The sequence below is a fragment of the Crinia signifera genome, unplaced genomic scaffold, assembly GCF_055691185.1.
Source record: "Crinia signifera unplaced genomic scaffold, ASM5569118v1 HAP2_SCAFFOLD_63, whole genome shotgun sequence".
NCBI classification, from domain to species: Eukaryota; Metazoa; Chordata; class Amphibia; order Anura; family Myobatrachidae; genus Crinia; species Crinia signifera.
Window position 1 is genome coordinate 481,081 of NW_028142525.1, and position 72,089 is coordinate 553,169.

At 48.2% G+C, this 72,089-nt stretch overlaps 1 pseudogene; it reads right to left on the reverse strand.

Moving 5' to 3' along the window:
* Positions 1–27,568: 27,568 nt before the first annotated feature.
* On the reverse strand, positions 27,569–37,209 carry LOC146055909 (tyrosinase-like; annotated as a pseudogene).
* Between the last annotated feature and the right edge of the window lie 34,880 nt (positions 37,210–72,089).

Below are 72,089 nucleotides of genomic sequence, written 5' to 3' on the forward strand. Positions count from 1 at the left end.
ATATCTATACCAGGTTGAACTAGATGGACGCAAGTCTTTTTTCAGCCTTACCTACTATGTAACTATGTAACCATCAGTGCAGTTGATTTAACATTTTTCTCCTCACTTAGGATTATGTGCCACCGAAGAAGGACGGTGAATGTGAGACACCCAGCAGCAGCCGTCCCTATGTGTTTAGAAGAGGGAGCAGGACAAAGGATTCCAAGACTGTGCCTTCTCCTCACTCATTGATAAATGAGAGAGACAATGACCATAAGATCCTGAAACTCACCAACAAATTCATCCAGCTGCTGACTGGAGAGGTGACTGCTGGGAATATGTCATTATACAGTAACACCAGGGGAGGTGACTGATGAGAATGGGACATTATACAGTAACACTGGAGGATGAGACCGGAGAGGTGACTGCTGGGAATGGGGCATTATACAGTAACCCTGGCGGATGTGACGGAGAGGTGACTGCTGGGATTGGGACATTATACAGTAAAACCGGGGGATGTGACCAGAGAGGTGACTGCTGGGAATGGGTCATTATAGAGTAACACCGTTGGATGCGACCTGAGACGACACTGCTGGGATTGGGACATTATACAGTAACACGGGAGGATGTGACTCCTGGGAATGTGACATTATAGAGTAACACCGGAGGATGTGACCAGAGAGGTGGCTGCTGGGAATGGGGCATTATAGAGTAATCCTGGCGGATGTGACGGAGAGGTGACTGCTGGGAATGGGACATTATACAGTAACACCTGGGGATGTGACCAGAGAGGTGACTGCTGGGAATGGGACATTATACAGTAACACCGGGGGATGTGACCGGAGAGATGACTGCTGGGAATGGGACATTATACAGTAACACCGGGGGATGTGACCGGAGAGATGACTGCTGGGAATGGGACATTATAGAGTAACACTGGCGGATGTGACCGGAGAGGTGACTGCTGGGATTGGGACATTATATAGTAACACCGAGGGATGTGACCGGAGAGGTGGGTGCTGGGAATGGGGCATTATACAGTAACCCTGGCGGATGTGACGGAGAGGTGACTGCTGGGATTGGGACATTATACAGTAAAACCGGGGGATGTGACCAGAGAGGTGACTGCTGGGAATGGGGCATTATAGAGTAACACCGTTGGATGTGACCAGAGAGGTGACTGCTGGGAATGGGGCATTATAGAGTAACACGGGGATGTGACCTGAGAGGGGACTGGTGGGATTGGGACATTATACAGTAACACCGGGGGATGTGACCAGAGAGGTGACTGCTGGGAATGGGGCATTATAGAGTAACACGGGGATGTGACCTGAGAGGGGACTGGTGGGATTGGGACATTATACAGTAACACCGGGGGATGTGACCGGAGAGGTGACTGCTGGGAATGGGGCATTATAGAGTAATCCTGGCGGATGTGACGGAGAGGTGACTGCTGGGATTGGGACATTATACAGTAAAACCGGGGGATGTGACCAGAGAGGTGACTGCTGGGATTGGGGCATTATACAGTAAAACCGTGGGATGTGACCGGAGAGGTGACTGCTGGGAATGGGGCAATATAGAGTAACACAGGGATGTGACCTGAGAGGTGACTGCTGGGATTGGGACATTATACAGTATCACCGGGGGATGTAACCGGAGAGGTGACTGCTGGGATTGGGACATTATACAGTATCACCGGGGGATGTGACCAGAGAGGTGACTGCTGGGAATGGGAAATTATACAGTAACACCGGGGGGATGTGACCAGAGAGGTGACTGCTGGGATTGGGACATTATACAGTAAAATCAGGGGGATGTGACCAAAGCGGTGACTGCTGGGATTGGGGCATTATACAGTAAAACCGGGGGATGTGACCGGAGAGGTGACTGCTGGGAATGGGGCATTATACAGTAACACCGGGGGATGTGACCGGAGAGGTGACTGCTGGGAATGGGACATTATACAGTAACACCGGGGGATGTGACCGGAGAGGTGACTGCTGGGAATGGGACATTATACAGTAACACCGGGGGATGTGACCGGAGAGGTGACTGCTGGGAATGGGGCATTATACAGTGACACCTGGGGATGTGACTGACTGCTGAGAGGCCGCCCTGCCGAATACCGGCCCCCACCGTTTCCCCTCCCTACAGTGCAAGGGGATGTGTAACAAAGACACATGCCCTCATTTCCTTTTCAGGGTCCATGGGTCCCACAGGGGACATCGGGGTTGTAGGTGGATCCAGGGGGTCCGAGGCACCAATCAGCGAAGCTTTCAAAGATTTCCCAGGATGCTCAGGCCCTCTCCCCTACAGCTCCGCCTCCAGGCTCATCTAGCCAGTTTTTGTTTGGTGCCTGCAGGAAGCAGATGCACCTTTATATCAGCGGGGGTTACCTCACTGAGGTAACCCCATAAAAGCTATTGTTAATTTTTATTTTTTCTAATTTAACTTTTTTCTTTTATTATGTCTGGCGCCTCGGCGGCAGAAGCCGTTTCGCGGCTGAGGCTGCTCACCACCGTCAATCACTGACGGCGGAGCGAGCGACCGCGTCACCGTCCCGGCGCCGGCTCCATCCAATGACGCCTGTCACGGAGGACCTCGGCGGGGAAGACCACGACGCCTAGCACCGCCGACGGTCTCCCCCGGGCAGTGTGGCCGGAATCGAGGGCAGGTAAGGCTCCACTAGGAGCGCAAAACGCTGCCATACCGCGCTTTCGAGGGAGACGCTCGCGGTAGCTGGCATGGGTACAGGCTTCGGCCCGGGACCCCACTAGACCACCGGGGAATGAGCGCAGACCGGGGCAGAGGGGACCCCATTATACCGGCTACTAATATCCCCGTTGGGGGAAGTCCAGCAAGGGGAGGCGGCGTCGGGTCTGCATCCCCTTCCCCAGCTTTGGCGCCAATCTCACTAGAGATCTGCCGATCCATAAGCTGTAACTTATGTGCCCTCCCCCCCTCTCTCGGACAGGCGCCATTTCTGCAGCAGCACTTCCAGAGAGCAGGCACACTTCTCCCCTGTGAAATCGCCTACAGGTTCAGTAGCTGCTTTCACAGCCACCCTTATTCCCACTTTTCTCCATAGAGTTAAGCGGTTGACACAGGGTGAGGTAGTCTATTTCTGACTATAGTGTGTATGTGACTTGTGCTAGAATTTCACTCCTTCCTCTGTCAAGTAATCTGTCCCTTTATCACTATTATTGAGGCAATACCTCATTGGTCATATCACTCTAGGTCAGGGGTGGGCAACCGCTCATGCCTGGCCCGCCGCTCCCCAGTCCAGCACAATGAGAAGCAGCCCCGACAATGCTGACAAGCGGAATGGTGAGGTCCCGCCATCCCCGCACAGCATTACTGGGAGTGTGGGAGGGGATGTGATCACGCGGCCGCCGCACCAACCAATGGCAGGGAGGCGCCCACACTCCCAGTAATGCTGAGCGGGGATGGGACGGTCATGCATCGGCGGCGGCGGGACTACTAGTCAGAGCAGCAACGCAGGCACTTAAAAAGTCAGGCTCCACAACTGTAAAAGTAAGGCACTGCTGCAGTCATATGTAAATATATTATATCTTGTATGACTGGCACTCTCATAAATATGAAGTCGCATGCTGGGGTGACATCCAAATAAGGGGCATAAAACAGTCCCATTGATATACATATAATGCAGGTTAGGAGTCACGCAACAGGCTTGTATTTGTGCAAAGGGTTTAATCAGCCATCAATGGAAGAAACCATTGGCCACCATTAGCCATTGACGTTTGGCAAATATCTAAGCCTGTTCCTAGGAATTGCTGTCTGGCTGCCAGAGATCCCAGTAACTATACAAATTGCCCAGTAAGAGGCATTATAGTATATAGACTGTCCAATAATACAACAGGGGGTGTAAAATAGGGCAGTTTCTCCAAGATCAGCTAATACAGCTTGGCAAATCATTTTGGTGTGTCCAATGGGAAATGTATTAAGGTTGCCATACACACGCAGATTTATCTGCAGATCTGGCTGGAACAAAAACATGGTTATGGATGAGAGCAGATGACAGTTGACCATTTGCTTGGAAATGCTGGAAAACTGACAAACTGTCACTCATCCATAACCATGTTTTTGTTCGAACCAGCCAGATCTGAAGATAAATCTTACTAGTGTATGGGAACCTTTACTCTACTTTAATATTATTCAATCATGGATTCCGACAGTCGGAACGTCCCGACAGCCGGTGTCCCGGGCGGTTTTCGTCTGATCAGACGATAGCGGAATCCAATGTTCCTAGTATCGGAAAGTCCATGGATCGGTGAAAATGGCCGCTGAAACACCTGTGACTGATAATCTGCAGCCGTTGCAGACAAAAACGATTAGAAGAAGAAAAAAAAAGTTTGGAACCGACAGTCTTCAATGCAGTCGTTACCGACAGCATCGAAAAGGGGACTGACGATATTTCCCCTATCAGGAAATATCGGCACATACCTCCCAACTTTCAGGGTTTTGGAAATTTGGTTTTTTTTGGGGGGGGGGGGGGGGGGCTAATTTTGGGGCGTGGTCTATACTTGCAGCTCTCCCGCGAGGCCACGCCCCCATTTTGATGCTATGGGGGCATGACCCAGAGGCTGTGTGAGCCTCTAGCCAAGCCCCCAGCCCCCTGGCTGTGGGAATAGACGCACAGCATTTATTCCCCGCTGCTCAGCAGCCGACAGGGGGACTCACAACAGCCCCCCCTCACCGCGGAACACACTGCCGGCAGCAGGTGGGACAGCGGGACAGGCCCTAATAATTGGGACTGTCTGCTAAAAATCGGGACTGTTGGGAGGTATGCAGTGCTAAATATATAGATTCTAATTGGTTTCCCATAGCAACATCCCACGCGAAATAGAAATCCCATTTTAGAAAACTTCCACCAAAGTGTACAAAGAAAGTGAAGAGAGAACCCGTAGCAACCAGCTCCTGTCATTTTTATATCACAGCCCCTAACATGGCAGGAGCGGATTGTCTGGTACTTTATCACTGTCCAATTCAATCCATCACATCAGATACAAAGATATATGGTGCAATTTAGAAAATGAAGCCTCTTCCCACCTTATGAAACCCCAGCTATCACATGCCTATATCATGTTCCTAGGTGGTATACGCAACACCATTACATTACCGCAACTTCACTATTTAACAAAACACATACAAGAGGCTCCAGGTTCTGGCTATACATTGTACATTGTATAGATCAGTATCCCTGTATTAATTACTGATGCAGCCTCTAAGTCTTGATGTATCGATCGCAGCCTGAATTCTAACACACCGCCTCGTTTGTTGGGAAAACACAGCGGACTCGTCTCCTATTGACCATCCTATCTTCAAAGATTTGTGGCCCAAGACAATTGCCTGATCCTCCAATCCCTGTAGGGACGCTGCAATTCCCTGCCATGTTTAAAGAGTCTCGTTTATCTTGCGAGCGTATCAGTAACAGCTGATCTATACGTTGCATTGATTGTATTCTGGGACAAGTGTGTTTATAGAATCCATAAGCGCTTAACAGATCTGACATTTAAATACATGCAATAGTGTAAAAGAAACCAAAAGATCCCTGAAAATTATATTGTACGGTAGCTTAAAATGTAACAATTTCTCCAGAGACCTCTGCAGCGATAACGCCATATGATATACAGTATGGATGCTAGGGATGGCCATCGACTATCGATGTTCCCAAAACATCGATGGTCGGGACCTAGTGTTCGATGTTTTGCTCATCGATAGGTGAGGGTCGAATAGTTTGATGCCATCGATGGATGGCATCCGATGGCGAGTTTTTTCTTCCCCCCTGCTGGCCAGCTGCCCGGCTATACTACCCTCTCCGAGTCCAAGTCGGAGCAGGAGCCGGGTGCGTGCGCGGCGCACGCATACGCAGAAGAGACATTATCCAGCGTGTCAGGTATAGTACTATCACGCATGCGCGCACCTCCCAGCGGCCGCCCCATTCTTCCTCTGCGCATGCACAAGTAGACAATGGTGGGAACCATCGATGGCTGTCGATAGAATGGTTTATAGCCATCGATGGTTCAAGGATAAACTGCCATCGATGGAAGATGCGTCGATGGCCATCCCTAATGGATGCATGGTATAGCCATCTGCACTTACGGTGCCCATACACTTACGGGTTGAGAAATCATCCCAAATCGGATGTGTTTGACATCTCTGCCGACCTGATGCGCATCGGATTGGAGGGGCTGCACATTAAATTTATCGGATCAAACCCATAAGTGGAATTCTCTCAGCCAATCAGATGTGAGACTGACGACTGGCTGAGAATTCTCAGTTGCCCTTCTGAGACAGCCTTGCCTCACGCTAAGGGGGATAGGACCAGGGCCGATGCAAGGTGCCTCAGCACCCTAGGCAAATGTTCAGTGTACTGCAGGGAGAGAGGTCCTTTGGCCCTCCGGCTGTTGAACTACACATCCCAGCATGCCCTGCAAAAGTTTTGCTATTTGGCCATGCTAAAACTGTTGCAGGGCATGCTGGGATGCATAGTTCAACAGCAGGAGGGTGAAAGGTTCCCCATCCCTGGTATACTGCCTCACTCCTCCCCAACCCACACATCAATGCCTACTTTCCAGTAGCTGGCGTCTTAGAAGTTGAACAGTCGCTGCCTGCATTCAGAACAACAAGGATGAATGTTAGAGACACCCTTAACTCTGATTCAGAGGAGTCCCCTGGATCCTGACACCCTAGTCAGCGGCCTAATATTAAGGTCAGCCCTGGATAGGACAAACATTAGAGGGTGTGTGTAAGGCAAGCATGGTTAATGTACCGTAAGGAACAGGTTTGTGGCCCATGCCCACAAGGCAGATTCTTATGCCCTGATTTGGAGGTAGATGACAGCAATAGGTGTAAGCTTTATATTTGCTGTTGAACTACATATCCCAGCATGCTCTACAACCAGTTTAGCATGGCCAAATGGCAACACTGTGGGGGGAGACGTGATTGCCCTCCCTTGTGGGCTCGCTGCGCTTGCCATGCAGCTGGCACGCTAATTTATTCTCCCTCTATGGGTGTCGTGGACACCCACGGAGGGAGAAAGTTTCGGGATTTCAGTGGTCGGGATTCCGACTGCCGGGAAATTGACCGCATCCCCTATTATTAACCTCGGTACTTGTGTATTTGCAGGGCGTAGTGGGCTATTCTGCAGTGAAATCGCATGGCATGGCATGTTTTCGTGCAGTGCGATGCGATCTCACTAGTTCATTTATTCACTGCACCCTGCCCGCGGATCGCATCGCATGCCATTTGCAGTGCGATGCGATTTTTCATTGTATAAGCACCCATGCGATGAGATGTGATGGTACTTCATTTTAAAAGCACCCAAGCGATTTTATCGCATGCTATTTTGCACACCCCCACTATCCACGTCACCCGAAGTGTGGCGGACCTTTTCATACTGCCAATATCAACGTCGGCGTGGAGTTAATTCTATAAAGTCTGGCGAGGGGACGCAGATACTTCACATGTATTCCACGTCCCCATGCGGGGCTCGGTGGCTCGCTTCGGTCGCCACACTTTATAAAATCAACTCCAGGCCAACGTGGATAGTGGGGTATGAAAAGGTCCGGAGGACGGGTAACACAGTGTGCGCTCGCCACGCTTCGGGGTGACGTGGATAGTGGGGGTGTGTAAAATAGCACACGATAAAATCGCTTGGGTGCTTTTAAAATGAAGTACCATCACATCGCATCGCATGGGTGCTTATACAATGAAAAATCGCATCGCACCGCACTGCAAATGGCATGCGATGCGCAGGCAGGGGTGCACTACAAATTATCTAAGGAAAATATTCCTACGATGCCGTACGTATGCAAATTGGGTGCCCTGCAAATACACAAGTACCTTAACCTCAATAACATTAATTTCCAATCTATTCTGAATACCTGACAGCTCACAATGTTGTTTTTAGGCCAATAGGTTGCACCGAGGTAGTTGGATGACTATGCTAAATGACACAAGTATGCGGCACAAACAATTGGCCCATCTCGGAGTGGCACTGCAGTGGCAGACAGGATGGCAGTTTTAGAAACCTAGGCCCCATAGAGCACATAATGCCAAAAAAAAAAAGGAAGTGTAAAATGGAATTGTCCTTGGGCCCTCCCGCCCACCATTTTGTTGCGGAAATAGGACATACACACTAACAAACCAATCATTTCAGTGCCAGGGTCTGCCACATGACTGTGGTTGAAATGATTGGTTTGTTTGGGCCACCACAAAGAGAGTAGCATTTAATTTCTCCCTGTACAAACTGGCTCTACAGATCGTGTCACTGCGTCATAGTAGGAGCTGGCAGTCAGGACCCTTCCTTCAGATGACAGACCCCACCCCCCTCTCCCACCATCATCAGCACCAGATCTCCTTCCTCCCCAAATCCTTCCAGCAGTAATATCAATGGCAGCCTGGCAGGGAAACTCAATCTATCTGGCCACACAGATTCTGCTGAGCTCTCCCCCATTGCCAGATTCTCTAAGCTTCAAAAGAGATAAAATGCAGAGTGATAAACAGCCAGCCAATCAGCTCCTGTCTGACATGTCACAGTACAGGCTGGGTTTGAAAAATGTCAGGCAGGTGCTGATTGGCTGGCTGTTTATCACACTGCATTTATCACTTTTGAAGCTTAGAGAATCTGGCCCCCAGAGATAGGTCATAACGTTGACATCGTCCCCATTCATACTCACTGTGCTCTGCTGGCCAGTGCTGCGGCTCCCAGCTACTGCCTCTCCCCTTTCCTGGGCCGCTGCTGTGGCTGCCTGCCCCATTCTCCACCCGCTCTTCCCTACACGTTGTCGTTCTGATGTCACTCGCACGGCGACACTGGAAGGGAGCCCCCCCCCCCAAAAAAAAAATTCCAACCATGCAGTCAGGTGTGAGATTAGGTCACAGCGTCTATAGTTTTTTTGGGCCCCCACAAAACAAGTTTGAAATTACTCTCCCCACACAACATGGCTCTAGAGATAAGATACTTACCCAGCTCAGGGGGGCAGGGGCCACAGCAGTGGCTACTTGTTTGGGGGCATGGCCAGAGCGATCACTCCGTTTTAACCACGACCCCTCGACAAGAAATGCTGTTTTTCAGGCATTGCACTGCGGGGGTGGGGCTAAAATGGCACTATTCGCATCATTTGACCCACGGACCCCCTTCAGTGTTGTGTACATCCTCACATAAAGGGCCCCCACATAAAAAGCAGCAATTAATCTCTCAACTACAGTGGCGTCAAACTCATGGCCCTCCAGCTGTTGAGGAACTAAACGTCCCAGCATGCTCTGCCACAGATTTTATATAATGGATTGCTGAAACTGTTGCAGGGCATGCTGGGACATGTAGTTCCACAACAGCTGGAGGGCCATGAGTTTGGGCCCCCACTAATAATGTTTGCCATTTCCTTAGCAACATAATTGCGCACAAAAAAAAAAAGGTGGGTGGGTGGGGCACAGCTCATAGGGGCGGGGTCATGGCTCATGGAGGCAGTCACGGGGTCTAGGCCTCGCGCTATGCCCCCTTTCTCCATCACCCTCATAGTAACTGTATTATCCCTACTGCTGTGCTGCGTTTGCCAATGGTAAAACTGCTGCACATATCCCAATGTTGTATCAGTATAAAGAGGTGAGTGGATGAGTGTTATGTTATGGTTAGTGGGTATTACTCTATATATCTCAGTATCTTCTAACACTGGAGAAAGAATTGGAAATGACCTTTTACCCACAAAATATATCAAAATTACCAACATGCAAAATAACATTGTGTATATGTCAATAGGACATAAAACTTTCCTTCATATAAGAATCAAATGTTTATTAAAATTGTTACCTATCCCCTTCATCCACCCGCCAATTACTCTCCAAACCGCTGAATAGTAAATCCATAGGTTTGGAGGTAAATCCGCAGACAAAAGGTGATTATTTGTACATTTCCCCGTTCCCCTTTGAGGCCTTTAAAATCAGGACAGTTGGGATGTGCGCTGTTCTGCCCCCCTTATCCCTAAACACAATTTGAAGACTTTTACTACATTTTTGCTGAATGGCGGCCATCTTGTCCCATGACATCACTATGACATCACAAAGGCTCTGTGTCAGAGGACTTTCTGGCAGCATCAGGTGAAGAAGCGGATATTTTCTCTCCTGCTTTACCTACTGTATTACTCTGAATTTTAGCAGTTACCTGCGAAATTATGGGCTGTCTTTGCAGCAAAATGTGCATCCCTGCACCCAGCAGGAAGGTAAGTGCCTGGTTATATTTATGGGTTGTACATTGCACATACAGAGGATACAGAGGCCGCAATAGGGAGGAGCTAATCCAATATTGGGCGTTTCTGGGCAGATTTTAGGGTGATTTGTCCAGTTCTGTAGCCTAAATAGGTTTCTTTGAACATCCATGTAACAAAAAGGGTAACACTGCTCTTCACCTCTAAGGGGGGGGGGGGGGGGGGGGGGGGAATTCAAGCGGGGTGCAGTGCTTATGGGTATCACAGTAACATGGGCACAGACTCCTTCACAAACAGATGTATTCCAGTCCGAGGTCCTCCCCAGCCCAGGGCCTGAGGTGTATTACTTACACCATTATGTATCTGTCCTGTACCCTCCCCTGCACAATTCCCAGGCAGCAGTGTCACATAATGTGGGCATGTTGTGTAGTTACACTCACGTTTCATCATTAGCCTCTCACATTATCAGTACTGAAGCGTCCATCTCCCCAAATTGCTGGGCTTTGTAGTTCGGCAGCACTTCTGCTGCTGTCGTACATGTAGGTTCCCCCTGGAGACCCCCTCTCCACATTTTTGGCTGTGTGCAGTGTGCTCCTTCTCCTGCCCGTTCTCCTCCTGCCTGACACTAACTGCCACTAACTGCCCATGCGCCCTGGTGACCAGTGTTGTCAGATCATCCCTGTAATAAGCGCACATATGAATTACACAGGTCCCAGGTGTTCTTATGTCCGATGAGCAGTCATATGTTTAGCCCCAGAACCTGTGTTACAAAAATATTAACTGCAGATTTGATGTAATGACAGTTGGCTTGAACTCTGACCCCCGGGACCTGTGTAATTCATATGTGCACTTATTAAAGTGATGATTTGGCGCCCCTGCTGGTGACCCTCATACCAGGGGAAACGCAGGATGTAAGAGGGGGGTTTCTCCCAACATGACCCATTCCAGGAGGGACACAATGCTCTGTTCCTGGGCTCCCCTCTGATATTATGATTGCTGTCACCTGGGTTGAACTAGTTGTTGGTTAAGAAAGGCGATAGCAATCATAAAATATCAGTAGGGTTGGCCAAGAACCATCGATGGTTCATTGTGATTGATTGTTTATGGCTGATGTAGAACACCACATTATTGCCATCGATGGGGGAGAATCAGATGGTTTGCCTTCATCGATGGTGCAACATAACACCTGTGGTGCCCTGCCCCTGGAACTGATTGGTCCATGAGCCAGTCTCTCACATAAAGGGGATGACCATCATTCGGTGAAACCACAATTACGTACTGTAGATGGCTACCATCAATGACTACTTGCAATATCGCCATCGATGGCAACTACACTGATGGTCATCCCTAATTAAGGGGGTTATTCTAGTTCATTCTTGACAAAATCCTTCTTAGATGGACAAAACCATGTGCACTGCAGGTGGGGCAGATGTAACTTGTGCAGAGAGAATTAGATTTGGGTGGGGTTTTTACTTCAAAGTGAGATCTATATTGCAGTGTAAAATAAAGCAGTCAGTATTTTCCCTGCACAGAAACAAAATAACTCACCCAAATCTAATTCTATCTGCACATGTTACATCTGCCCCCCTGCAGTGCACATGGTTTTGTCCATCTAAGAAGGATTTTGTCAGAAAGAATGAACTAGAATAAACCCCTAATGGAGAAGTCCAAGAACAGAGCATTTTGTGCATTCTGGAGTGGGTCAGGGGAGATAAACACACACACTCACTGTTACTGAAGCGCAGGTGAAGATAGTCAGGTCCAGACAGTCTGCATTATTAGGCTCCGCCCATTCTTGGCATAATGCCAGAAGTAACAGGTCCCCTCACCACAGACCCCCTACTCATGACGTTATGCTGTGAGGGGCGGGGCTTTGATCACCGACCCAAGCACACGTTTAAAAGAAAATCAGGGGGTGGGTGGTGTTCTAGTTATTGGGTACCCCCCCTTTGTGCACTAGTGCCTACCCCCGGGTACCTAGGGACATGGTCACTTCCCCTCTCCAGCGAATATAACACTAAAGCTGCCCATACACGGTCTGTTTAACGGATCCGTTTGGGACTTAAAATAGCACGCATCGCATGCCTTTTTGCATGCCATGCGATGCGTAGCTAGTACAAAACGTATGTGCAGCACATACTTTTTGTACATACATAGTACAGAACAGAGCCGGTCCACAACGGACCATGTATGGGCAGCTTCACAATGGTTACATATTACAGACATTATATAAAACTTATTGAATATACAGTAAGAAAGCTGAGCGGACCTTCTCCCAGTCATTATACATTGCTATAAACTTATTATAACTGCTGACGCCGGTACTAATAGTTATACAGGTTGAGTATCCCTTATCCGAAATGATCGGGACCACGAGCAATCCGAATAAGGGATTTTTACGGTTTTTGGAATATTATTATTTTTTTTAACATACTTACCTGTCCCCTGGTGGGTCCCCGATGGTCCGTCGGCGTCCATGGAGTCCTCCGGCGTCCATGGCAGGCCTTCAGCATCATCTCCGGCGTCTCCAGCAGTCCCAGGAGTGCATTGCGCGAGTTCCCGGGGGGGGGGGTATTTGAACTATTCCAAAAAAAAAACCCACGGTTTTGAAATAATTCGGATAACTGATATCCGGATACGGGATACTCAACCTGTACCAATAAATTATAAATCACAATGGTGAAGTTACAGCTGGTTCCACTGCCCTGATCTGTTCTATTGCTTCCATGGTAGAAAGTGCTTGTACTGTGGAGAGTTCTGTAGTCACAGCTCATGATGTCTCTTCCTCTGCTCCTTACAGCCTGGCAAGTCTGCGAGGCTGAAGGGAACGACCACGTACCCACCCAATGTGCAGCACCCCACCAGCGTGCAGCACCCCACCAGCGTGCAGATCCCCACCAGCGTGCAGATCCCCACCAGCGTGCAGCACCCCACCAGCGTGCAGCTCCCCGTGCCTTGCGCCATTGTGTGTGATGAACAGTCAGCTAAGGTGGACGCTAAAGTGGCGCGAAAGGCTTATGTGGCAGCAGCGGTGGCAGCAGCTATTCATGAAGTGGTGGCCTCCTACTTCCCGATTGATGGTAAGTTTCCCCCATGTGTCATGTATGGGCTGCTTGTTACTGATCACATTACTAATTCTAGTGTTGCTATGTTCGGGCGCACTACAGAGGAGATTGCGCCTCCGCACAGAACTCACATCCTATTACATAGAGCCCATAGGCAGTACGGGGTACATATACTACAATGAAAAGAGGTGTTGTTGCCCATAGCAACCAATTGGATTCTGTCTCTCATTTTCAGATGATACTACATCTACTGAGCTCTCTGATACCAGCAGTGACTGTCCTGAGCGCGAGGACCTGGCGGATACCAGCAGTGACTGTCCTGAGCGCGAGGACCTGGCGGATACCAGCAGTGACTGTCCTGAGCGCGAGGACCTATCCGATAACAGCAGTTACTGTCCTGAGCGCGAGGACCTATCCGATAACAGCAGTGACTGTCCTGAGCGCGAGGACCTATCCGATAACAGCAGTTACTGTTCGGAAACAGCCACTGATAGCAGCACTGCCTCTTCTGGGAGCATGGAAGAAGTGAGCAGCAGAGACTCCTCTCCAGGGTAGGTTGCCGGCACAATCCGCGCGTCCTCCCTGCTCTGGTCGCTGGGGTAGATTTCAGGTCTCTTGTCTTACACACATGCTGTGATGTATATATGGTATCTCCATATCTGCTGCAGCCGGGGCCGCTACACAAGTTCTCTCACACAGCGCTGATGGGCCGGTATCCTACTAGTATGACATGTATATATCACTAGGTGATTCATCGCGCCCTACGGGCGCTCTTCACACCGACGTAAGGGGCTGCGCCCCCTTAATTTGTGAACATTTGTATATGAGAAAGATGGTTAGAATTGTATGAAAGATGGCCTGTATTGCAACTTGAGTTATAGGTGAAATGTGTTAAATAGAGAGCATATGATTTGAAAGGGGGTGTGTATTGTTTTGTTTAATTAAAAAGCGGTTACAGAGTAAGATGTACATTGATAGTGTGGATGGTACAGTGCCATTTGTGGGTGTGGGGGGGGGGCTGTGTGTGCATGTTGTTTAGGTGTGTGCAATAGTATAGTAGGGTGTTTTTGAGTCAGCGGCGGAGGTCACGACACAGGAAAACAGGAGGCTGGGTAGTGATAGGGGTGTGTGGACATAAGGGGGACTAAAGAGGAGGGTGGGAGATACTGTGCAGCTTCTGCCAGTGGGTGAGGGTCCAGTGTGGCAGTAATGGAGTACAGGATGGTGGCCCTTAGTGTCAGTGTCTCCTCCTACTGGGTGGGAGTTTGGGTGCATGAGAGCAGGAGGCTGGGCTATGAGGCATGATAGGGGCATGTGGGCAAAACAGCGTCAGCGACTCCCCAGTGGTGGAAGTTACGGTTCAGGAGAGCAGGAAGCTGGGTAGTGATAGGGGTGTGTGAGTATACGGGGGACTATAGAGGGGCTTAGGGCTGCCGTGAATTGTGGGAGGGGCGTGGGGGGTGCCGTGAATCAAGGGAGGGAGGGGGCGCAGGTGTCCGCGGATCGCGGGAGAGGGCGGGGGTCCGCAAAGCGTGGGAGGGGGCGTGAATTGCGGGGGGGGGGGGGGTTGCGAATTGCGGGAGGGGGGTGTGTGTGGGGGGTGACGTGTATCGTGGGAGGGGGGGGTGCGCGGGGGGTCCGTGAATTGCGGGAGGGGGGGCACGGGGCGCGATAAATCACCTAGTTGGCTATATATTCTTGTAGAAGGATGGTAGGATGTTGCTGTCATTCAGAATGCATTTACATAAACAGTAATAGTAGCAGTAAAAGATCTGACTTAAAACACCTACAGTAAAACAGAACAGGTGTTATATATTATACAAAGAATTGGTTGATGATGTGTAGGTTGACGTGCACATAATTGTCACTGTAAAAAAATTGCTACAAGAAAAAATCAACACAGAAAGGTCCACGCATGTAAATGTTGACATAAGTGTGGCACTTCATTGGTGTCCATGTCGACACATGAGAATGAATATGAAAACATTCAAAAAAGAAAAATAAATCTTCAAAAACTCATGTCAACCTTTTTCATTGTCGACCATAGCCGTGTCAGTGTTTTGCATGTGCCATTTAATCCTGGGGTTGCCGTGAATCGCGAGCGGGGGTGGGGGATGGAGGAGGTGAGGTGTGTCCGCGAATCACGGGAGGAGGGGTCGTGGGTGGATGCCTTGAATTGCGGGAGGGGGGGGTCGCAGGGGGTGTGGGTGCCGCGAATCGTGGGAGGGGGGGACGCGGGGGGTTGCAGTGAATCGTGGGAGGGTGGGTGGCAGGGGCGGGGGGTTGCCGCAATGACAGGGGGGGGGGAATCGCGGTAGGGGGGGTCGCGGGGGTGAGGGGTACCGCGAGGAAGGGGGGGCCTAGGGGGTTGGCACAAATCGTGGGAGGGTGGGTCTCGGGGTGCCACGAATCGCAGGAGGGGGTGTGTCACGGGGTGGGGCCGCAAATCGCGGGAGTCGCCGCGAATTGGGGGGTGTGTGCTGTGAATCGCGGGAGGGGGGGTCGCCGGGGGGTGCAGCGAATCGCCACAAGAAAAAATCAACACAGAAAGGTCAACACATGTAAATGTTGACATAAGTGTGGCACTTCATTGGTGTCCATGTCGACACATGAGAATGAATATGAAAACATTGAAAAAGTGAAAAATAAATCTTCAAAAACTTATGTCAACCTTTTTCATTGTCCACCATAGCCATGTCAGTGTTTTGCATGTGCCATTTAATCGTGGGGTTGCCGTGAATGGGGGGGGGGGGGGACACACATTGCTCTGTTTCTGGACTTTCTTCTTAATTTATGGATTACCATCACCTGTGCTTAAACACCTTTCTTATCAATTACCCTGTTTAAAATGACAGGTGATGACAATCATAAATTAAGATGGAAGTCAACAAACAGAGCATTCTGTCCCTCCTGGAGAGGGTCATGTTGGGAGGTATGGAGGTGTGGGGCGCTCACCTGGTGTGTCTGGTGAGTAGTTGTGTCTTTGCTGTGTAACATGGAGAGGCAGAGGGTGTCTGTCAGGCACTGTCTGTGGGCTCACTGGGCTGGTTCTCTGTCGTGTGAGTCAGTCATGTGAGTCCACCCAGCGTTACAGCTTCAGGCACACTTTGAGTGACAGATGTAGCCAAATATATAAGAGATTATACCATACTTGTCTACTTGCTGGCTGCCCTCTCCACCAAAGGGGGGGGGGGGGGGGGGGTCAGACAGCTCCCCGGGAGGGTTTCCCCTCTCCCGGCCATTCCAGGAGGGTAGGCAACCCTGCATTATACTAAGGGAGTGTAACAATGTAATAGGAGAAATGAAGCCATGTAAATAGGCCGCAATCGCTCGGTGTGTAGCCCCATTAGAGGGATCTCACATCACTGTACACTGTGCTTCCTGTAGAGGGCCGTCCTTGTCATGTCACACCCACAGTATCAGCGCTCTTATTGGTCCAAAGAGGAATCACACAGATAAATGTAGTCAGTAAGGGCCAGTAACATGGTGCAGGCGCCAGATAGCAGCAGGCCCGGGAATAATGAGGTGACTTGTACATGGCAAACGTTTGTGTCTTTACAATAACAGTCACTGATCAACGTTTGTTTTTCTAGGATGATCTACAAGAAGCGGGTGGATGTCAGCTTCCTATGGCAGGAGGAGGAGGAGGAGGAAGACGATATGCCCAGCGTGATTATATAACCTGGACATCGGACTCACTGAGCCCTTAACATCAGCTATCCCGTAACCTGGGAACTTGTTTAAAAAAAGTTTACAGATGATTTGACTTGTGTCAGTTTATATTGCATCAAACCTAATCATTAAAGTTTGTGCAACATTGTTAAAGCCAGTCCTGTTGACGGCTCATCCCCCTAAGCCAGTCCTGTTGACGGCTCATCCCCCTAAGCCAGTCCTGTTGACGGCTCATCCCCCTACCCAACCTGTCCCGTTGACGGGTAATCCCCCTACCCCCAATCTCTGTCTTCACAACTCCCTCTCTCCATATCCAGCAAGTCTGAAACATAATTTTGCTGTCACTGTCTATGGAGTCATTTGGTCGCTGAGCGGCCTCTATATGAATCTGTTGTTGTCAACAATAAAAAGCCTGACCAGCCAATCAGTGTCTGATGTGTTATTTCCCACTAATGTGAGTGTTTCCCGTTGTACTACTGTACTGGTCTGACCCGTATTCATGTGGTAAATAGCTGTGGGAATGTAATGTGTAATTAAAGTATATGGTAGGTTGGGGCAGTACCATACCTCCCAACTTTTGATCTGAAGAAATAGGGGGCGGGCGTATGCAAATGAGGGCGCGGCTTATGCTAATTAGCCGCAACCTCATTTTCATACGAGAATAGACGCTGTGCGCATGCGCACAGCGTCTATTCTACTAGATTGGGGGGTCTCCCAACTGCCACCCCCCGCAGCGGGACAATGCCTTCCGCGGGTGGGACAGCGGGACAGGACCCGAAAATCGGGACTGTCCCTCTAAAATCGTGACAGTTGGGAGGCATGCAGTACTGTAGGCTATGAGGATCTGTACAGCTACACTAATGGTGCCCATACACGCACCGATCCCGGCGGTGCGATGCTATGTGATGGGGTGCGCGCTCCCGCGGCACCTCATCGCACAGTACAAAAAGTATGTACTGCACATACTTTTTGTACTAGCTTTTTATCGCATCGCCTGCACAAGGCATACGATGCGATGTGTGCTAGTTATGCACAGAACGCATGCCGGGATCGGTGCGTGTATGGGCACCTTTAGCCCCATATACAATGTGATCTGGGTGGGATCATACCACCCAGGATCACATACAGTTTGTGCAACTGTTATTTTTAGGTTAAAGCCTGTCCCGTTGATGGCTCAGCACCCTACTCAAGCCTGTCCCGTTGATGGCTCAGCACCCTACCCAAGCCTGTCCCGTTGACGGGTAATACCCCTACCCCCAATCTCTTTCTTCACAGCTCCCTCTCTTCCAAGTTTGAAACATAATTTTGCTTTTACTTTCTAAGGAGTAATTGGGCCTGTTGAGTGGCCTCTAGTGGTCAGAGGTGGTACTTCATCTTAGAGGTGAGGTGTATTCAGCCTTTTCTATATAGAGATATTTGATATGTGTAATAAATATACAAGCACATACAGAAATTTATATACATATGTATATATGGATCAGTTAAAGGAAGAACAGCAAGTCAGTGTTATTTTCCGTTTATTAATGTGAATGTTTCCCCATTGTACTAATATATTTGTCTGACCCCTGCTCTTAACCCTTTGTCCACCTTTCTGGGGGATCGCAGCCATTCCGGGAGTGTGAGTTACACTCCATATGCGATACTATAGGTGGTACACCGTAACCCTGCAAACTGCTCAGCCGGGTGCCGTATGCGTGGTTAGCACAGACCGCACTGCCCCGCCGGCGTTGCGGTAAGTAGCCCATAGGCTGCAATGTGCTACCGCCATGTCAGAATGGTGGTAGCTCAGGGACCTGATGCCATGTTGCCCGCTATTGATACATTGGGGAGCATCGCATCACCCATAGAAACCTATGGATGATGCCACTGCCGGCGGGGTAGGAAGTTATAGTATAGGGCCGTGGTCCCTCCATCATACATTTTGGAGGCATTTAATATTTGCGGCTAACCCCCCCCAAAGTGGGTATATTTGGGGAATTAGACACAAACATGAAATGATAAATGAGCCCCTGTGTCTCCTCCCTGGGTTACATTGGGTTATCTACTCAGAAGATAGATGCCATAGTGCCACACACACCCACATACAGCAGGGTACAACCAGGGGGCAATGGCCAATGGGACAAACAGCTATTTGCCTTGCAGGTGACTATAACCCTGGTAGGTGCTGCTGCAGAACCTCTTTGCTGCAGTCATGCGTAACCTTCCCCTCCCCGCAGCCTACCCTGAGTCCCTCCGGTAGTACCTAGACCTAAACCCCCCTCCCCCGGCCGCACGCTAGCTACCCCCGCATACTAACCCATCCGGATCCCGGCTGGCAGTATTCCAGCGATGGAATTCTGATAGATTTGGAGCATCAGCACCAATGTTGTGAGGGCAGGCGGGATGCCGGGATCAGTATACTGGTAACCGCATCTCATCACACCACCTGCAACACCACGCAGACATTTCATCTCCAGTCCCATGTGGCCCTGATCGTGCACTGGCTGGGTCCAGAGGAATGCTGGATATCAGATGTTTCCGTAGTTTGGAATATTTGCCTACTATAACGAGAGGATGGGCCCCATGTGGCCCTGATTGGGCATTGGCTGGGTCCAGAGGAATGCTGGATATCAGATGTTTCCGTAGTTTGGAATATTTGCCTACTATAACGAGAGGATGGGCCCCATGTGGCCCCTGATCGGGCATTGGCTGGGACCAGAGGAATGCTGGATATCAGATGTTTTCGTAGTTTTGGAATATTTGCCTACTATAACGAGAGGATGGGCCCCATGTGGCCCTGATCGTGCACTGGCTGGGACCAGAGGAATGCTGGATATCAGATGTTTTCGTAGTTTGGAATATTTGCCTACTATAACGAGAGGATGGGCCCCATGTGGCCCCTGATCGGGCATTGGCTGGGACCAGAGGAATGCTGGATATCAGATGTTTTCGTAGTTTGGAATATTTGCCTACTATAACGAGAGGATGGGCCCCATGTGGCCCCTGATCGGGCATTGGCTGGGACCAGAGGAATGCTGGATATCAGATGTTTTCGTAGTTTGGAATATTTGCCTACTATAATGAGAGGATGGGCCCCATGTGGCCCCTGATCGGGCATTGGCTGGGACCAGAGGAACGCTGGATATCAGATGTTTCCGTAGTTTGGAGTACTTGCCTACTAGAACGAGAGGATGGGCCCCATGTCTAACACAGAATGCATTAGGGGTCATTGTACCAGAATTAATGATTGTCCTGTAGAGCAGTGGTCCTCAGGGCACACAACAGTCCAGGATTTCTGGCTATCCAGGCTTAGGCACATATGGCTTAAATTTGAACCTGTCAGCTTGATTATACCATCAGTGAATAAGTAGGGAACTACATACAACCTGGCCTGCGGGTGTGCCTTGAGGACCACAGTTGAGAACCACTGCTGCAGATCATACTGTAGTGTCAGGTCCTGCATCAAGTTCCGTCATGCATTAAAGTTGGGAACAATAGGCTGCAAGGCCCAGATATGGGCCAAAAAAAATAAGTACAGCAGCCATATTGATAGGGCAAAATAAATGGTCCTGTCTGTCCATCAAATGCAGCAGAAAGAAGTGGCTTAAACCCATGATCAATACCCTACTAAATTTACAAACGTACACGGTCACATCTGTAATGAGGTGAAACGAGAACCTCAATTTGGCCCTTATTCTGGTTGAAGCGGTAACGGCCGCATGCGGCCGTTCCGCCGATGTTTTCGGTCTGCGCATGTGCAGAGGCCACTCTGCGCATGTGCAGCCGAAATCGCCGTACACGTATTTTGTCCGCCGCAAAGGGGGTGGATAGGGGCGTGAGGGGCTACGAAGCCTCATTTGCATATGCATACGCCCCGCGTTTCATGGGCGTTCCCATGCATGTAGTACGCATGCTAATGAGGCTATGACGCGTGGGTACAGGGCGGGCATCTGACATCGCCGGATGTCAGCTGCCCGCCCCCATACAAGATTTCACACGGACAAGTGTCCGTGTGGTCTTGTGTTGCGGGACCTGGTGGAGCGTGCGGCCCTGCATTCGATGTTCGGCGACCATCGAATGCAGGGGCTGCTCCCACCATGGAGGAGGCGTATCCCCGTCCACAATCATGCGGATCGCCACATGGCCGCGTACGGACGGCCGTGGCGATCCGTATGGAAGGCGGGGATTCGTCTGGTGCGGTCGGAGCCGCATATGCGGCTCCGGCCGCACCGATCAGAATAAGGGCCTTTATGTGGTGGCATGAAGAAAAACAGGGGAGGCTAAGATGCAAGGTCTTACTGGTCTTAGGGGGAGATGCTTCAAGCCTTCCACTTGTAATTCACCCTTACGTCCCTAGGTGGCACTAGTTCACAGTTACAGGAGAAACTGTATTAGAGTACCACGTCCCCTTCACAGATTTGCTTACCATGCCTCTGGCATGGTGTCGTGCTCCACTACCACTGCGCAGTCAGTAGCATATTAATTGTGGTGCCATCCTGCTTATTGTCAGGGGATCTTTCCCCCCCCCTCCTCCACCTCCACCAGCCATTGCTGCCACTCACATCCTTGCCTCCCCTCCTGGCTTCCTCCCCCGGAAGGGTGGGCAAACATCCTACATGCCACCAGTCTCTAGGAGGAGACTGGTAATTTTCATAATTTTAGCTCCACCCCCTTAGTAAAAAATCCTGCGATTCGCAGGGCTACACAATGGGGTGGGGCTTGATGATGTAGGGCTCTGTCACCGCCCCCTTAATGGCAGATGAAAGTCTCCTCTCTAGGCTTCTCCCAGAGAGGAGACTTTAAATGTCGGCAAATATGGTCACTCCTGAAGCCATTTAAAACGTATCTTCCAAAATGGCCACCTCCTCTAGCATCCTGAATATTGGTCTTCTGAGGTGGTGGCCATTTTGGGAGGTAAGTTTTCAATGATGGGGTCAGGCACTTCAGGACCACACAGAAGAATCTACAGGTCCCGGCAGGGCTCCATCTGTCTATATGAATGGTGAAAGTAGAAAAACAAAACAAAAAAACCTTGACCTTTTGCTTGAACCTATTGAATGTCTACCTAGAGTAGACCCTTGTTGGCTAGCCTTGACACTCCAGATGTTGTTGATCTACACATCCCAGCATGCTCTGCTTCAGTTTTGACATTCTAAATCTGATGCAGAGCATGCTGGGATGTGTAGTTCAACAGCTGGAGTGTCAAGGTTAGCCATCAAGGCCCTAGCAGCTGTCGATCAGCCATCCGGACACCATTTCCCGTTTCCTCCTCATATTGCCGACACTAAATAAAATGCACCTTTTTTCCCTTTCCTCATGCAACACGAACCTCGGTAATGATATTCAGCAGAAAGACCTTCATTTAGATGAAGAACACGTAAAAAGCAGAATATGCTATGAAGCCCATAACATTGTAGAATTAATGGCCCTAATAAAACTAGCCATGAATAAAATTGCTGTAATTACCAGTGTCCTGGGTATATAGGTCTGTTCACTTCACTCAAGTTTTACATGCTAAAAATATGCAAAATACATACTAAAGAGAAATTAGGCTCCCCGCGAAAGTGTACCGAGTGCTTCCATCACCGGCTGGCGCGCTCATTACAGTACTGGAGTGCTATTTAATGATGCACAAGACTAAATGCATTAATTAAAATCAGATCGTTTTCTAAAGCAACTACCTGTTTATAAAAGTATGCACAGAACTTGGGACGGGGAAGGGAGGGAGATTGCAGTTACTTGTGGGGGGGAAGGATCCGAGGAAAGTAAAGTACTGTTCTCTGTAGACACTAAGGGCCACATGCACCAAGCTTCAAAAAGTGATAAAATGGAGAATGATAAACAGTCAGCCAATCAGCTCCTGCCTGCCATGTCACAGACTGTTTGAAAAATGTCAGGCAGGAGCTGATTGGCTGGTGGTTTATCACTCTCCATTTTAATCACGTTTGAAGCGTAGTGCATCTGGCCCTGTCAAGGAGGAAACTTTGGGCCTAATTCAAGCCCCATCGGAAGGGACCTAATTCGGCCCAGTCACATAACTTCAGCACCCGCCCCCTCTTCGGCGATCTCTGATGGAAATAAAAGTTAGTTCCCTCACTACGTTCGGCGCATATCATTGACATGTTCATTAGGCCCTTTGTGCATAACCAGCTAAGTGTTAACACCATGCTTGGATACCCTCCCGGGAGCTGCAGGAGGCTACAGATTTTTGGAGTAGTCCCTAAAAATACCCCAGAAAAGTAGTTGGCTCTCTGGCATCCTGCCAGCTTCATAGTGCAGCGGACAGGATTGTAGGTCACCGACTAGCAATGGCAGGAAGGGGGCGGGGCTAAAAGTGACTTTGCAGATCATATGGTTGAGTTCTGTAATCAGTCATTCATTCAAAACAAGCGAGCGTACATTCATCAAATGTCACCACCACAACCGCCCACCGCCATATAATTATTTGAGCGAATTTTGCAGTTTTACTTGCACTATTGTTTATTTTCTAGATTAGCGCGCCCTAGGTTCGCCACTTCAGGCTAGACATTGCCAACCTTCCTCTCTAGGAACCAACAAGAGGAAAGGAATCCGTAATTAACCAAGAAATATTGTAGAATTGTAATTAACTTCATTTTCTTTTTAATTACATTTGGAATTTTAATTAAACATCCAAATCAATATTACAAAGTAATGACTAAACTCACTTATCCGAGCAATGCGGTGAGCAAACAAAAAGGTTTACACTCTTCAGTGCCCTGAAGAACGTCTTTTAGGTCTTCCGAATGCTTAAAACGTGTACGAGGAGGAGAGGTTTGGGTTTGTTTTACGCACAAATCCTGCTCGGAATCCTTGTGAATGCTACATACAGATTAAACTTGACTTCCCACTCCTATCGATGACCAAAATTGGCCTTATAATGTCCCCAAAATTGTACAGTGTATAGGGAGGGGGCTTGAGTTACACACCCTAATTCTAAACATAATGAGAAGATGTTACTCAGCCGGATGGCTTCGTTCAACAGAGAAAAAAGGCAGGTGCACATCAAGTACTAAACACGGCAATGTAACCGTAAAGCTGAGGGACAAAATATGGGCCCACCAACTGCCACCAGGTGACCTCATCTGCTGGGTCCCCAATAGTCCTCAGGTTCAAGTCTAGAGAAAAGGACACCCCCCCTCCCCAGTGCTGCACCGCCATTACTGCCAACCATCCCCATTGCGATGACCCCCTGGAATGTGATCCATTGACCACCCCCGACCCCACCACCTCTGCTGATTCACACTAACCACTTGGGAATAGACTCGTATTCTGGGCTTCCTCCTTCTGTGAGCCCCGTTGCTGTGAAGTGTGCCACAGAGGCAGTCACAGAGCAGCAGGGAGCCCCGAAGACCGGCAGGCTTGCCAAAGCACCGAGCAGTGGACCCTGGGGAGGGAAGTATGATTTTTCAACATCATCCTCACACGGTCACACTGTTTCCGCACTGCCTAGGGGCAGTGAAAGCCTCTGCAGAACCTCCGATTTGCATGGGAGCCCTCTGATTGGCCAGCTGAAGCCGGGGGTTCTCACAGGGTTCACTACTGGAATTTTATGACTTTTTTGTATATGTGGCCAGATGGGATATATGCCTTCAAGTGATACTAAAATAATGCGAGATGGGTGTGAAACCGATTTCACATTTTATTATTATTATTATTATTATTATTTTATTTATAAGGCGCCACAAGTGTTTCGCAGCGCCGTACAAAGGAACAATACAGGGAGACAAAACTTGGCATAACATTGAATAAATAACAAAAATACAATACAAATAAAGAGCGCCACAGATCAATACACATTACAGCTTAAATGTAAGTAGTGAGGACTCAATCAACCTACAACTAGAGGCTTGAGGCCAATGATGGAGAGGAGTATGAAGATGGTCACTGAGTGTTGGAGTAAAGGAGAGCTGTGAGTGAAATGTGAAGAGAAGAGGGCTTTGACAACAGGAGGGAAGAGGGCCCTGCTCGGAGGAGCTTACAATCTAGTAGGAAGGGGAGACAGACAGATTACAAGAGGTGCAAGCGAGGGGGTGGTGGTTAGATAGCAGGATGTAAACAGGTGAGGGGTCGGAGAACCAGCTGGTTTATGCAGTGGAAGGGTACGCTTTGATGAATAGGTGAGTTTTCAGTGCCCGTTTGAAGCTTTGCAAGGTCGGGGAGAGTCTAATGGAGCTAGGGAGTGCGTTCCACTGAAGGGGTGCAGCACGGGCAAAGTCCTGTACTCTAGCATGGGAAGCAGTGATCAGGGTGGAGGAGAGACGACAGTCGTCAGCTGACCGTAGAGGGCGGGAGGGTGTATGAATGGAGATGAGGTTAGAGATATATGGAGCAATGGAATTAGAGATGGCCCTGTATGTGAGGTGAACATTTTAGTAAAAATGTGAATAAATGGACCCCAAGGGTTAATACGTGTAACATTAGTAACAAGCAGCAGCTATGTATTGAGTGTTGTATATAGTAGGTGAAGCAATATGTAGAATGTCAAAGTTTTAAAGCCCCCATACACTAGTGCGATTTTGGCCAATTTGATCTGATTCTGATGCAACGGGCCGATGAATTGGATGAAAAGTGGCAAATCACGTGCGTTTCACCTCCACATCCAATCCATTGCGCAGTCCCATGTACTGTATATCAGAGCCCTAGAGCAATACATACTTAACTTTTTATCTGGGCCTACTGGGTCCCACCCCCCCTCTCCCTTGTTGCAGGGAGCCGGGCAATGGGGAGAGAGATTACATCCTGCCGCAGCCTCTCCCCCCAGCTCAGCACACACTGCTAAGTGCTGATTGGGGGAGAGAGGAAGCGACAGCCTGTCCTCTCCCGCTGGTTTATTATTTCCATAGGGGCGGGTCCATGCACCCTCATGAAGGTCACGTCCCCTACATTTCACCGGGGCCCGGACAACCTGTCATCTCTCCTGATAGCATGAGATACCTCTCACAAGGGTATGTAGGTGGGGGGGGCCTTAACATTGGAGAAAAATGTAGGTAATTATTCCAACCCTACAGCTGAATAAATAAACAGATAATTGCCCCAACTATACTTATAGACAATTCCACAATGTAAGTTACAGATGCAGCAAGAAGTGAACCAGGAAGATTGCTTCCCCTCCATGCATGATGTTAGAGTACACTAACATGATCAGTACATGCTGGGATTTGTATTACTATTTCCACCAGCTTCGCGCTCCTGGTCTAAAATATTGGTCAAAATCACAGAGATAAGGTAACAACCAACCAATCCACTCTTCAGTCATTCCATAGGCATTGCAAGAAATGATAGAAGCAGATTACTTGCTGCTGTCGGAATAATCTCTCCACTCTATCGCTCCCCAAGATTTGATAAATCTCCACCATTATAAGATTACACCGGTCACACACACACACACACACACACACACTGACAAGTGAGTAATATTAGCACCATACTGTAAACGTTGCTGGCAGTGTGCGATGCATTCTTTAAAGCAGTGAGAGAATCCAGGGGCCAAATGTAATAGGGTAAGAATTTCAGAAAGTGAGAGATTTTGGGAGAGTGTTCCCTTTTTTTTTTTAAAGCAGCAATCAATTACATTGCAAAATCAACCTGGTTTTGCAGTGTAATTGATTGCTGCTTTAAAAAAAAAAGGGGAAAACTCTCCCAAAATCTCTCACTTTCTGAAACTCTCACCCTATTACATTTGGCCCCAAGTGTCATTTTCGCCTGGATTGTGGGAGTCAGGGCTTGCAGACATGATCCTTGTTCAAAGGAAAAAAAAAAAAAACTAAAAACTAAAAAACACAACCACTGTTTTCCTCATTCAGAACCTTATATTAAAATAATGCTCGCGAAAGATGAAACGAGGCACAGGAGGGAACACTGATATGCATGCTCCCCATATATACACTTAAACACAGGTAGAAGCGTGACAATAGTGGGTGCCAAGGGGTACCACTGATATGGGGCCCAGCCCCAGGTTATAGAGTTGCATACCAATCTCCCTGCTAAGCAATTGGGTTCCCCGGCCCAGCCTGAATTCTGTGGCATTACAGTTTCAGTAAAAGGAGTATTTAGTGTATGCTACAGTATAATAAGAAGGGGACACTAATGTTGCATAATCTGAACTGGAGACTAATGTTAAGTTATTAACTGGAGGGCACTGTAAAATGGGCAGATGACACAATGTTGAGGGAATTATGCTTAGGTTACCTAATAAGAATTAAGGCACTTTAATGAGGCACAATATGAAATAGAGGCACTACAGTGTGGCACTAATGTGACATAATATGTACTGTGGGCACTATGAAGGAACGTGAATTGTGGATACGGTGTGGCATAATGTGTACTGGCCGACCTACACTGACAATGTAAACTAGAGCACTACTATAGTTCATAAAATAATCTAGGGCACTACTATGGGGTGGAATATTACCCAGGGCACTATTATATTGTAGATAATGAATACCTGGAATAGACTTGCATACATACAGGTTGCAGATATAGGGGGAGGAATTTGGAATACTGTATATTGGAAACTTAAAGTATGGAATTAAATTGGTCACAGTTTAATTTTTCGACCAGTTCTCTATGAATCGCAGAAATAGAAAACGGTACCTGGATCTGCAAGGTAATCATAGTCATATCCTAAATCTCTTGACGCTGCAAAGAACTCTCCATTAGTGTATAGCGGAATAAATGGAACCATATTGTAGCCACGGTTGTGTCCAATTGGGGCATTGGCTTACGGATACACGTCAAGTGTTGGCTGATGTCTTCGTAGCCATTGCTCAAATAAGCTGAGGAAGAAAGAAGCATCAGTGCGAAGACCTGTAAATGCCGTTTCCTACATGGAAACCATAGAATTCTCCTATGCCATTGTATATTAGGTCCGTTCCTGCATGTGGTGTACCTGTAGGACCAGGAGCATGGAACGGATCTGGCTAGTTTCATAAAAGGTAACTCCAGTCAACCCCATTAGCTTACCAGTAGCCTCGCCTATGCTGCTCTCTAATACCTCTATTCTACCCAAATGCCAGGTCTGACCCCATTCACACTGCAGACTGGGTAGATCGACCCCTTTTACATCACCTGGAAAATGTCAAGTAGAAAAGACTCTTGTTGGGGAATGAGAACTATATGGGGGTATTCAATGGCTGGCCCGACAGAAATGACCCTGCCCCGTTCTCGGTCGACTCTTATTTTGCAGGCGGGATTCAATGTCCCGCCTGCTGAGGGCCGAGAAGGGGGCATGACCGCAAGAAGCGGCCGTAAATTGTCGTGTTGCGGCCGGGAGCTTGACAATTCCCGGCAAAACAAGGCCGACTGCTTCTAATGTCGGCCCCGTTTTGCCAAAAAGCCTGTTCAATGCTGTCGGGGAAGACAGTATTGAATAGGCTTCTGCCGCTCTTTCCGACCGAGGAAATAGCGGCGGAGGATTGAATATCCCACTATATCTGGAGCTAGGAGGACTAGACCACTCAAAAAGCTGCTCACCACAGGAGGGCAGCACTGTGTTGTCGGGGCATGTATATCTGACACTAGGCTTACCACAGATACAGCAAACAATGAAATGTCGCTATATTTACAGAATAAGAGGACCTTTGTCCTGCTGATATTGTAGGATATACAGCAATTAGTTTTGGGCGCAATATACAGTAATTATAACTTCTGAGCCTCACCCAGATTAGGAAAATGACTAAACCATTGGCAGAGTCTACAGTAGTCCTATTCGTACCTGGAGAGTGGAAATATATACATGCAGTAGGACACAGATCTAACCAGCAGCAGATTAGCAGAGGCACCATGTGCTATAATATACTGCTTCACTGTTTAATGCCTACATAGTGTTCATCCTAGTACCCTGCATTTTTTAAAACCAATGTAGTTCCGCCTTCCTGCATGGGAAGTGTCTGCTGTGGTGTGATACAGACCAGAGTGTGCTAGAATCATCAACTGAAAGAGCGACACCCCGGGCAGGAAAGTGGAATTACAGTGCATGGCTTTTGAAAGGTACAGTGCTTCCCTAGCCACTAAACTCATGTGACTGGTAAGCGGTGGTACTGCACCATCTTTAGGTTCAGCGAGACGTCGATTAGCAGAAAGAACACCAGATAAGCCTCCCATTTGTCAGAGGTCACATGTGCCATGAGCGTTTCTTTTTACGGAACAGGACCCACATCTATGTACTAAACCTTGGAGAGAGATAAAGTGGTTGGAGATCAAGTACCAGCCAATCAGCTCCTACAGTAACTGCCATGTTATGGGCTGTGTTTGAAATACAGGAGCTGGTTGGTTGTTACTTTATCTCCATCCAGGAACCCACTCCAAGGCTAAGTACATACTGTTGGGGCCCTAGTGAGGAGACATCATGAGTACTCATCCAATCAAAAGCCAAGCAGCCCAGGGCCAACTTCCCGACGTCATCAGTGATTAGCACTGAGAGAGGGAAGATGGCCCTGAAGCAGCCCCCTCCCAAGTATAACTTTGGGACCATCTGCAGTTGCGCCAAGTTCAGAACTTGCTAAGGGAACGGTAACAGGCGGTGAGCTGGAAGAGTTCCATGTTGCATAAATGGAGGGAGAGGGGCGTTACCCTGCTGGTATACAAGACACTGGATTGGCAGTTATTCCTGCCTTTTGGAAGACTCACCTGTCAATAAACGCGTGGTGAAGAACAAAAATCGGGTCATTGGCAGAACCCTGGACCGAGGACATAGATCCGTTCATATAGACATGCAGCGAATTATGCATGTTACTTTGGGAGCTGTTCGCCACTCCCGATAGTGGGCTGGCGAAACCTGGATACGACAGAAAGGAGACGATTAAACGGCTAGAAGACCCCAACTAGCACATCTATCTGCAAACACAAGGGGTATCAAGGCTAGAACAATGCTACGTACTTGGGTCTGATTTAAGTTAATAAAATGGGATGCAGTCAAAATCCCGACATTTAAATAACCAACATTTAAAATCCGGACAAGGTCAAAATACCGGCATATAGAATGTACAGGTGAAACTGTCAACACGACTTTGGGTTGACAGGTCGCGAGGTCAACATGGGTTTTTTCACTGTTTTTTGATCCGACGTGCCGACAGGCGGTATTTCATGCCCTACCATCCACTAGGCCCTAGTGACTAGGGCATGGTGGGAGAATAAAATAGCGTGCCGAGTGCAGTGAGGCACCGTGCCCGAAGCATTGCGAGCGAAGTGAGCGATGCGAAGGGCTGCGGTTCACCTCCAACTGTGGTCAAAAAACAGTGAAAAAACCCATGTCGACCTCGCGACCTGTCGACCCAAAGTCATGTTGACAGTTTCACCTGCACATTCTATAGGTCGGTATTTTGACCTTGTCGGGATTTTAAATGTCGGTTATTTGGCCATTTCAACCAGTTGACCCATCCTCCGAACACAAAGGCTATTTGGTGCCATTTGGAATAGGTGAATGAGGCCACATTTTGAGAGGGGACAGACACACACACTCTTATTTGTGTTCTAACAGTGCCTAGTTGTCACCAAATTCTGATTGCTACAGGTAACACTTTCTTCAGAAGATTTGATATCTCTCCCCCCTTTGAGATGTTTCTACCTTCCAACATGTTCCTAAAGCTGAGGTTGGCGGATCGGTCCATAAGACCAGTGTCATAGTTTGCAATCGATAAACATGCTTCCACCTCGGCTGAGGTGGGCAACCTTGGAGTTCTGTTTCGGTCCTGTTGTCCAGGACTCCTCAGCAGGGGACCTTCTGATGTGCCATTGCACAGGATTCTCAGACGATTGTATTCTTCCGGCTGACTGCACACAGTCTAAAGACAAAAACAAAGACACTAATTACAAAAAAGTGTTTTTGACCATGACCAAGTGTTACACAACTAAAATGGCGCATAAAAAGAAAATGTCTACCCGTCCGATTTTTCTTGTATGACATCTGTTTTGGCCCACGTTGATGTTTTGGGGATGTTGATGATTTCTCAAATAAAATATATTTGGTATTAGTGTTCAAACTTATTTGTATATGGATTGTACTCAAAGCAAATATAAAAATGTGGAATGATGGCCGTGCCCCAACTCACGGTAAGAAAGGAGATTTTCAAGCTCATCAAGGTTTCTTTGTGTTGTATGCCGATATCTGCTTCTCACGATCGGGATTTCTTTGGACTGCATGGTGATGTCCGCTTTTGGGATTGGGTTTCACCAATGGGGAAAGTGCTCCCAGTGTAGAGACGTGAAGTGAGAAAATAAATATATATGTGTACAAATCAGGAAAAGGCCGTGATCTCCTTTCTTACCGTGAGTTGTATCCATTGAGTATACAAAAAAAAAAAGTTTGAACACTAATACCAGTTTCCAAATATAATTTTTTTGAGAAATTAACATTCCTAAAACATCAACGTGGCCAAAATAGGTGTCATAAAATAAACATCTGACGAGGAGACCTTTTCCTTTTTGCGCCTTTGAAGAGTATTCACCGACCTTTTACATACAGATAACTTATAGGAGCAAATGACAGTAATTGGAAAATGCACAAAGGTCATTCAGACAAAATCGGTCAGATCTTCAGGGGACTCTAGCGAATGGGGCAGGATACAAGGGATTGCAGTCTGGAAGAATATAACATTGGGGACGGCAGTTTACCCTAGTGCTCCTCTCGTGTCTGTCAACCATAGAGCAACTGCAGTTCTCATGATTTGTAGGTACTCTCTCTTCCTGGCCCAGTGTGTAAGTGGTACATAGGATGCTGCATGTGACAAGATAGATAGATGAACGTGTAGATTTTATTTTTCTATGTGTATTTTAAGGTGACATTGTCTTTGTTGCACTACAAGGATAGTTTATAAAAATGGTATTTCAATAAAGTGGAGCTATAATCAGCTTACAGGCATTATTACACAAGTAGTATAATTGAATATACATAATCCATACCTCCCGACAAGACCCACTGCAGGGACTACATTTTATCCACCTGGACTCTAATTCAGGATTGCCATCACCTGTGTTGAAATTCCATTTATTGGTCAACCCAGGTGACACCAATCATATTAGGAAGTCCATTCTGGGTAGAAAGCATTTTATCCCTCCTGGAATGAGAACTGTTGGGAGGAATGTACTGTACAATATACTCTACCCCCCCCCCCCCCCCCCCCAGCATTTTAAATATTGCACCCCAAAAAAAGAAGAACAGTCGCTGTGAGCGACGCTGGCATTTTTAGCGGGTATTTTGAGGCTCTCACGGCAACGTTAGCACTCAAAGGGATAAGTGCCCCAGCCCCCACCAAGCCTTAATCCGGCCCTCAGTCCCATATATAAAGGAGCAGGCTACTCCATAAAATGAAGGACTCAGTACACAGCGATGCAGTTTTTTTAGTGCATTTAAAATAGCATTAACAAGCACTAGAGGAAGCCATATCAGAACAGGAACACTATACAGTGTAATGAACATGTATGACAACAGTCCCGGCCCCACTGTACACCCGTAGCACTATAGAGGACCTCATAACAGCCTAGACAGAAACACCCTTGGGCCATGTAGTCATAAGGTCGACAGGCCAAAGGTCAATGATATTTTTTTCATGATTTTTTTTTTAAACCGACTTGTTCAGCCTTTATCATTCCAGTGGGCATGAGAATATCAGAGGGAGAATGTGCCCAAATTATTGAGACCACGGTACACTTATATACGGTGCCCATGTTGACATGGGACAAAAACATGAAATACGCATGTCAACATTTTTCATGTTGACCTTTTGCTTGGGTCAACCTTTTAACCATGTCGATTTAATGCACGTCGACCAATAGCGGTCAACCTTTTGACTGTCGACCTAATGTCCCATACCCAGTTATTCTGTAGCACAGAAGACACAACCGATGTGCATTACCCTGGATGTCGGTAATAGGTATTTTATTGTTGCACATCATCTTAGTAGCAGATTCTTCAGTGTTGCTTAGCGCAAGAGAAATAAAAGCTACCTGCTGTATGTAAGGTCTTCTGTTATGCCAGCGAATGTCGGGCTGCCCGTCCGCTCATCGCACCAATGGGTTCGCCCGCATTGCCTGCGAATGGAAACATCCATTCGCAGGCTAGGGGGAACCATCCGCATATGCCCAGTGCTTAAAGTTGTCCTGGAGAGGTGGTGGAACTCACTTTCCCCTCCGTTGTGTTCTGCACTCCCCTGCAATTTTTACATTTCTGGCCTATCCAACACACACAGAAAAAGAATAATGCGGGCAGCATAATACCTCCGCCAATTCAAATTATGCCCACAGTGCAAAACAACCCGACACCTTACAAGAACGTAACAGTGCGCGCCGAAGGCGGACATAAAAAATGTAGGGCATGGCTTTGTGGGACAGGGGTATAATCCAACACAGTAATGCTCAATACACATTGTACCACACCCCGTAATGCCCATTACACAATATGCAAAGTGCCAGGGGATTACATGCACAGTGCCAGGTTTTTTATGCTCAGGGCCAGGGGTTTACATGCACGGTGCCAGGGGTTTCATGCAAGGTGCCAGGGGTTTACATGCTAAGGGCCAGGGGGTTACGTGCACAGTGCCAGGAGTTACATGCTAAGGGACAAGGGTTACATGCTGAGTGCCCAGTGTTTACTTGCTCAGGGCCAGGGGTTTACATGCACAGTGCCAGCGGTTTACATTCACAGTGCCAGAGGTTTACATGCACAGTGCCAGCGGTTTACATGCACAGTGCCAGGGGGTTACATGCTAAGGGACAAGGGTTACATGCACAGTGCCCGGTGTTTACTTGCTCAGGGTCAGGGGGTTACATGCTAAGGGACAAGGGTTACATGCACAGTGCCCGGTGTTTACTTGCTCAGGGCCAGGGGGCACCATGCTCAGGGTCAGGGGGTAACATGCTCAGGGTCAGCGGGTAACATGCTCAGGATCAGGGGGTAACATGCTCAGGGTCAGGGGGTAACATGCTCAGGGCCAGGGATTACATGCTTTTTGCTAGGGGTTACATGCTCCTCAGAGCAATTGAGGAGACAGGGGGGGGGAGAGCTGACAGGGGGTGAGACAATAGGGGGCAAGAGGGCTGGAGGTAATGGGCGAGCTGACAGGATGCAAGATTGGTTAGAGAGGGTGGGGTGACAGGTGGAAGTGGGGAGAAGGCTGGTCCCTTACTATAATCAGCGGTTCTATGATTCCCCGGCCTCCAGTCTCTCCTGCCGCCACTGCTGCTCTCCTGTTCCACGGCCATGGTCTTCTGTGTCCCAGTCTTCTGCTGCGGTCCCCGGCTGCCGCTCTCCAGTTCCCCAGGTGCTGCCGTCCAAGGCTGCTGCTCTCCTCCTGCGCTCCTCAGTTCCCGCGATCCATCCCAGTGCAGCAGCGTCCAATTGAAATGTACGAAGCGCGAACCAATCGGCGCTCTCGAGGTTCGGCAGTCAGTCAGGAGCCGCTGCTGCCTGATTGGCTGGCGAGCTCCTAGCTCCGGACTTTGAATTTGTATTATGGAGTGTGGTGTGCCAAATTTTAAATGTAATGACGCTGCCCGTTTTATGATGCATTGCACCTGATAACTACTGATGGTGCTTTAATGGTAGGTGAGTGGACGGAGGCGGAACCGTTCCACCGGCTCACTTTAACCCCTGCTTGTGCCCCTGTAAAATAGTACAGGGGGATTGCTGATCATTAGGAGGTGCCTGTGCACCCCCGGCACCCCCCGTGCGCACGCCTATGCCGGGCGATTTGCATGGGAACGCCCATGGGAGAAAATCGCCCAGCCCCCCGCCTCCCGCAACTTTGGTTGCATGCGGTCGGCAAAAGAAAAAAAAAAAAAAAAACACAAATTTCGCTAGTTATACAATGAGCACAACATTAACTATTTCACAACTTCAGCTCTCCTGGGCCACTAACAGGGCATGTTTTCCAGATTTACTAGTTTGTGCACTGATGTAGTCATTACTGGCTGATGTTTTACATTTCACTGGTTATGTACCGAGGAGATCTGTAAAACATGCAATGACAGACTATCCTTTTTTATGAGTCCACATAAGCAATGTCGACCCAATGACCCATACTCCTGAGGACTGCAGTTGAGACACCCTAGTGTAGATTGCATATCACTGACAACATACCTCCCAACATTACCCTCTCCGGGAGGGACACATTGCTCTGTTCCTGGACTCCCCTGGTAAAGTAGGATTGCCATCACCTGTGGTGACACCTTTCTTAATCAATTACCTAGTTCCCCACAGGTGATGGCAATCCTACATTACCAGGGAAGTCCAGGAGCGGAGCTTGTGTTCCTCCCGGAGAGGGTCATGTTGGGCGCTATGCTCACAATCCTGCCTTCTGCATGGTTACAGAAATCAATGACCGTCACTAAAACCAGGAGTTTATTGGCTGAATTAATGACATGCGCTGCCACAGGAATAGCCCCAATACTTTAGCAGGTGCCCAAGGATTAGGCTGCGGCTACAATAACTGAAGTCAACACTTGGGAGGGGGAAGGGCGATAAAGTAGCTACTTAATTATACATATTCTATGACAATAATTTGGTTATTAATAGGAAACTACTGTAGTTCTGTAAAAGTACAGAAAAAAAAAATCTACTTTTTACTTGTCTGAAATATTGTACAGTTACAGTAGAGGCCAGGTACTGCTCCATAGCAGCGAGTGAACTACAAGCCCCAGCATACAATACTGTACAGCAGTTGTCCTCAAGGCACACCAACAGTCCAGGTTTTGTGGCTATCCGGGGTTAGGCCCAGGTGACCTCATTTGTACCTCAGTCAGCTCTATTATATCATCTGTGAATAAGCAGGGGTAGTCATAAGGGTATGGGGTCATTGGATCGACCAACGAAGGTCGATATGGCTTAGATCGACACAAGAATTAGGTTGACATGTGTTTCGCTTTTGTCCTGAATGTTGACATGGACACCGTCAGTGTACCACTGCGCTCTTCATGCTTCAAGTATGGTGCGCCAATGCGCTCGGCACACTATTCTATTCTCCCGCCACGCCGTAGTGGGTGGTACAGCATGAAATACCGCCTGTCGGCACACGTCGGCTCAAAAATTAAAAGTGAACAACTCATGTCAACCATTTGGCTGTCGACCTTCTCACTGTCAACCTAATGCTTGTGTCGGCATTCCAACTCTGTTGAGTATTTAATGCGTCGACCTAAGCCATGTCAACCTTCAGTGATGAACCAAAATGACCGTATCCCAGCCATAAAAGCTGGACTGTATGTGCTTTGAGGACCGCAGTTGAGAGCCATTGCTGTACAGAAAAGACTGGCAACCAGTAGCAATATTACTCTTGAGAAACTACAAGTCCCAGCATGCTGCTGCCTCTGAATTATACAGGAAACCTAACACACAATGTAATATGGGCTTATGTGGGGTAAGCGGATAATGGACTTACCTGCCAGGAGGAGAAGAACGATGCTGGGCTGAGGAGGACGTTGCTGGTTGGGTGGGTCCCCCCAAAGAACTCATCGGTACAGACGTCACACTGCTGGGCATCTCTCCAGTCCCAGAAGGGGATGGTGAAGTCCTCATCCCCAGTGACCTTCTGAACATGTTGTTCCCAAAGGAGCAGGTAGTATCTGTGCCAGGGCAGAAAGGCGGGTGCTTCATGGGCAAAGTCAATGTTTGCCCATACCTGGTCTCCTTCCAGGAAGGCATCCTTGGAGGAGTAGTAATGTATCCATACAAACAGGTCATAGACATTGATGTCCGCAAAGAGGGTGTTGGTACCATTGCTCATCTGCTCATAGGTCCCAGTGGCAATGACATAGTCTGTACTGATGGTGCGCTTGGCCAGGTTGAGGTAGGCGATAAACTTGTCTTTCTCGGCAGTGCTCATCCTAAATATTTCCTTTTCTCACCATCAGCTTCCTCACGGTGCAGTTCGGCCCGGTGTAGCCAAACTTGCAGTCCCCACAGTTGAAGCCCATGAAGTTGCCCAGACAACGGCATGTCCGGTTGTAGAAGACAACGGGCCAGTTTTCTCGATCGTCAATCTCAGAAAAAGGAAACTGTGGACCCACAGAGGCGTTGGACAGGACCACATCCTGGCACGCCCCCCTCCCGGAGACCTCTCCACAAGGAGAACCATCTCCAGACCAGGCTGGGCAACACTCCTTGCTCTGGAGGACCTCTGCCGAGCTGCATGCCCTGGGGAACTGCCCATAGGATGAGGGCAGTAATAACAGTAGGGTGCCAACTGCAAGAAGCATTATACGACCAGTCATGATGAGGTCCCTACTTCGACAACTCCTCAGAGCTCCAGCAAACACCAAGGAGAGAGGTTTCACTCCTCTCTCTCCACTTACTCTCACCCACCCCTCATTATTAGCACTGATGGACACAGGAATGTGAGAAGACTTTTTTCTTTTCTTTTTGTATTTTTTTTTTTTTTGTTTATTTCTGTCTATCAACGAACCGGAAAACTTTTCTGCCAACTTTTAAAAGTGAAATCTTGTCACAACATTCATTATGCTTAAAGGGCTGTTTGTTTTTCTCATTAAAAAGGAAAGGCGAATGTAATCACAGACAAATTAGATCAGGGCTTTAAGAGGAATGGAACTGATGGGTTTAATAAGGCACGGACACCATGTGATCCATCACAGGCTCTCCCATTCATAGAACACAACTGAATTCTACAATACTTAACCCCTTCCCGACATTTGACGTACATTTACGTCATGGTCGGGATGTACTTCCCGACACATGGCATAAATGTACGTCATGCCATTTAACTGCCACCTCGTCTATAGACGCGGTGACAGAGGGACGATGTCTGCTGTCCCTGACAGCAGACATCTTCCCTCATTGCCCAGGGGGGGCAGCGATGCCCCCGGCCATCGGCGATCGCTGTGATTGGCTGTTCAATGTGAACAGCCAATTACAGCGTTTTCTGTGTACGTTCGCCGGTGACACAGGGATCGGTGGTGATTGGTGCTGTAAAGTACAGCACCAATCACCACCGGGTGTAAGGGTGTCACTGGTGGTCACCCCACCTCACCCCAAAGGCTGTGATTGGTCCGTCGGACCGACGGACCAATCACAGCCATTTCACCTCAGATGAAATAACGGAGACAGCCCTGCAGCCGCCATTCCGGTCAGGAACAGCATGCAGAGCGGTCTCCGTGCCCATCTGTGCCCTATACTGACCTGATCAGCGTTGGTGGCATCCGTGCTGCCAGCTCCTGGTGTGACTTCCTGGTGCTGCTGCTGCAGCAGCGTCATTGTGTCAGAGATTGAGTGCTATAATTTTGTATCTGCTGCCCCCTGCTGCCCCCCTTTTGTGCTGATCACTATAAACTAAGTGATCAGCACCTTTTTTGGGGTGCAGGTTTTTTTTTATATATATACCCTGTCAGGTTGCACCCACAGTTGTGTGCCTGCTGCCCCTCACTGCTAATCAGTGTTGCATCACTGATCAGCAGTTGTTGTTTTTTTGGAGAGTGCTGTGGGGTTTTTTTTTTTTTACACCCACGGTGCTTTTGTGGGTGTCCTGTGGCCGCTGAGCGCTGATCAGTGACGTACATCACTGATCAGCATTTTTGGCACAGGGTTGATCTAAATTTTTTTTTTTGGATCAAATTTCTGTTGCCTTTGACTCATCAGCAGTTTTTTTTTTATTTATTTTTTTGGAGAGTGCTGTGTGTTTTTTTTTTTAAATTGTTTTTACACCCACGGTGCTTTTGTGGGTGTCCTGTGGCCGCTGAGCGCTGATCAGTGATGTACATCACTGAACAGCATTTTTGGCACAGGGTTGATATAATTTTTTTTCAGCAGTTTTTTTTTATTTTTATTTTTTTGGAGAGTGCTGTGGGTTTTTTTTTTTTAAATTGTTTTTACACCCACGGTGCTTTTGTGGGTGTCCTGTGGCCGCTGAGCGCTGATCAGTGACGTACATCACTGAACAGCATTTTTGGCACAGGGTTGATATAATTTTTTTTCAGCAGTTTTTTTTTATTTATTTTTTTGGAGAGTGCTGTGGGGTTTTTTTTAAATTGTTTTTACACCCACGGTGCTTTTGTGGGTGTCCTGTGGCCGCTGAGCGCTGATCAGTGACGTACATCACTGAACAGCATTTTTGGCACAGGGTTGATATAATTTTTTTTCAGCAGTTTTTTTTTATTTATTTTTTTTGGTGGACCCCTGTAGATGCAGTAGAGATGATGACGTTTTGGGGTCTGGTGTTACATATGGGCATAGTTAAAAAGCCAGAAATTAGGCAATATTGGAGTACAGATGTTTTGTACAGCACCCCACTTCATCGTATGGCCATGACCCAGACTCGTTTTGAGACGATCCTTAAATTTTTGCATTACAACGATAATGCACAGTGCCCACCCAGAGATGATCCCACCTTTGACCGGCTATTCAAAGTCAGGCCGGTCATTGATCATTTCAGCGCCAAATGTGCTGAGATGTACATCCCCCAAAAATTCATTTGTGTGGACGAGTCACTTATACATTTTAAAGGAAGGGTTTAATTCCGCCAGTACCTTCCCAATAAGAGGGCAAGGTATGGCATAAAAATGTATAAGCTGTGCGAAAGTACCTCAGGGTACACCCACAGGTTTAGGGTATATGAAGGGAAGGACACAAGAATTGAACCGCCAGAATGCCCCCCCTCCCTCGTAGGTGTTAGTGGAAAGATTGTCTGGGATTTAGTGCACCCCTTCCTGGATAAGGGTTATCACCTCTATGTGGATAACTTTTACACCAGCATCCCCCTGTTTAAGGCCCTTGGTTCAAGAGGTACAGCAGCTTGCGGTACTGTGTGCAAGAACCAAAGAGGCCTCCCAAAAACGCACGTTGCCCAATTACTGAGAAAGGGTGAAAGCAGGGCAATATGCACCGAAAATATGTTGTTGGTCAAATATAAGGACAAGAGGGATGTCCTTATACTGACAACAATTCACGGAGACAGTACCACCTCCGTCCCTGTACGAGGTACCAGTACCCACACCTCAAAACCTATTTGTATCCTAGATTACAATAAGTACATGGGCGGAGTGGATCTTTCAGATCAGGTACTGAAGCCGTACAGTGCCCTGCGGAAAACAAAAATCTGGTATAAGAAGCTGGCCGTGTTTATCATCCAGATGGCACTGTATAACGCTTACGTACTATTCCGTTCTACCAGCCAGACGGGGACATTTATGCACTTTCAAGAGGAAGTCATAAAGGGCCTAATATTTGGGAACCAGCAGGCAGAGGGCCCCAGAACTTCTAGTACTGGCCCCAGTACTTCTAGTACTGGCTCCAGTACTTCTAGTACTGGCCCCCGTATTGTATCAGGGCAGCAATTTCCTAACGAAATCCCCTCCACTGGAAAAAAGGGCAGGACACAAAAAAGGTGCAAAGTTTGCTATAAAAAGGGAATACGAAAGCAAACTATTTTCCACTGTGAAACTTGCCCCGACAAACCCGGCCTATGTATGACGGAGTGCTTTAAAATATACCACACATCTATGGATTATTAGGTTCATCATTTCACCGTGCTTCGGGGGTCTTGCTAATGCGACATAGCACCCACCATTCATTCCACCAGAATCTGTGCTGCAAAATCCAAATATCACTCCTTCCCTTCTGAGTCCTGCCATGCACCCAAATGGTATTTTTTGGTCACATATGAGGCATTGCCGTACTCGGGAGAAATTGGGGCACAGATTTTGGGGTGCTTTGTCTCCTTCATTCCTTGTGAAAATGAAAAATTTTGAGCCAGAACTGCATTTTTGTGTAAAAGAATTTAATTTTTCATTTTCACAGCCCAGTTGTACCACAATTGGTGAAACCCCTGGGGGTTTGAAATGTACACTATACTCCTAGATGAATTCCCTGAGGGGTGTAGTTTGCAAAATGGGGTCACTTGTGGGGGGGTTCCACTGTATTGGTGCTTCGGGGGTCTTGCTAATGCAACATAGCACCCACCATTCATTCCACCAGAATGTGTGCTGCAAAATCCAAATATCACTCCTTCCCTTCTGAGTCCTGCCATTTTTTGGTCACATATGAGGCATTGCCGTACTCGGGAGAAATTGGGGCACAGATTTTGGGGTGCTTTGTCTCCTTCATTCCTTGTGAAAATGAAAAATTTTGAGCCAGAACTGCATTTTTGTGTAAAAAAATGTAATTTTTCATTTTCACAGCCCAGTTGTACCACATTTGGTGAAACCCCGGGGGGTTTGAAATGTACACTATACCCCTAGATGAATTCCCTGAGGGGTGTAGTTTGCAAAATGGGGTCACTTGTGGGGGGGTTCCACTGTATTGGTGCTTCGGGGGTCTTGCTAATGCAACATAGCACCCACCATTCATTCCACCAGAATGTGTGCTGCAAAATCCAAATATCACTCCTTCCCTTCTGAGTCCTGCCATTTTTTGGTCACATATGAGGCATTGCTGTACTCGGGAGAAATTGGGGCACAGATTTTGGGGTGCTTTGTCTCCTTCATTCCTTGTGAAAATGAAAAATTTGGAGCCAGAACTGCATTTTTGTGTAAAAAAATGTAATTTTTCATTTTCACAGCCCAGTTGTACCACAATTGGTGAAACCCCTGGGGGTTTGAAATGTACACTATACCCCTAGATGAATTCCCTGAGGGGTGTATTTTGTAAAATGGGGTCACTTGTGGGGGGGTTCCACTGTATTGGTGCTTCGGGGGTCTTGCTAATGCGACATAGCACCCACCATTCATTCCACCAGAATCTGTGCTGCAAAATCCAAATATCACTCCTTCCCTTCTGAGTCCTGCCATGCACCCAAATGGTATTTTTTGGTCACATATGAGGCATTGCCGTACTCGGGAGAAATTGGGGCACAGATTTTGGGGTGCTTTGTCTCCTTCATTCCTTGTGAAAATGAAAAATTTTGAGCCAGAACTGCATTTTTGTGTAAAAAATTCAATTTTTCATTTTCACAGCCCAGTTGTACCACAATTGGTGAAACCCCTGTGGGTTTGAAATGTACACTATACCCCTAGATGAATTCCCTGAGGGGTGTAGTTTGCAAAATGGGGTCACTTGTGGGGGGGTTCCACTGTATTGGTGCTTCAGGGGTCTTGCTAATGCAACATAGCACCCACCATTCATTCCACCAGAATGTGTGCTGCAAAATCCAAATATCACTCCTTCCCTTCTGAGTCCTGCCATGCACCCAAATGGTATTTTTTGGTCACATGTGAGGCATTGCCGAACTCGGGAGAAATTGGGGCACAGATTTTGGGGTGCTTTGTCTCCTTCATTCCTTGTGAAAATGAAAAATTTGGAGCCAGAACTGCATTTTTGTGTAAAAAAATGTAATTTTTCATTTTCACAGCCCAGTTGTACCACAATTGGTGAAACCCCGGGGGGTTTGAAATGTACACTATACCCCTAGATGAATTCCCTGAGGGGTGTAGTTTGCAAAATGGGGTCACTTGTGGGGGGGTTCCACTGTATTGGTACTTCGGGGGTCTTGCTAATGCAACATAGCACCCACCATTCATTCCACCAGAATGTGTGCTGCAAAATCCAAATATCACTCCTTCCCTTCTGAGTCCTGCCATTTTTTGGTCACATATGAGGCATTGCTGTACTCGGGAGAAATTGGGGCACAGATTTTGGGGTGCTTTGTCTCCTTCATTCCTTGTGAAAATGAAAAATTTGGAGCCAGAACTGCATTTGTGTGTAAAAAAATGTAATTTTTCATTTTCACAGCCCAGTTGTACCACAATTGGTGAAACCCCTGGGGGTTTGAAATGTACACTATACCCCTAGATGAATTCCCTGAGGGGTGTATTTTGTAAAATGGGGTCACTTGTGGGGGGGTTCCACTGTATTGGTGCTTCGGGGGTCTTGCTAATGCGACATAGCACCCACCATTCATTCCACCAGAATCTGTGCTGCAAAATCCAAATATCACTCCTTCCCTTCTGAGTCCTGCCATGCACCCAAATGGTATTTTTTGGTCACATATGAGGCATTGCCGTACTCGGGAGAAATTGGGGCACAGATTTTGGGGTGCTTTGTCTCCTTCATTCCTTGTGAAAATGAAAAATTTTGAGCCAGAACTGCATTTTTGTGTAAAAAATGTAATTTTTCATTTTCACAGCCCAGTTGTACCACAATTGGTGAAACCCCTGTGGGTTTGAAATGTACACTATACCCCTAGATGAATTCCCTGAGGGGTGTAGTTTGCAAAATGGGGTCACTTGTGGGGGGGTTCCACTGTATTGGTGCTTCAGGGGTCTTGCTAATGCAACATAGCACCCACCATTCATTCCACCAGAATGTGTGCTGCAAAATCCAAATATCACTCCTTCCCTTCTGAGTCCTGCCATGCACCCAAATGGTATTTTTTGGTCACATGTGAGGCATTGCCGAACTCGGGAGAAATTGGGGCACAGATTTTGGGGTGCTTTGTCTCCTTCATTCCTTGTGAAAATGAAAAATTTTGAGCCAGAACTGCATTTTTGTGTAAAAAATGTAATATTTCATTTTCACAGCCCAGTTGTACCACAATTGGTGAAACCCCTGGGGGTTTGAAATGTACACTATACCCCTAGATGAATTCCCTGAGGGGTGTAGTTTGCAAAATGGGGTCACTTGTGGGGGGGTTCCTTACTTTTAGCATCTTATGGTGCCTAGAAACCTACATGGTGCCTAAAAAATAATCTCATAAAAAGGAGGCTCCAAAATCAAGTAGGTGCTCCTTCTATTATGAAGCCTGTGGTTTGGTCAACGTGCACACTAGGGCCACATATAGGATATTTATGAAAACAAAAGAATTGGGGGAATCAATTTTTAGTCACATTTCTCTAGTAAAATCTACTGTGTTCCTTAGAAAAATGTATTAAAATTGAAAATCTGCAAAAAAAAATGAAATTTTAATTCCTGTGAAACACCTAAAGGGTTAACAAACTTCCAAAATGCTGTTTTGAATACTGTGAGGGGTGCAGTTTTTGAAATGGCATCATTTATGGGGGTGTCTCACATACAAGTCCCTCAAAGTCACATCAGAACTGAACTGGTCCCTAAAAAAATCAGTGTTTGAAATTTTCTTGAAAATTTGAGAATTTGCTATTCATATTTTAAGCCTCCTAGTGTCCAAAAAAATTAAAAGGAGGTTGAAATAATGATGGCAACATAAAGTAGACATATGGTCTTTGTTAGTTATTAACTATTTTGAGTGGTATGATCAATTTTTTTACGACATTTTGGTATTTTTCACAAAAAAACACAGACTGTATCGACCAAAATTTACCACTATCTTAAAGTACAATGTGTCACGAGAAAACAATCTCAAAATCACTGGGATAAGTAAAAGCAATAAAAAGTTATCCCCACATAAAGTGATACATGTCAGATATGAAAAAAAGGGCTCTGTCAGGAAGGCAAAAACAGGCTGCGGCGGTAAGGGGTTAATGAGATATCTTGCATTTATGTTGTATATGCACATCAAACACGTGTGATACACACAAATAATATATCTGTGCATGAAACAAGGTTATAAACATGAAACAAAGTCTGTGTACTATCTCAGGTACTGACTTTGAATGCCAAGCAATCATTTTCATGCACATATTTAGTGCCAATTACATATAAAGTCCCCAGTAGGCCCAGTTACATATCATGTCCCCAGTAGTGCCAGTTACATATCATGTCCCCAGTAGCGCCAGTTACATATAATGTCCCCAGTAGCGCCAGTTACAGATCATATCCCAGTAGTGCCAATTACATATCATGTCCCCAGTAGGCCCAGTTACATATAATGTCCCCAGTAGTGCCAGTTACAGATCATATCCCTAGTAGTGCCAGTTACAGATCATGTCGCAGTAGCGCCAGTTACATATCATATCCCTAGTACTGCCAGTTACATATCATGTCCCCAGTAGTGCCAGTTACATATCATGTCCCCAGTAGTGCCAGTTACATATCATGTCCCCAGTAGCGCCAGTTACATATCATGTCCCCAGTAGCGCCAGTTACATATTATGTCCCAGTAGTGCCAGTTACATATCATATCCCTAGTAGTGCCAGTTACATATGTCCCCAGTAGCGCCAGTTACATATGTCCCCAGTAGCGCCAGTTACATATCAAGTCCCCAGTAGTGCCAGTTACATATCATGTCCCCAGTAGCGCCAGTTACATATTATGTCCCCAGTAGCGCCAGTTACATATCATGTCCCCAGTAGCGCCAGTTACATATCATGTCCCCAGTAGCGCCAGTTACATATCATGTCCCCAGTAGCGCCAGTTACAGATCATATCCCTAGTAGTGCCAGTTACATATCATGTCCCCAGTAGCGCCAGTTACATATTATGCCCCAGTAGTGCCAGTTACATATCATAGCCCTAGTAGTGCCAGTTACATATCATATCCCCAGTAGTGCCAGTTACACATGTCCCCAGTAGCGCCAGTTACATATCATGTCCCCAGTAGTACCAGTTACATATCATGTCCCCAGTAATGCCAGTTACATATCATGTCCTCAGTAGTGCCAGTTACATATCATGTCCTCAGTAGTGCCAGTTATAGATCATGTCCCCAGTAGTGCCAGTTACATATCATGTCCCCAGTAGTGCCAGTTACAGATGTCTCCAGTAGTGCTGCTACAGATGTCCCTAGTAGTGCCAGTTACATATCATGTCCTCAGTAGTGCCAGTTACATATCATGTCCCCAGTAGTGCCAGTTACATATCATGTCCCCAGTAGTGCCAGTTACATATCATGTCCCCAGAAGTGCCAGTTACGTATCATGTCCCCCAGTAGTGCCAGTTACGTATCGTGTCCCCAGTAGTGATGGTACAGCTGTCACCAGTAGAGACAGTTACATTATCATGTCCCCAGTAGTGCCAGTTACATATCATGTCCCCAGTAGGGCCAGTTACATATCATGTCCCCAGTAGGGCCAGTTACATATCATGTCCCCAGTAGTGCCAGTTACATATCATGTCCTCAGTAGTGCTGGTACAGATGTCCCCAGTAGGTTTTTAGCCCCACACACACAAAAAAATTACTTCTGGAGATTATGGTTTATGGAATAATTTGGAGAACGGATATTTGGATAAGGGATACTCAACCTGTAATTATATTATTACCCAGATCCGTTCCAAAGAAAATCATTGAATACTGTAGTTCTAAAATTCCTGGCATAATACAGAGACCTGGGTATCAGTGACTTACACCAGGAGCATAGTCTGCAGCAGTGGCACCTATGACGCTGCTTTGTCCTCATACGATGGAAGATGTTGTTCTCCTCCTCTAGAAGGGAATGCCGGTCTGTGGTACACTGAGCATCTACCGGAACCTGCAGATCCAAGATGAAGAATTATATTCTAAAACAACAATGGGCACAGTGGTGGGGGAGGGGATCTATGGGCCTGCAACCAACAGTGGCTTGTTGGCTTAGCTAAGACATGCAGGGGCTGAACAACACACAGGAGGAAACACTAGGGAGATATACAGTAGGTGACATCCACTCTAGTACATACCTCCCAAGTGTCCCGATTTCAGCGGGACAGTCCCGATTTTCGGGTCCTGTCCCGCTGTCCCACCCGTGGCTTGCATTGTCCCACTGTGGGGGGTGGCAGTTGGGAGCCCCCCCAAGCTGATTGAATAGACACTGTGCGCATGCGCACAGCGTCTATTCGCGGCCGAAAATGGGGTCATTTGCATAGGCCCCGCCCCCTTTCCGGTCGTGTCCCTATTCCAGCAGCCAAGAAGTTGGGAGGTATGCTAGTATCCCAGTGTAACCCAGGTCCAGTGACCAGAAAACACAACCTGCACAGCTTGCAGGGTTGTAGCCAGAAAGCACTGATAATGGTCATTGGATCTCTGCCATTTTTTACCTAACGTTTTGTGTGAACAGCTATTACTGGGAGGGAGAGATTACAGCCCCCTTTATGGTCCTGACCACTCCAGTTTTACCCTAGGGAGATACATTACCCCCCCCCCCCCCTGTGCCTGCCGGCAAGCGATGCACCAAATATGTTTTAAGAGACACTCAGGCTTGTCCCCATCTATGCACAGGGGCCACGATAAGAGCACATCTGCTCCTTACTGTATGCGTGCTGTGTATGTGTGTTGTGTGTATGTATATATGCTGTGTGTGTATGTATATATTCTGTGTGTATGTATATATGCTGTGTGTGTATGTATATATGCTGTGTGTGTATGTATATATGCTGTGTGTGTATGTATATATGCTGTGTGTGTATGTATGTATGCTGTGTGTATGTATATATGCTGTGTGTGTATGTATATATGCTGTGTGTATGTATATATGCTGTGTGTGTATGTATATATGCTGTGTATGTGTGTTGTGTGTATGTATATATGGTGTGTGTGTTGTGTGTGTGTATGTATATATGCTGTGTGTGTATGTATATATGCTGTGTGTGTATGTATATATGCTGTGTGTATGTATATATGCTGTGTGTATGTATATATGCTGTGTGTATGTATATATGCTGTGTATGTGTGTTGTGTGTATGTATATATGCTGTGTGTGTATGTATGTATATATGCTGTGTGTATGTATATATGCTGTGTGTGTATGTATATATGCTGTGTATGTGTGTTGTGTGTATGTATATATGCTGTGTGTATGTATATATGCTGTGTGTATGTATATATGCTGTGTATGTGTGTGTATGTATATGTGATGTTTGTATGTATATATGCTGTGTATGTGTGTTGTGTGTATGTATATATGCTGTGTGTATGTATATATGCTGTGTATGTGTGTGTGTGTATGTATATATGCTGTTTGTATGTATATATGCTGTGTATGTGTGTTGTGTGTATGTATATATGTTGTGTGTATGTATATATGCTGTGTGTGTATGTATATATGCTGCGTGTATGGTGTGTGTGTATGTATATATGCTGTGTGTATGGTGTGTGTGTGTATGTATGTATGGTGTGTGTGTATGTATATATGCTGTGTGTGTATGTATATATGCTGTGTGTTGTGTGTATGTATATATGCTGTGTGTGTGTATGTATATATGCTGTGTGTGTATGTATATATGCTGTGTGTATGTATATATGCTGTTTGTATGTATATATGCTGTGTATGTGTGTTGTGTGTATGTATATATGTTGTGTGTATGTATATATGCTGTGTGTATGTATATATGCTGTGTGTATGGTGTGTGTGTATGTATATATGCTGTGTGTATGGTGTGTGTGTATGTATATATGCTGTGTGTGTATGTATATATGCTGTGTATGTGTGTTGTGTGTATGTATATATGCTGTGTGTGTATGTATATATGCTGTGTGTGTATGTATATATGCTGTGTATGTGTGTTGTGTGTATGTATATATGCTGTGTGTGTGTGTATGTATATATGCTGTGTGTATGGTGTGTGTGTGTGTGTATGTATATATGCTGTGTGTGTATGTATATATGCTGTGTATGTGTGTATGTATATATGCTGTGTGTATGGTGTGTGTGTTTTTATCCTTAGTGGGTCCCCCCTTATCTTAAGTACCCCAAGCTCCCTGGATACTTAGGGCCGGATTCAGGGTTGATCACAAAAGCAAAATCTTTCTCAAAAGGGTAAAACCATGCTGCGCTGCAGGTGGGGCAGATGTAACATGTGCAGAGAGACCTGGGTAACACCATGCTGCGCTGCAGGTGGGGCAGATGTAACATGTGCAGAGAGACCTGGGTAACACCATGCTGCGCTGCAGGTGGTGCAGATGTAACATGTGCAGAGACCTGGGTAACACCATGCTGCGCTGCAGGTGGGGCAGATGTAACATGTGCAGAGAGACCTGGGTAACACCATGCTGCGCTGCAGGTGGGGCAGATGTAACATGTGCAGAGAGACCTGGGTAACACCATGCTGCGCTGCAGGTGGGGCAGATGTAACATGTGCAGAGAGACCTGGGTAACACCATGCTGTGCTGCAGGTGGGGCAGATGTAACATGTGCAGAGAGAGATTTGGGCGAGTTATTTGTTTCTGTGCAGGGTAAATATTGGATGCTTTATATTTACACTGCACATTAGAATTCAGTTTGAACACACCCCACCCAAATGTATCTCTCTTTGCATGTTACATCTGCCCCACCTGCAGTGCAGCAGGGTTCTTCCCAATTGAGAAAGATTTTGCGTTCTATCCCCAGTGACAACTTGTGTCTGCAGACCCCCCTTTCCCCACTGTAGGTCTCCAGCCTGGCATTTAGGGGAGATCACTAGTTTCCTGTGACTTGGAGATGGCATCTTATCTCGGGTCAGCCCACCGTGTGAACAAGGTAAGTTCCAGATCTGACCCGGGACTTTGGTGGGAAGGGGTAGACGTTATAAGTTACCCTGCACATAAGGCGCATTGTCGGGTGCAGTAAGAGTGGAAGAGATAAATAATAAGCAGCAAAGAGAAGGTTCATGTTTATAACACCCCTTTCACATCGCACCTAATTACCGGGTACAAGCCGCTTTCTTGCCGGTTCTACCCGGTAATTAGGGCGATGTGAAAGGGGTTTCCGGGTCCCGCAATCGGGTTGTAACACGGCAATACGAACTGGTAAAAAAGAAGGGTTCTTACCATTTCATTGCCGTGTTGCTGTGCAGTATGAATGGGTTAAACGGGTCGACCATTTTCCCGTTCACACAATGGAGGAGACAGCGCTTGGAGCAGCGCCAGCTCTCTCTCTGATGACGCGCTGACACTGTTGCAGTGTGAACATGCACATGCAGGGTCGCACTGGGACTGAACCAGTTAAAAGTCCCGGTGCGACCCTGGATTTGCGATTTGAAAGCGGCATTAGAGACAAGTTACATAAGAAGGGATACAATTAGCTAACAGCTAATCCTGATTTTGTTACCCTGACCAACACTGATCGCTGATTGGTCACTTCCACAGGCAGCCTCATTTAAAGGAGGTTTAGAAGGGTTGTGGATTTTAATATCCTTATCTTTTATCTTCCTTGCTTATTGTGTTCTACGGTGGAGTGTGTGGTAGTATACCTGCGCACCCAGTGATTAGCTGCAAAGCACTAGGCACGGTCTGACTTCACCGTCCTGATAAATAGACAGTCATAAAAAGTAGGTTTTTGTGCAGAGCTCTATTGTGTTCTACGGACGGGATGCAGTTAAAATCCCGGCGGTCGGGATCCCAGCGTTCGGAATCCCGACCGCCGAAATCCCGACACTTTCTCCCTCTGTGGGTGTCCACGACACCCCTGGAGGGAGAATAAATTAGCGTGCCGAGCGTAGCGAGGCACCGGGCCCGCTGCGTGGCGAGCGCAGCGAGCCCGCAAGGGGGGGGCGATCCACGTCCCCCCCTTGTCGGGATTTCGGCGGTCGGGATTCCGGCGTCGGGATTTCATACTGCTTCCCTACAGACAGACAGCCACTTACCCGGTCATACATGCCCTCCTCTGGCCAGTCTGTCCCATCCCACGAGGTGACACGCACTCTGTCTTCTGTACACAACTCTTGTGGGATGTAGGCCTGTGGGACCCTGCGCGGGATGCAGTTAATATCCCGGCGGTCGGGATCCCGGCGTTTAGAATCCCAACGCCGGAATCCCGGCCGCCGAAATGCCGACACATTCTCCCTCCTGGGGTGTCCACGACACCCCTGGAGGGAGAATAAATTAGTGTGCCGAGCGTAGCGAGGCACCGGGCCCGCTGCGTGGCGAGCGCAGCGAGCCCGCAAGGGGGGGCGATCCACGTCCCCCCCTTGTCGGCATTACGGCTGTCGGGATTCAATACTGAATCCCCCTGCGCAGGCGGTTGCAGCGGGAAATAGAGGAGTCGTTGGCTGCAAGGTATGCCTGAGGGGGACTATATAGAGAGTAGGGCAGGGGGAGCAGAGGCGGTCCTGCAGCGATGCATAACCCACAGCAGAGAGAGCCGGCACCGGGAAGGGTGATCCCTGGAGAGGACAAGGGCCTGTGCCGTGCTGTGAGCTGCTGACCTGTAAGGAGCGGAGGCTGCGCAGCTGTGTGACCAGGAATGGCGCCAGGAGAGCCAGGCTCCTCCAAGTCCCCTACTGCTGCCACCTGCCAGAGGGAAGGGAACCGCGCTGGCGCTGCCCCCACTAGCTGCCAACCACAGGAGGAGCCCCAAACCCGGAGAGAACAGAATGATGTGTGCTGCCGAGGTGTCCTACATAGTGCCTGCCCGTGGGGGAGCCGAGAGGGTGAAGACTAGAACCTCGAGGAAGAAGGTGCTGAGGGGGTAAATTACCTGGGAGCACACCCAGCCGGAGGATTCTCCCGGGGTTGCTCCGAAGAAGATAGAGGACGCAGCAAGTGGAGACCAAGGACTGCAGGCACCACGGAGGACACCCGCTCTCTAGGAAGGACATGCAAAGGACTCCTAGCTGGAGACCTGTAGAAGCCCCCTCAGTGGTGCGGAGCTGCCCTTAGAGTTGCCTGTCCGAAAGTGTGTTTTGAACACTAGGCAACATCAAGGACAAGAGCCGCGCAGAGGACAGGTGACAGCCCAGCAGAGGAGAGGACAGAGGAAGATCTCCAGTCTGATAGGAGCCGGGGGTGGAAGCAAAGGCCGACCCAGAACAGCACGACAGGCGGAGCCATGGACAACCCAGCATCTCCTGCTGCAGGAGCCGATGACACAGGACACAAGACAGAGATCCTCTGGGAGCAGCCACAGCCATTACACCGCAACTGCGGAGCGCAGCATCCCGGGCGTGCTGTGTAGCAAATCCAGAGGGACTTGTGATGCAGTGGCGGTGAGTACCCCCTAATCCCGGGTGCTTGTGGCCCTCCTTCCTGATATTTCCCCATATATTAATAGGTACGTGTGTCATATTGCAGGTTGTTTTATTAGTGATCTATCTAAAGTGCAAGAATAATGCAGGTATTTCACAATTATATATATATATACATATATATATATATATATATATATATATATATATATTATATACACAATTACACACTTTGGATGAGATGTTTTTGGCATTTTGGACTGGCTCCCATCGACCAATTGGGTTCTTCCTGAACTTACCCACCTCCTTTTGGCAGACTATGGTTTGATCTTGGTGTCATCCTAGTTTGTGGTATCTTATCCGCAGTAATGAAGGTGGTGATCCCTTATCTATTATTACATTGGCATACGTGTGGGAGGGTGACTATAGCGATACTTAAACTTGAGTGGAATTGAAGGTGTTAATATAGGCATGCAAAGGTCCTAATTTATCAAGGAGTGATAAAACTCACTGTGAATGATAACACATGTTGCGTATGATAAATAGTGCTCCAACCAATCCGCCCCAACCGCCATGTTTTCAGCCTCTGTCATTTGTTTAAAAAAAATGACTGTTAGGGGCGGATTGGCTGGTGTACCAATTATCATATGCAACAAGTGTTATCAGTCACGACGATTGTTATCACTCGTTGAAAAATGAGTAACTCTGTAGCGCTTTTAGAGGCTCCTACCCCTCGGCCTGCATGAAGAAGGGCTGAGTGTGCGTCCATGTTGCTTTTACTGCAACGTCACCAGGACCCAGTGAACGTGCAGGTCATTTGGTTATGTAGCCAAAATCGGACTGCATGTTCAGCCTACGGGGGTGGTCGATAACGATATTGAGTGTACACGAGCCCTTGTCAGCGATATTATTATTATTTTTTAAATCCTAACGTGTGCATGGGACGTCACATTTATCTAGCACTGTCCATAATGTGACAATATGCAGCTCATTGGTTGCTGAGGCCAACTTCTCTTTTGCATTACTGGCCAGATCTCCTCCTCTCTGCATTCCAAAGCATTGATCTTGCTAACGATGTCCTCAAGCACGGCCGACAGAGGATGTTGCTGACTATGTTTGGGAGTGCGCATAGTCAGCCATGTAGGGGGTAATTCACTCCTGATTGCAAGACTAAAAATGTGGAGGCCGGGCGATTAAGGAATATCTGCGCATGCATATAGATCCTAGTGCTCAGGCCATCCACTGATGAAATACATTGGGGAGTATTCAATGCAATGGCGAGCGCATGGCAGCGAATCCTGTTTTGGATTCGCAGTGCGCTCGCCATGATTTTTTGCTCCCCTTAAATTCGCCACCAGCCGCCAGCCCTGACTATTCAATGCGTCAGGGGCTCGTTGCCCCTGACGGCGAATAGTGTCATGAGAGACGAATCCCCCTGCGCAGATGCTCCATGCCTGTCTGGAGTCTGCAGGGGGATGGGAGGGACTGGTGTCGCGGCGGGGGAGCGCGCTGATGCAGGCGGGAGCCTCCGCACAGCCTGGGGACAGGTCCAGCAGCAGCAGAGCCTCCGGCTCAAGCAGTCCCAGCGCTGACATCACCGTACTGTGGCTGCCGGAGCCAGAGGTCTGCTACTGCTGGAGCCGTCCCTGTCAGCTTGTCCCCCACATATCTCTCCCCCCTCCTGTCCCCTCACCTCCCTCCCCTCACCTCACCCCCAGCAGAAGGGCTTGCAGGGTGCTGCTGGGGTCGGAGCCGCTGCACTCACTGGTCCCGATCAGTGCAGTGAATATATGAATATTAATGAGCGGCTCCGGCTACCGGCCCCCTGCTGGCGAATGTGTAAAAAAAAAAAAATATTGTTTAAAAAAAATATATATATATATTAAAAATATATTCATGTGCTGCAAGTATATGAATAAAAATAGCATGCCCTTTAATAGGAAAAATATTCTGATTTTTTAACACAAAAAAAAAATATTAAAAATGCTTTAATTTAAAAGATCACATTACAGTTCACCTAAAAAAGATGAGGAATGCTAAACGGAGAATCATGGCGAAAATCAATGGAGAAAGCAGTTCTCCATTTGAGCATTGAATACACTGTCGGCGAATTCCAATAAAAACCCCATTGAGGGCGGTATTCAATGAGCCTGATTCGCCATGTTTTTATGGCGAATTTGTGCTGTTTGGCGAATTTTTGACAAAAACGGTGAATCACCCTATTCAATGACCACATGGCGAATACATTTGAAGGTTTTTTTCGCCATGATTCACCGAGTAGCAATCGCTATCTTTTTATGGTGAAGTGGAATGTGAACTTCTAAAATAAAGTGTTTTGTTTTTTACATTAGGGGTGACATTCTATGGGATGAGATCTGCTTTTTTTGGCGTTAATTAGACCACAAAATGGCGCTATCGCATTTTTCACTGAAATCGCCAATTTAATGGGATGCGCTAAGGGGCTGAAATCGCATATTATGTGCGTTAAGGTATGCGGACCAACAGTCCGAGATTATTTCGCATTTATATCGCATCCAGATGTTTTCGTATAGAAAAGTATACAAATCGCTTATTTAATGCATGGCGTTTTTGCAAATCGCACTTTTTAGGTGTCTAATTATCGCACTTATTTCAGACCAGGTTCTGTTTGGCGAATTTGCACAGAACTCATTTTGGTCAAGTGCACACATGGGTAATTTCACCACAGGTGCCCTCATTTTCACTCACAAACACCCCTACATAAACCCCAACAGCATTTAGGACACCTGTGAGGGTTTGAAACATGGAGATTTTGCAGAGTGGTTTGGAGTTGATGATTTGTGATGTGGCCCATTTGGAGGAGCTGCGCAGGAGGGAGGAAGCTGCGCGCCAGATCCAGGTAGCCCCCCGACTACTGCATACCCCACGTATGTATCGTGCTAGGCTGTACCTGGACTCCCTCTCGGATCAGCAGGTTGTGGGGATGTTTAGGCTGAACCGCATTAACCTGTTGGACTTATATGAGCAGGTGAGAGAGGATTTGGACCCTTTTGGAGAAGGCAACCATGCAGTGTCTGGCCTGCACAAATTAATGTGTGCCCTCTACTATTTGGCCACAGGCTCCACTCAGTCTGTGACCTCATGGGCCTTGGGGGTATCACAGGCCACTTTCTCTAAGCATTTCACTCAAGTGTTACTTGCTTTAAAGAAGTTGTGGCGGACATACATCAGATTCCCCAGTTCTGAGCAGGAGTGGCAGGACCACAAGTTGGCTTTCTATAGACTCCCTCGCGTGCTGGGAGCTATAGACTGCACACACATTGGGATTAGGGCACCGCACGTGCGGGGACACGTCTACGTCAATAGGCGTGGGCGGCACTCCCTGAACGTGCAGGTTGTATCCAATGCTAATTTGAAAATCCTGAGTGTTGTTGCAGGCTTTCCGGGAAACTGCCATGACGCCTATATTCTGAGACACTCAGCCCTCTGGAACAGATTTACCAACCACCAAATGCCAGAGGGCTGGCTACTAGGTAAGTACCTTTTAACATAATACCCTGTCTGTCCCTAATTGTACCTGCTGCAATGTGTGTGTTTCCTCTTTCACAAGCATATTGCTCTTCTACCATTGTGTCCTGTTTGAAAGCAACACATACCTTACCATATAAGGCAATAACTTCCTATCTGTGTTTTAGGTGACTCAGGATATGGGTGTGTTTCCTGGCTCATGACACCTTTGCGCACCCCAGAGGGCCCTGCACAGCACCGGTATAATGAAGCCCACATTGCAACCCGTAATGTGGTGGAGCGCACATTTGGCGTCTTGAAGAGTCGCTTCCGGTGTTTGGACAGGTCGTCGGGTACACTGCTTTACCACCCTGCCAAAGTAGTCATGATTATCCAGGCTTGCTGCATGCTGCACAACATAGCCCTGTCCCAACCTGCCTATGTGGAGAAGGAGCATGCAGCAGTCGTTGAGGAAGCCCAACCTACCACACCTCCGGTAGTGAGGGGTACGCAGAGGGGGAATCTGGTGCGCACACACATCATCAGCCGATACTTTTCTAATAAGCACATGTGCCCTGTACTGCAAAATGTACCTGTGCTGTAAGTGTACTCATTAACTAATGTGTGACCAATACCATCTGCTTCCACCAACATTTAGCCTAATACACAGAGCCCAACGGATGCAGATGCTGGTGCTGACATATCCCTTGCTGATATCTAGCTTGTAAGTACTTTTCAGACATGTATGAATGATGTATGCAGTCAAACATGTCTCACTGGTGTTGTGGAACTACACGTGCCAGCATGCCCTGACACACTGTAAGCATTACAGTCCAAACCATGAGTGTCAGAGCCTGCTGGAATATGTAGATGCACAACCTTTGCCAGCCAAGGAGATACCCCACACTACTTTAGTGCAATCCCATTGTCATATACCATTGCAATATTTTAGACTGCACACAATAATTGGTAAAAAATAATACACAAACACAATGGTATGCGGCTAGACATTTTTACTTCTGTCTACTTTGTCAGACGCAATCTGCATTTTTGCAGGTGAAAAATAACAACTCTGGGGGCATGTTACAAGATGATTGGGAATGGGAAAAATAAAGAAAGATATGTAGGAGCTACCTTCTCCCAGCATCAGGCACCCCTACACCACTTCTAGACCCTGTACCAAGCCCACCACGGGTCCTAACACTCCGACGGGGTGGGGAAGTGGGGGAGCCACTTATTGGGGTGCTGGATACACTGCTGAGGGTGGATGCTGCGCCACCTCCCACATTGGCTTCCATCTGCTGTATTTGGGCCTGCATAGCTAGTAAGGCATTAGTCTGCGCTGTGCATGATTGGGTGAGTGCAGCAATACTTTGCGCCAGGCTGCCAATATGCCTATTCTGCTCCCTTACAGCAGCAGTTAGCTCAGCAAGACGGGTGTCAATGCTGTTAGCAATGCGCACATGAGTGCCTACACCTACCCGTACACTACGTGCCATTTTCCGTAACTGAAGGAAGGTGTCACGCATGTACCCCTGGATATTACCTATTTGTAGGCTTTGGGAGGCCATGAATTCTATCTGTTTCTCCTTGAAATTAACCAAGGAGTTAGCTACTTGGGAAGCCGAAGCGGCTGTATGGGGTGTGTTGGTGGGTGGGGGTGGGTTGGGAGACACCCCATTTGGGGGAAGATCACTCTGTGACGAGGTCTGTATTTCTTCCTCGGCCGCAAAGGTGTCGACTGGTTCAAGAATGATGTCCATTTCGTCTAGCACCATCATTGAAGAATCTGTTTGGTTTGACCCTAGTTGTATAGCACCTGTGGATACAGAGAAGAGGTAAGTACTCATGCATATATAGGCCACACTGTCCTCTATACTGTTTTACATAGGGCTTGAGATGCTGGACGCAAATACCTAGGGGTGTTATGTACTTACACATGTACCCCGATACAGCATGTAACATTCACATTAATAATATGTCACATGCGTAGCTCAGATGACATTCATTTCCGTTGCAATGTAGCAACAGAAGTTGAATGTGGTATGAGATATTGTTGAGGTGACATGGGTGTGTGTACTGTATGTGTAATGGTGTGTTTTTGGTTCATTTACCTGCTTCCGCAGATTCTGCAGCAACGGGCCTTCTGGTCTTGGATGCGTGAGCACTTCGGGATTGACAATCTGTAGAAGGAAAGATGGGCAGCCATTATGGACCTTGCAATGGGGAAGCATTTTGTGCAAACAGGCAATGAGATGACAATAGTGGGCAATACCCTTTGGACAAGGACTGATTTATTTTTTTGCCACCATTTTGTTTTGGTACCCACTAATTTTTCTGTGACGTTAATAATATTAAACTATTGTACACATGACAACTATTGTATAATCTTTGCTATGTAGGCATGGCAGCTAAACAACCAGTACACCTCTGGGTTTTTGTCCACATACATGTTAGGCTGCTAGAAAGAATGTTACAGTGTTAATCAATGTGAGCAGTTGTGGAACTACAAGGCCCAGCATTATCAGCAATTTTAAAGGAGTAGCAGGCAATTTCTTGTGCATGACCTTGCTGGGCTATGTAGTTCCACAGCAGCACTTTACTTAGCATAACAATACAAGTGAACATTATAATTATAATACATTGGCATGTATGTTCAAGTTTGCATGGGGTCACACTTACCAGCTCTAGATGGCGTTTGTGGCCTATCGGTATCCGCCACGTGCATGCCAGGCAGGACCTCAGGGGGGATGATGCGCTTCAGCTTCACCTCATACGAAGTGTAGCACACAGTGGTGGGGCTTCCTCCTCCAGTCTTGGTGGCCTCCTCCAACTCCATGGCCATTTTACTTTTCAACTGCCTTTTGATGTCGTTAAATCTCTTTTTCACATTGCGGACCAGGCGCTTGTGCTGACTCACAGCGTTCACCGCCTGGGTGATGTCCTTCCACATAGCCCTTTTGCGCTGTGCAGTGGTCTTGTGGTGAGATTTGCCAAGCAAACGGTCAAACACTGGCAGGATAGCCCGGACAAGTGCTGCATTTTCTTCATAGGAAAAACGCACCTTTCTGCCACTTTTGGTGCGGCCAGCTTCAACCTCCTCCTCCTCCTCCTCATTTTCAACACCAGCCATGTAGCCCTCCTCCTCCATGGCAGTGTCTTCCTCCTCCTCACCACCATCTGCCTCCACCTCTGACATGTGGCCCTCCTGCAGCTGGTGTGGGGTATGGTCAAGGTCTTGGCTGTAGGATGGGGATGCCAGCGGATCCTCCACCTCCTCCTGCTGGGGCTGGACGCCCAGGGCCTGGTGTGGGGCTGCCCTTGCTGTGGCCATGCTGCCTGCCACACTGCTGCCTCTCACACTTGTCTGGCTGCTGCCACTGGTCCCTCTGCCACTGGTCCCTCTGCCACTGGTCCCTCTGCCACTGGTCCCTCTGCCACTGCTCCCTCTGCCACTGCTCCCTCTGCCACTCCTCACTCTGCCACTCCTCACTCTGCCACTCCACACTCTGCCACCAACACCTCTTCCTGAACGCACACTGCCACTGCTCCTCTCCATGCTCCTTACTTCCTATCAAAGAGTGAAATGGCGCCAATGCCCCTTTATATAGGGGGTGTGATGCATAATGGAGGGGACACAGGTGGGCCAATAGGTTGGGGGGTTCTTACTCATGCGGAGACAGTTTTGTATATCGCACTCCGGTTGGTCCAAAAATCGCACATGACCGGCGGAAGAATTTGCACTATTTTGTTACTTAAAAGCGCACCACTTCGCCGCAAATCGCACCTAATCGCACTTTTCAGCCTCCAAAACGCATCACATTAAATATGCGAATTATGACTGAAAAGTGCGATTTGTAAAAGTGCGATTTGCGGCAATGTGGTGCGCTAAAAAAACATGCGCATTTATGTGCAAGCATAGAATGTCACCCTTGGTGTCTAAAAATCAGGAATTTTATTCTGAGGAGGGGCATGCTATTTTTATTCATGTGCTGTAAGCACATGAATATATATTTAATTTAAAAAAATTTTTTTTTTTACACAGCAGCCAGCAGGGGGCGCCGGAGCCGAGCCGCTCATTACATATTCATATATTCACTGCACCCGATGTTACATCGGGTATAGTGAATATATGCGGCCCCCTGCTGGCACCCCCGGGGGGCAGCCTGTGCTGCCTGGCACCCGGGGAGCCCACCTGTCCCCCACAAACGTTCAGGGGCAGGCAGAGAGACTTCCATCTCTCTGCCTGGCACCCTCCTCAGGCTCCCTGCTTCAATCGCCGCAGGAGCTCATATTCGCCTGTCAGGGGCAGCGAGCCCCTGACACGTTGAATACCGGAGCCCGCTGGCTCCGGAACGTGGCGAATGTGCAGCGAATCCTAAAAAGGATTCGCTGCACCTCGCAGGTATTCATATTGAATACCGCCTTGAAAATCACAGGCGAATTGTGGAGAATCATTTACGGCGAATCGGCAGACATTCGCTGTTCATTTGTGGCGAATTGCCTCCATTGAATATGGCGAATTGTTTTTTGTGACAGCATTCGTCATCTTTTTTAGGTGAACTGTAATGTGATCTTTTAAAATAAAGGCTTTTTTAATTTTTTTTTGGGTGTAAAAAAATCAGTCATTTAATTATTTGAAGAGTCTTGCTATTTCTTTTACTGGACAAGGATCACATAAATATATTTTTTATTTTTTTTTTATTTTTTTTTAACGTACCATACGGTGGGGGGGGGCTGCGTCAGGGAGGCTGCAATTCCTCAGACACACTGCGTGGAGACCCCAATTCCTATGTTACTATGTTCATTCATCCAACAATGATTATTACATTCTAGAATAGAGTGACTGTGGTAGGAGCTGGCGGTGGTGACCGTGTGTGACCTGGGGCGTTCCTTCGCCATCTCCCCTGTAGGAATGCCAGGCAGTTAGACGTCGCACATACCCCCTCCTCCTCCTCCGCGACCCTGCACCCAGAGCTGGTGCTAGTGTGCCCCGTCCCGCTGGCACACACACTAGGGTAGTTAGAGAGCTGTCCCCCCCCCCCCTCCTCCTCCTCCGGGCAGGGACAGGGCGGTGCTCAGGTGGTAGGAGTGCTGCTGCCGCTGCTGTTGCCTGGGCGCACCCCGTGCTGTGGCCGTGTCATATATAATAATGCAATTATACCTCTTTCCTTCTTTTCATAAACTCCCTCATGCTCATATGTGAAGGTGACGGCTGCTGGGGCAATGAAGGGGGAGCGGGCGATAGAGAGCTGCGTGTCCCTGCAGGCTGAGTAGATGCCAGTAGTCCCGGCAGGGGGATGTGACGACTGGTGTCCTGGCGGGGGAGCGCTCTGATGTCGCAGGGAGCGCTGCCAGGCTGAGGACGGGGACGGCTCCAGCAGCAGCAGACCTTTGGCTCCGACAGCCACAGCGCGGTGACAGCAGATGTCAGTGCTGGGACTGCTGGAGCGCGCTCCCCCGCTCAATCCCCTGGCCGCAGCAGCAGGGGAGAAAGCCAGGGAGAGAGCTGACTGCCATTCGCCGCAGGGGGTAATTATCGCCGTCAGGGGCTGAGAGCCCCTGACGCGTTGAATACAGGGGACGGGCGGCTGCCGGCGAATCTCCCAGCAGGGAGATTCCAAGGCGAAAGGGCAGCGAATCCTACACAGGATTCGCTGCCACCCACGACCCCCGGCCATTGAATACTGGCCATTGTCTTTTTTTTGTTTTGTTTTTTTATAATCAGTGGCCATAAGCAAGATGATTGACCGGAACCCATTGTTTGGGGGTATGACCCGTCCGTTTTCTGAACGTGTCTGGGAAGGCGTGTGACATCCCCTCTGGCCTCGATTTCAGCACCGAGTAAGTTCTGGGCTTGGCACAGTCTGCACACACTGGGAAAATCATTCAGTGGTGAGTGAGTTGCGAATGGATTTAGCTATTCGCAGGTAGAGTGGCCAATCCCAGGAACAGCGGGATCCCGGGATTTGGCCCCAACATTGGCCGGATTTCTAGATTGGGCTGTGCACCCACTCAAATGCTGCCCGGCTTCTCCCGTCCCTGGCTCTGCGCAGCGTGATGTAGTCAGAGGTCAGGCTGCGCAGGGCCGCAGCGCCCACCCGCCCGGCATTTGTTATATTAAGTGAACCAATCCTGGGATTGAGCATTTTACAATCCCATATCTCCGGATTAGAAAAATGCCCAGGGATTGTCATCCCTAAGCGCAAACCATTCGCAGGCTGGCACGGGGTGGGATTACACTCTGTCGCTATAACTAATAGCAGTATAGTCATAAGGTGCTGCTAAAACTGACCGGAGCGATCAGGTCTGAATAACCCCCATCGGGCGTAGCAACCCTTCTAATAACCGGGTCGAATGGCCGAGTTGGTCGACCTGGTTATTTGGTTGGGAGCTTTCACACCGCACCTCAAGCAGGGTCGCTCTAACATCAACCCAGCAATAATTCGGGTTTAAGGTGCGATGCGAAAGGGGTATGGTTTTGTTTGTTTTTGGTGTCAATGCCAGCTGGATATCTGTATATAGGGTAAGTGTTGATACCCAGGCTGGCACTGTCCTGGGTTACACCCATAACAGACATATAAGAGAGCCCATATCCAGCCGCACGCGCAGTCTCTATCCTTGTGCAAAGTGGGGATTCGGGATGATTTGCGATTCCATCGTAGACTCTGATGTTCTGTGCTCTGTGTCTCGGACTAATCTGATGGCAAGGAATCACAGTGTGAGCTCTGCAGTAAGTCATTAGCCACTATTAATGTCATTGTTTCCTAACCAGAAGCCGCATAACTGCGATACTTACACATAGGAGAAGACTTCCATCTAGATTATCTGATTTACTGAGAATGGAGAACGGAATGGAGGAGAAGAATCACATCGCTAATAAGATATTGAATATAACCTTGGAGATCAACTGCATGCTGACTGGGGAGGTAAAGTCACATGGACATCACTCTTATCTCTATTACTAACACAGGTACCTGACTGGGGAGGTGAGGGGGTCTGGGAGCATCACACTAACATCACTCTTATCTCTATTACTAACACAGAGACCTGACTGGGGAGGTGAGGGGGTCTGGGAGTGTCTTAGTGACATCACTCTTATCTCTATTACTGACACAGGGACCTGACTGGGGAGGTGAGGGGGTCTGGGAGCGTCACAGTGACATCACTCTTATCTCCATTACTGACACGGGGGACCTGACTGGGGATGTGAGGGGGTCTGAGAGCGTCACAGTGACATCACTCTCACCTCTATTACTATCAGAGGGACCTGACTGGGGAGGTGAGGGGGTCTGGGAGCGTCACAGTGACATCACTCTCACCTCTATTACTATCAGAGGGACCTGACTGGGGAGGTGAGGGGGTCTGGGAGCATCACAGTGACATCACTTGTATCTCTATTACTAACACAGGGACCTGACTGGGGAGGTGAGTGGGTCTGTGAGCGTCTCAGTGACATCACTCCTATCTCCATTACTGACACAGGAGACCTGACTATGGAGGTGAGGGGGTCTGGGAGCGTCACAGTGACATCACTCTCACCTCTATTACTATCATAGGGACCTGACTGGGGAGGTGAGGGGGTCTGGGAGCATCACAGTGACATCACTCTTATCTCTATCACTAACACAGGGACCTGACTGGGGAGATGAGGGGTTCTGGGAGCGTCACAGTGACATCAGTCTTATCTATCGCTAACACAGGGACCTGACTGGGGAGGTGAGTGAGGGGACGTTATATTTGAACACTGGAGGATGTGACCGCGGAGGTGTCTGCTGGGAATAAGAAGCTACAGTAACACTGAGGGATGTGACCAAAGAGGTGACTGCTGGGAATGGGACATTATACAGTAACACAGGGGGATGTGACCGGAGAGGTGATTGCTGGGAATGGGGCAATATACAGTAACACCGTGGGATGTGACCGGAGAGGTGACTGCTGGGAATGGGGCAATATACAGTAACACCGTGGGATGTGACTGGAGAGGTGACTGCTGGGAATGGGACATTATACAGTAACACTGGTGGATGTGACCGGAGAGGTGACTGCTGGGAATGGGACATTATACTGTAACGCCGGGGATGTGACCGGAGAGGTGACTGCTGGGAATGGGACGTTATACTGTAACACCGGGGGATGTGACCAGAGAGGTGACTGCTGGGAATGGGACATTATACAGTAACACAGGGGGAGGTGACTGGGGAAGTGACTGCTAGGAATGGGATGTTATACAGTAACACCGAGGGATGTGACCAGAGAGGTGATTGCTGGGAATGGGACAATATACAGTAACACCGGGGGATGTGACCGGAGAGGTGATTGCTGGGAATGGGACAATATACAGTAACACAGGGGGATGTGACCTGAGAGGTGATTGCTGGGAATGGGACATTATACATTAACACTGGTGGGTGTGACCGGAGAGGTGACTGCTGGGAATGGGACAATATACAGTAACACCGGGGGATGTGACCGGAGAGGTGATTGCTGGGAATGAGACAATATACAGTAACACAGGGGGATGTGACCTGAGAGGAGATCGCTGGGAATGGGACATTATACAGTAACACTGTTTGTTGTGACCGGAGAGGTGACTGCTGGGAATGGGACATTATACAGTAACACAGGGGGATGTGACCGGAGAGGCGACTGCTGGGAATGGGACATTAAAGAATAACACCAGGTATGTGATCAGAGAGGTGACTGCTGGGAATGGGAGATTATACAGTAACACCAGGGGATGTGACTGGAGAGGTGACTGCTGGGAATGGGACATTTTACAGTAACACCGGGGGATGTGACCAGAGGGGTGCCTGTTGGGAATGGGGCATTATACAGTAACACCGGGGAATGTGACCGGAGAGGTGACTGCTGGGAATGGGACATTATACAGTAACAATGGTGGATGTGACCGTAGAGGTGACTGCTGGGAATGGGACATTATACAGTAACACAGGGGGATGTGACCAGAGAGGTGACTGCTGGGAATGGGACTTTATACAGTAACTCTGGGGATGTGACCGGAGAGGTGACTGCTGGGAATGGGACGTTATACTGTAACACCGGGGGATGTGACCGGAGAGGTGACTACTGGGAATGGGACATTATACAGTAACACTGGGGATGTGACCGGAGAGGCGACTGCTGGGAATGGGACATTATACAGTAACACAGGGGGATGTGACCAGAGAGGTGACTCCTGGGAATGGGACGTTAAAGAATAACACCGGGTATGTGACCGAAGAGATGACTGCTGGGAATGGGATATTATACAGTAACACCAGGGGATGTGACTGGAGAGGTGACTGCTGGGTATGGGGATATTATACAGTAACATTGGGGAATGTGACAGGAGAGGTGCCTGCTGGGAATGGGACATTATACCGTAACACCGGGGGATGTGACCAGAGAGGTGCCTGCTGGGAATGGGACATTATACAGTAACACCGGGGAGTGTGACCAGAGAGGTGCCTGCTGGAAATGGGACATTATACAGTAACACCGGGGGATGTGACCGGAGAGGTGACTGCTGGGAATGGGACGATATACAGTAACACAGGGGGATGTGACCAGAGAGGTGACTGCTGGGAATGGGACATTTTACAGTAACACCGGGGGATGTGACCAGAGAGGTGCCTGCTGGGAATGGGACATTATACAGTAACACCGGGGAATGTGACCGGAGAGGTGACTGCTGGGAATGGGACGATATACAGTAACACCCGGGATGTGACCAGTAAGGTGACTGCTTGGATTGGGACGTTGTTCAGTAATAATTACATGTAATTTTCTCTTTCAATGGTCCTGGTGACACAGCTCAACATTGGGATGTAGGAGGGTCCGTAGGAGCCAGGCACCTATCCTAAAGCTTTTGGAGGGTAGGCTCCTCCCTTCTGCATCCCAGACTCCTCAGTTCGTGTTAGGTGCCCACTGGAGTGGGTGCTATTCTAAAGGGCTGCCGGAGCAGCCGAAGGATTAGAGTTAGTTAGGGTTTTTATTATTTTATTAACTTTTACACTAGCTAGGTAGGCACAGTATGAGGATTCTCATTAGTGAATCCTCACACTGCTAGCGCAGCAGGAGCTGACAGAAGCGCGTCCTGTCAGCTCGCTGTGCACAGGGGAGATGCTGTCTGGCCTCCCTGTGCAGCGCTTACAGCTTCTTTTAAGAAGCTGCCTGGGCTCCGGAGCACTCTGAAACCGGCTTCGCGCTAGGTGGGGATCATGGAGGACAGGCGCTCCGTGATGGTGGCGGCCATTTTCTGCGGAGCTTACACACTGAGCTCCTATATAAGAGGACAGCAGTGTGTTACAGGCATGTTCCAAGTGGTCCCCAGCTGAGGGGGAGATACTGGAACTAGGAGATCCTGCAATGGGAGCGGCTGTCTGGGGGTGGTTGGCGCCAAAAGTCACGAACCCCGCAGCAGCAGGGACTTGGTCTCTTCCCTCACTCTGTTTTGGCGCCATTCGGAACGCTTGCAGCGGAGCTAAGCTGGCTGACAGATCCTGGCAGAGTGTTTGGATGTCCTGGGCATCGTTTTCCCCACATCTGAAACCAACAGACAGATAAGTGGCTGGGTGCATTGACTCTGTATAAACGCTTGTACATTGAATGCACTGTGGCTGTTACTTTACATCATGTCTGAGCAACAGGCTGTGGTTTTGGGGGAGGGAGCCCTTAATACATTGAGCGCTTGCAGTGTCTGTGCACTGAAATTTGTCCCTGAGAAGATGGCCAAGGGGGGCTTGAGTATCACTTGCGCGACTGTGAGACCCATGGGGAGTGAACCTCAGAGGGTAGAGCAATTGGAACCTGCGTGGGCCAGTGCCCTGGGCAGGTCTGTAAATGCTTTAGTGCAATTGCTGGACAGACAGAGTGATGTCTTGGTAGATTCTCAGAGACCTATGTCATCATCTCAGCAGTCCTCTGGCTCCTTGCCTCTGACCCAGGCAGATCCTGGTTTTCTTCAGGTAATGCAGGATACTGCTAAGGGGATTAACAGGTTTAGTGAATTGCTAGACAAGATTGATGTTGATGCTGTGGGGACCCCTAAAAGGTCTTACTCAGTGCCTTTAATTGTTGATGAAGAGGATGGAGCATATGCAGACATTCCCTGGGAGCAGGGTGATGATTCTGAGGATTCCTCAGCCGCAGGGGTGGAGGATTTGATTACTGCTGTAAAACAGGCTTTGAATTTGTCTGTGGAAGATAAAACTCCTGCAAAAGGTGTGTTTAAACGGCAGCGTAAGGAATCTGTTACCTTCCCTGCAGATGAAGGTTTACAGGATTTATTGGAAGGGGCTTGGAAAATGCCAGATAAAAGGCTGCAGATGCCAAAGAGATTTTTAAGTTTATACCCCAATGCCTGAGGCTCATGCAGATCTCTGGGAGAAAGTTCCAGTGGTAGATGCTTCTGTGGCACGGTTGTCAAAAGCCACTGTGCTACCAGTGCAGGGGGGAGCAGCCTTTAAGGACCCAGTAGACAAGAAGCTGGAGGGTAACCTCAAGGCAATCTTTGAAGGGGTGGGATACACCCTACATCCTCTGATTGCTTCAGCCTGGGTCTCTAAGGCCATGATTGTGTGGGCCTATGATTTGTGCTCTATTTTACACGCTGACCCTTATGTGTTATTGCTTGCGGAGAAGCTTAAAGCAGCTGCAGAGTATGTGCTGGAGGCTGAGGAGGAAGCTCTCAAAATGGCTGCCAGAGTTTCCACAGTGTCTGTCAATGCCAGGAGAGTGCTCTGGCTTAAGGCTTGGGAGGCAGATAACGAGTCTAAGAAGGCCTTAGAGGCAATAGCTTTTAAAGGAAAGCTGTTATTTGGTTCAGAACTGGAAGAGATTATTAAGCAGGCCACAGGTGGCAAAAGTACTTTCCTGCCAGCCCCTGCAGCCAGGCAGACATCAAGGTTTTCTGCTTTCAGGCCATCCTTTCGGCCCTCCCCTAGAGGAGGTGCGTCCTTTCGAGGACAGTCTTTTAGGGGAAAGTTTCAGTCCTCCAGGGGCAAGGCCCCAAAGTCTAACTTTGGTTCCTTTCATAAGAAACCAAACACCAAAGGAGAGGAAAAACCCTCTGCATGACTGCCAGGGGTTTTGCCCGGCGGTGGTCAAGGTGGGGGGACGTCTGACACTGTTCAGAGACGCATGGGCACTGTTAGACCGGGATTCTTGGGTGTTAGAAATTATATCCCAGGGTTACAGAATTCCCTTCAAGGGTCTTCCTCCGAGAAGATTCATTCCCACACCACTACCAAAGGAGGCTCGGCTCCGTACGGCTCTCTTGGGAGCGGCTCACTCTCTTTTGAAGAAGGGTGTGGTGGTCCCGGTCCCCAGAGCGGAGTGGAAGAAAGGCTTTTATTCCACTCTGTTTTTGGTGCCCAAACCAGACGGGTCTTTCAGACCGATCCTAAACTTAAAGTCATTAAATATCCATTTGTGGGTAGACCATTTCAAAATGGAGTCTCTACAGTCTGTGCTGCTAAGCCTGGACCAGGGAGAATTTTTGGCGTCCATGGATGTCCAGGACGCATACCTTCATGTTCCTATCCACCCAGAACATCAGGCTCTATTGAAGTTTGCGATAGGAGACCTGCATTTGCAATTCCAGGCGTTGCCCTTCGGTCTGGCTACAGCGCCAAGGGTATTCACCAAGATAATGTCAGTAATGGCGGCAGTGCTTCGATTGAGGGATTCCATATTTGGACGACCTGCTGTTCAAAGCAGAGTCAGCAGAAAAGTTGAAGAGTCATTTGGCAGTAGCCATCGGGTTTTTTCAGGCTCACGGCTGGCTTTTAAATTTACAAAAGTCTCAGTTGGTGCCGTCACAGAGACTCCAATTCCTGGGAGTTGTTCTGGATACCCACCTACATCGGGTATTTCTACCAGAGGCAAAGGCCAGGGATCTGGCTGCCTTGGTCCAGGAGATCCTCGGGTCTCAGAGCACATCAGTATGGAGGTGCCTCAAACTGCTGGGGAAGATGGTGGCGTCTTTCGAGACGTTACAGTTCGCCAGGTTCCACTCGCGAATGTTCCAGTGGAACATTCTGACAGCCTGGTCAGGGAATACTCAGACCATGAAGTCAGAACAAATAGTGTTGTCTCCAGAAGCTCGGTCCTCCCTGAAATGGTGGACGGAGGTGGATTCCCTTCAGTGGGGTCGGTCTCTGCAGTCCTGGAGCTGGCTGGTAGTCACCACCGACGCCAGTCTCAGGGGCTGGGGGGCAGTAGTCTTGGACCTGCGTCTGCAGGGCTTGTGGACTTCGGAGGAGTCTGCCTTACCGATCAACATCCTGGAACTGAGGGCTGTGTGGAAGGTGATTTCTCTGGCGGGAGAAAGATTACAGGGGCTCCCTTTAAGGATTCAGACCGACAACGCCACAGCTGTGGCGTATCTGAATCACCAGGGAGGCACACGCAGCAAACTGGCTATGTGGGAGGTGTCCCGGATCTTCTTGTGGGCGGAACAGAATGTTCCAGCGTTATCAGCGATATTCATACCAGGAGTGGAGAATATAGAGGCCGACTTCCTGAGCAGGGAGGAGCTGATGGAAGGAGAATGGAGCATGAACCCACAAGTATTTCATCAAATTACTCTGAAATGGGGAACTCCGGATGTGGACCTGATGGCATCCAGGTTCAACCATCAGGTACCCAGGTTCTATGCCAGGACGAGGGATCCACTGGCAGATGCTATGACCATCCCCTGGGAGGGGAATCTACTTTATGTTTTTCCGCCAGTTCCAATGCAGGCAAGAGTTTTGAAAAAGATACAGGCCCAGGCAATCCCTGTGATTTTAGTGGCCCCAGATTGGCCAAGGAGGTCCTGTACTTGAGGCTTCAGAGATTGTCTGTGGACTCGTGGCGTCTACCTCTGAGGTCAGACCTTCTAAACCAAGGACCGTTCAACCATCTGGATTCAGCTCGGTTAAATTTGACGGCTTGGCTGTTGAAACCGCCATCTTGAAGAACAAAGGGTTCTCAGAGGCTGTGGTTAACACTATGATTAAAACTAGAAAGTCAGTGTCTTCTGCAAATTATTATAGGGTCTGGAAGACCTATATTCGGTGGTGTGAAAGGCAGAAGTCATACACATCGCAATTTAGATTGGCGAAATTGCTGGAGTTTTTGCAGGATGGCCTTTCCTCTGGGTTAAGCCTTCAGTCACTCAAAGTACAGATCTCGGCCTTGTCAATTTATTTCCAAAAAAGGATAGCATTGTTACCGGAAGTACAGACCTTCCTACAGGGGGTTTCTTGATTGAAACCTCCCTACAAGCAACCAGTAGCGCCATGGGATTTAGCTCTGGTTCTGGAGTGCCTTCAAAAGGCGCCTTTTGAGCCGTTAAGGTCGGCTGACCTTAAATTCCTTACATGGAAATTGGTATTTTTGTTGGCGGTGGCGTCAGCAAAAAGAGTATCGGAGTTGGGAGCATTGTCCTGCAAGTCTCCCTTCCTTATATTTCATGATGATAGGGCTGTCCTTCGGACAGTACCCCAATTTTTACCAAAAGTAGTCTCTGATTTTCATCTAAATCAGGAGATAGTTCTGCCTGTGTTTTAACCCCCAGAGGGTTCAAGGAAAAGGGACAAATTGAGGAATTTGGATGTTGTGCGCGCCTTGCGCATTTATGTGGACAGAGTAAAGAGTGTCAGGAAGACTGATACTTTGCTAGTTTTGTATGATTTACACAAAATTGGTTGGCCTGCTTCTAAGCAGACCATTGCTAGGTGGTTGCGTTCTGTAATTGCTTTTGCATATACTAAAGTTGGTAGGCCTGTGCCGGCCAGGATTAATGCGCATACCACCAGGTCGGTCGCCACCTCTTGGGCGGTTCAACATGGGGCAACAGCCGAGCAGGTTTGCAGGGCTGCCACTTGGTCATCTGTTCATACTTTTGCCAAATTCTATAGGTTCCATGAGTTCACGTCGGAGGACGCATCATTCGGGCGAGCAGTGATGAGAGCTGCAGACCTGAGCGTACCCACCCAAAGGACCGGCTCTGGAACGTCCCAATGTTGAGCTGTGTCACCAGGACCATTGAAAGAGAAAAAGGGATTTTTGTAAGAACTTACCGTTCGAATCCCTATCTCTGATATGGTCCTGGTGACACAGCGATCCCTCCCTTATGCTCAGTAAGTATGCCAGGTTCATGATGTTTCATGATATATATTGTTAAAAGTTATTTTGAAAATGTGCATATAATATGTGCATGCGTTTGTACTGAGTTTATGTATTCCAGTGGCTTTGAAAGATTGAACTGAGGAGTCTGGGATGCAGAAGGGAGGAGCCTACCCTCCAAAAGCTTTAGGATAGGTGCCTGGCTCCTATCCTATTTTTAAATTGGGAGTTTAATTTGTGCACCTGCACCTTTGACTTTGTATGCAGTTCTACTGAAAGGTCTCCGCAGGGTCGCACCTCTCAATTGGTGTGCACCCCAGGACCCCACCCCTGTATATCTAATGCCGTGTATTTCCATACACATTAGAAGGCCAGAGACCCCTTCTGCGCCTGGTGGTAGCACCCACGCCCACCTGTCCTATATATTGGTTTTAATTAGGTTCCTGACATTTCTTAGACTGCATGCAGAGCAAGGTGAGACCTGCACAAATGTTTAATGGATTATCAGATGGGGGGGTGCATTTCTGGGTTGTGGGCCCCCCTGGACTGGTGTGGCTGTTTGGCCTCAGGAGCAACACAAATTAATTGTGTTGCCCTGGGGTCACTCAGCTGCACCATTTTGGGGTGCCCTGTGCCCTAGATTTGTACCCCCCAAAATGTTAGGGACTTGCCCGACTAATGAGGTCACCTGGTCGCGGTGGGCAAGCCGTTACTTATGGCCATAACTAAGTGAAGAACCTCTCTAAAAATGCAAAATTTTATTGCAAAATTTTTTAAATTGGGAGTTTAATTTGTGCACCTGCACCTTTGACTTTGTATGCAGTTCTACTGAAAGGTCTCCGCAGGGTCGCACCTCTCAATTGGTGTGCACCCCATGACCCCACCCCTGTACTCCTACGGACCCTCCTACATCCCAATGTTGAGCTGTGTCACCAGGACCATATCAGAGAAAGGGATTTGAACGGTAAGTTCTTACAAAAATCCCTTTTTTAACCTGCAAAGGGTGTCAAGTGTGCCATATAAGTCCAGCTGACCTGTTCAGTGTCCCGTATCAGTCCAGCAGTGGTGCACAGTGTCCCGTATCAGTCCTGCTCCCCTCCCATTTTTTATTAAAATAAAAAATGTGTTGATCTTTTTTTTTTACCTGCAAGGGGTGTCAAGTGTGTCCAGCTGTCCTGTTCAGTGTCACGTATAAGGCCAGCTGTGCTGCCCATTGTCCCGTATCAATCCAGGGGAGCTACCCCCTACTTTTTAATTAATATATATATTTTTTTTTTATACCTGCAAGGGGTGTTAAGTGTCCCATATCAATCCATCTGTGCTGCCCAGCGTCCCATATCAATCCATCTGTGCTGCCCAGTGTCCTGTATAAGTCCAGCTGTGCTGCACAGTATCTCATTAGTCCAGGGGAGCTACCACACATTTTTTAATTAAAATAAAATAGTTAAGGGCTGCTAAGTGTGCCATATCATACCAGAAGTGTTGTATCAGTCCAGGGGTCAGTCAATGTGCTGTATATTTCTTGGGGTCAGCCAAGTGTGTCATATAATTTCTGGGGTGAGCGAAGTGTGTACTATAATTTCTGGGGTGCTGATAAACCTGGGGAGCTGTCATTTTTATTAAAAGAATAAAAGGTACTTGTGTATTATCACGGCGCCCCCGATATGTGATCGCGCGATTTTTCATCGCATCGCATGCCATACACCCGATGCACTGCGATGCGATTTTAGCCCCCTATGCGATGATAATTTGTATAAGGACCCTAATGGGTGCTTACAATGTTAAATGCACCCCCACGCCACCCCCCAGTATAAACGTGAACCCGAAGCATGGCGAGCGCAGCGAGCCCGCGAGGGGCGGCGGTACGTGTCCTCCGACCTTTTCATTCCCCCACTATCCAC